The 65,653-nt window shown below is 26.0% G+C and overlaps 2 protein-coding genes and 1 long non-coding RNA gene across 7 annotated transcripts; 2 read left to right on the forward strand and 1 right to left on the reverse strand.

Annotated features, from left to right (window-relative positions):
- Window positions 1-9,801: 9,801 nt before the first annotated feature.
- Window positions 9,802-14,935, forward strand: LOC129988918 (uncharacterized). Its single transcript, XR_008785701.1, has 2 exons — window positions 9,802-10,105; window positions 14,760-14,935. It is a non-coding gene; the product is annotated as an uncharacterized LOC129988918 (long non-coding RNA).
- A 2,304-nt stretch (window positions 14,936-17,239) lies between these two features.
- Window positions 17,240-29,773, reverse strand: LOC129988380 (very long-chain specific acyl-CoA dehydrogenase, mitochondrial-like). The gene is made up of 12 exons (XM_056096599.1): window positions 29,537-29,773; window positions 26,907-26,988; window positions 25,464-25,536; window positions 22,530-22,930; window positions 21,911-22,024; window positions 21,615-21,809; window positions 20,256-20,444; window positions 19,908-20,151; window positions 18,812-18,990; window positions 18,628-18,700; window positions 17,614-17,762; window positions 17,240-17,447 (listed from the first exon to the last, which is right to left on the reverse strand). Exons 1-12 carry the CDS (start codon window positions 29,587-29,589, stop codon window positions 17,310-17,312), a joined length of 1,890 nt encoding a protein of 629 aa, XP_055952574.1. The 5' UTR covers window positions 29,590-29,773; the 3' UTR covers window positions 17,240-17,309.
- Window positions 29,774-30,518: 745 nt separating this feature from the next.
- LOC129988204 (uncharacterized) lies at window positions 30,519-59,338 on the forward strand. Of its 5 annotated transcripts, none has more exons than XM_056096365.1 (12): window positions 30,519-30,594; window positions 35,487-35,630; window positions 36,583-36,643; window positions 36,754-36,915; window positions 38,117-38,226; window positions 40,152-40,353; window positions 42,870-42,881; window positions 46,633-46,807; window positions 48,976-49,053; window positions 50,834-50,994; window positions 54,263-54,490; window positions 58,494-59,338. In XM_056096365.1, the coding sequence occupies exons 2-12, from the start codon at window positions 35,527-35,529 to the stop codon at window positions 58,905-58,907; spliced, it is 1,707 nt and encodes a 568-aa protein (XP_055952340.1). In that variant the 5' UTR covers window positions 30,519-30,594; window positions 35,487-35,526; the 3' UTR covers window positions 58,908-59,338. The 5 variants fall into 5 exon arrangements, with proteins under 5 accessions (XP_055952340.1, XP_055952339.1, XP_055952342.1 ...); XM_056096364.1 differs by lacking the exon at window positions 30,519-30,594 and adding an exon at window positions 30,625-30,989; XM_056096367.1 differs by lacking the exons at window positions 30,519-30,594; window positions 42,870-42,881 and adding an exon at window positions 30,626-30,989 and having other exon boundaries at window positions 46,633-46,795.
- Window positions 59,339-65,653: the final 6,315 nt, after the last annotated feature.

The following is a 65,653-nucleotide window of genomic DNA, read 5'->3' on the forward strand; positions in this document are numbered from 1 at the left end:
ATTACGAATTTCCCAAAATAGTCTTAAGGTTACTTTACTTTTTATCGATCGAGATTGAGATAGCTACAACAGTATAATACACATAATTTTTAAACTTTTAATTAAAGCATTTTTAACATTTTTTTTATAAAAAAATGTTAAAAGAACGCATTAATATTTTGTTTCCCTGGTTACCAAGGCGTTTATGCCCCCCCCTCTCCTTTTAATATTCCCTGTATAATCCCTTTTAATATTTTTATTGTTTGCTTGAGGCAGTTAAAAGATAACCAGGAATCATAATATACGATTGAAATTTATTTTAATAAACACCTTAGCATCTCCAAGTATATCAACAGTGCCAAGTCGCCAACACAGCATGCCGCCAACGTCAGCAAGACAAACATAATAATAATTCATTTTTAGCAGTAAATGCTAGAAAAATTACTCGTTTGCTTACTAGGAGTATCATATTGGAGACAAACTTAAGGAGCAAATCAAAGCAGAATTCAACCCAGTTGACAATCAGATTATTATAGAAAAAGAACAAGAAAACGTCTTAAGAAAAGGGGTAATTCTATTATCTATGCCATTATATATTATCTAAAATTAGAATTTTTTCTTCGCTTTGATCAATCAAAATTAAATGCCTGTAATGAATTTGAGATTGGAATCTAGTTTAGCTCACCCGTCACCTTGCCGAGGATGTAAAGAAGGTGCGACCGGAGTTTAACCCCCTGTTTGGCGCAATTTTCAAAAATCGCCAACAACGGTCTTGCGCCGTGTTTTGCAAAATGTTCAAAAGCGAGGGAGCAGATATCCAATCATAACGCATAATAAAGGCGAAAGATAATAGGTTTGCCAGTCTAGAGAAAACGGGGGTTCCCAACTTTGACGCGTTATTGCAACTTGGCGAAGAAGGGAATTAAACTCCGGTTCACTCGTAAAAAATGCCAAATCGCTAATCAAGCAAGCTGGCTAAATAGATAAACAATACTGTAAACAGTTATTGTCAGCCATCTTGAATATTGACTTTGACGACTTGTTGCAATCCTTAGGGTGATAAAGGGTCACCTAAATTAGATTTCAGCAGGATTTAATTCATTTTTTTAGAGATAATAGTATAATATATTTAAATCTGAAAACAAAAGTATTTTACAAGTTTATGACTGCAAAAATGTAAGAAATTGGCATAATTTCGTTTTATTATTGTCGTTCTCAAAAAATTACTTTTATTGGATATTTGTTGTTATGTACATATTGTTCTGCCGATATAATCACAAAAGGAGATATATAGTAAAGATGGATCCAAATGAGATTCATAACATCCCGGCTCCACCAACCAAGATTATAGCCTATAACAAAAGTAAAAACACTGATGGCTAAATATACTAATAAGAAAGCAGAAAAATGATCGATAGGTACTAAGCCAGAAACGGAGGCAGTAAAATCTCTGCTTTTAATTTCCCTATGTTTCTTGTTGGACTTTTTCTTCATCTTTATGGTTGTCTTTTTTTCTCCAACATCTTGACTATTTCTAAACAAGTTTGATTTATAAATTATACCTTTCAATCCTAGCAAAGAACATAAACTGGTTATCATATTTTTAAATGTAAAAATCGCTTGCAATTCAGTAAAAATATTTTTCAGCAGTTTTGAAAAATCTGGCTTTGGGAATTCAGCTAGAACTTCGAATGATGGCAATTTTCGCAATGCACCATTTTCTTTTTCTTCTTCTGTGGAATATTCTTTCTTAAAATTATCTGACGTACTCCAGCCTTTCATTCTTTCAAATTCATTTGTCAGATCTTCCCATGAATCTTCTTCGTCTTTTACCAGATGACGCAACTCTGATTCTGTTGATTCTTCTTCCATATTTATGTAATAAAAACGAGGTGCAACTTCTTTTAGATGATTTAAATTTTACTGATGGTCATCTAATAGCGGCGTTGGAAATTGAGGAGCTAAAAATTACGCAATTACAATTTAAATTCTTATTTTAAAACTGAGAATGTTTCAAGAAATGGCATCTTTGCATAAATGTAAAAGTCTCTCTAAAAAATCACGTTATAAATTTAAATTTGGGATTCAGGAAAAAATATACATATATATTTTTAACGCATCTTCGTGCAGCCAAACTTTTGTTTAAATATCATGGCAAATGAGTTTTTATTTTATTTGCCAAGTTCGGAAGAAATTCAAAAATCTACTTCCGGTGTGGTTTTGGGAAAAAGTATCAAATTTTTCAGCGATTCATTTAAAAGTATTGTATAGAGGTAGAAACCTTTATACTTTAACATGATAATATTTAATGCAGAATGTAATTTGTAAACTGTACCTTTACAAATATAAAACCTTTCAAAACGCTCAATAGCAAAAACAAAAAATAATTAATAGAATGAATTTTTTTTAATTTTCGGAATTTTAATAAGATTTTTATTAAAATTTAGGTAAATTTTTTAATGTTTTTTTTCCTCGGTAATTTCACAGATAATCGAATAAGTGAATAAAACAGATAAGTGAATAAAAGCTATTTTTATTACACTTTAAAATTAAATAAAAAAATTTTAAGAATAGCAATTTTATTTATGTACAATTTTCTCTAATTTTAATAAATTTTTAAAATAATTTGTAGCGGGTTAACCACAATAAAACTTGAGAACTTTTGTTTCCTTATTATTTGTTCAATAACTGTATTGTTATCATATTTACTTTAGCTGCAGCTTAACGGCGAATGTACCACTTAATATTTTTTTTTTCCACCAGCCTTGATGGCTCCCATCATTCATCTGAATAATGGGAGCCATCAATCAATGGCTCCCATTATTCAGATAAATAATTTCGTAATAGTTAAGTCGACTGAGAAGTAATTTCTAAGTTTTATACTGATACACATGACAACTAAAATTTCACATTGATGACCCGGACATGATCTACGATCAATCAACCACTAGAAAAACACATCAATGTGAATCGTTCATGTATGTCGTTGTTTTATTATCTAGCTGAGAAAAATAGTTTGTCCTGATGTAGTGGAGACAGGATTCTAAAGTATATCCACTATATTTATGTCTTTTACATTGTGCATTTTTTATTCATTCAGAGAATGAAATTAGCAATATTTATAGGTTCTGAACTGTTTCTTGTGGTTAGATTGATTTTTTTTAATTATCATCTTCCATTGTTATATATGTTACTGAGGAATATTTTTTGCCAAATTCTTTTAATCGCAATAAATTGCAATTCAATTACAGCACCCCTGACGATGTCTGTATCATGGCTTCTGTACTTGTGTTACTAAAGCAACGCCTTTTCGGTTGCATTGTTTCTCATTTTAAATCTCTAATGCATTTTATATTGTGTATTTTCTTTTGCTCTTTAATTGTATTTTTACTCTCTATATTTATTTCCACAACATGAATGAAACTGAGCCAGGGATACCGGCAATCAGATTATATATTTGTGGGAGTTAAGTCACTGATATTCTAGAAAATAAATCCGTCATTAAGATTTTCTTCATTAGAAGTGCAGCTTTCCCAAGCAAAAGTTCACTAATTTTAATCATGTCGTTGCAGATACCTTAACCTCCATAAGCGATATTACTGTCAATCCTCCTAATGATGAGCCATAGGGACGATGAAGCCGTAAGAACGAATATTCACGATGAAGAAATGATTCATTAAATCTTATTCTGAGATTGAACTCTAAAAAAATACTTACTTTGCTGCAAAATGTAGATACTGGTGATTCACGGCTATCGCATTTACTTGCGCTAATGCGAACTCTCGCAGAAAATACTGTGGGAGAAGTATTCTTAATGTCTCTTTTCTTGCGCGTTTTCCTATTACCACATGCAATGTTGCAAGTTCATAAATAGATGAATCATCATAGTAAGTTATGGAAGCTGACAAAATTCATGATTTGGTCATGTCTCTGCAGATCAGTGCGATGAGCAGTGGGTAAAGGACCCAAAATTCACTACTAGAAACTCAAATTCACTGTGAATTCAGTAGATAATCGTTATCGTGCACCAGCGTATTCGACCTAAAGATGGCAGATTTCCAATTCACAAGGAACGCAACTGTAGTAATTCCAAGAGACTCTACAAGGAACCTGAAAATAATCTACGTTTTTACCATAGTAACTTTGACTCTAAGGCAAAAATATATATTTCCCCACATTCCTTCCAATATCAAGAAATTTAAATCGATGGCCCTGTTTGGACCCGATTAATTGCATTCTTTTGGCCGATTCTTGAATAACGAAAAGAATAAAGACATAGGATCGAATAACTTGGATAGTGTACAATATAATAATAATTTATAATTAGGAAAGCTAACTTTCAGGAGACTAACAAATTGGTCTCGAGGTGAGAAAACATTTCTAGAATGATTAATGATTTGGAATTTAATTCATCAATTTTATTTAAAGTATGATGCCATGTAAACTGAATCGTTTGAGCATTTTTGGAAAAATTCATTTTAAAATTCTGTAATGTAATAAGGAATTATGCAATATTATAAAGGGTCATAATCAGATAATAATAAAAAATGAAATTTAAAAAATTTGCTTTTATTAATGTCCGAAATGGCAAGAAATATTTTTTTTGAGAATCGAAACTAAGAACGTTTAAAAGAAACCTAAATTTTGAAACTCTGAAAATACAAGCCATAATAATTCATAAAAAATTATGGAGCATTTTCAATTGTGATTATATTTCTTTTCAATAACATCTGTTCAAATGTATATGATTAAAAAAATTGTAAACGTTATATTATGTCCCTGGAGACCATAAGATAAACTAAGAATAACCCAAAGAACCTGGTATTTCTCACGTGACTTGGTTCTTGGCCTGTCAGTGTATGTTAAAAATCTTATGCACAACTTCTTATCTTACATTATCGGAATGGACAGTTTCCTCTGAACGAAATTAACTATTCATCAACCGTCACATATACAGGGATTAAAATGTTCTGGCAATGTATCCACCCGTATATCCCATAAGGCGCTAATAATTTCTTTCTTTCAAACAAGGATGTGTTTCTCGATCATAAACTTTCAAAATTCTTGATATACGAAATAATCTTAATCCATCGTACCTTTTATCTGTGTTCCACAAACTTTCTGCATATTTATTGCAGGATTTGAGTATGCCAGTATATAAAAATACTGAATTCAGTTCTATCAATTTTTTTCCACTTATCTTCTTTTATCTTTGAGTTCACGATGTCTGTTTAATAAGAAAAATTAACAAAGGTAGTTCGTCACGAATTCTTACAGTAGCAAATTTAACAGGTCCGGGTGTAAACTTCCTCTGATTCTAAACCTTTATGTCTAGACTTTTTACACATTTAGACCATTACACATTTCCAGTAATAAAATATAATCACAAAATAAATATTATATATGTATATAATTCAAAACAAATATAATTTCGACTTATTAATATGTGTATACAAACGAGGATATTCAGACTTTTCTCTTTAAATCTATGTATAAGGGCCCAAAAGAATCCAAGCGAATAGTCTTATGTTGCAATTAAAACAAAAAACGAAAGCATTTCACATATTTCAATAACAAAATGGACACATTCATGAAGCCATAACGTAATAGTCATGTTCAGTTCAATTTTATTACACTATTGAATATTTTTTGGATCGAAATGAACCCGAATACAGCAACAGGATTAATAGAGCTCCATAATATTTAAATGCACTTTGCTGGTCTTCATTACGAAAGAAAACACCAGGAATCCCTTTTTTGTGTCTTTCCTTTTACATATTTTATATGTAAAAGAAAAAAAAAAGTCTGCCAATAAGATTTATATAATTTCTATTAAAATATCCCATACATTATACTTCCTAAAATTCGAATTTATCAGAAAATATATATACTGTTTTTATAACTTTCAGATGGCAAGTGCTCGCGCATGCTCGAAAATTGCTACTATACATTATGTATTTGAAAATTGCTTCCATGCATTGTGTATTTGGATCCGACTCTGGAATTGTATATCATGCGATATTTGGTTCTCTAAGATATAAAATTCGAATTTGTGTCAAAGACATGAAACGCGATAGTTAGAACAACTGTTTATTTTAACAAATTCTTCAGATCCTTAGCTCGAAACTAACCCCATATGATGGATTAACAACCCCTTTTTTCCTTTTATTTTACATTTTTTTAAAGATTGTATTGCCTACAGAATTCTTAAAATTTTTCCTTAAATATTCCCTGATTATCTATACTTATATAAAGCTCAATGTGTGCGTGTGTGCGTGCGTGCGTGTGTGTGTGTGTGTGTGTGTTGGCGCTCTACAGGCCAGACCGTTTGACCTACAGCTACCAAACTTGGTACATGTATACCTTGGAGGTCGGGAATGTGCACCTGGGGTCCCTTTTTTTGAATTTTTAATTAGAATTTTAATTATTAATTAAAAACTAACTTTCCCGCCAAAGACATCTTTTCATTTACCACACTGCCAAATGAGTAAGGCTTCAGTTTTTTTTCCCAACACTAATGAAGATAGAGTTAACATTTTTCGGCCGATTATTTCAAACTATTCTGTTTATTTTATTAATGTTTAATGCATTTAAAATTAAACATTATTAATGAATCGATCTTTCAGATTCATTCTGAAGTACTTTTGAATTAAAATAAAACAAAATAAAGGAAATTAAAAATGTCTAATCTGCATAGCGTTACCCCAACTGGCGTAGAAAAATTCATGCATTTGCGTTACCGTAACTGGCGTTGAAAATTCAAGCATGTGCATTGTGTTCTGATTGTTGACAATATTATCAACGGATGACTCTTGATTTAAATTATTTTTAGGTTAGTTGCATGCTTTTGTAATTGAACTGTATTTATGTGAGCTGTATATTTTTTGTATATGCTTATAGTTTTAAGTACATCGTTTTTTAAATAGTTTTTTAAATCTGTTTTCAATCGATTCTTTTTAACGATTCTGTTTATTTTCTTAGTGTTTGTTGCATTTAAAATTAAACATTGTTAATGAATCGATCTGCTCATGATGAATCTGTGAAAATTTTGTTGACATATTCTTGGGATATTACATAAATTAAGAAAGATATTCTTTAGTGCTCATAAGGTTTAAATGTTCAGTGACTCTGTTTTCAGTAATTATATTATTAAAAAAATGCTTTGTTTCAGTAAAAAATATTATTATATTAATTGCAGATTAATCATTTTCCACTTTAATTTAAAGCATAAATTCTACGGGTGCTAGCAGAAAATTAGAGAGATACAAATTACGTTATGACTGAAGGCCTTTATAATATTTTGAGTGAATTGAAATTTATAGTTTTAAAATATTTTAATGAAGAAGTTATTAAAGTAGGAATTACTTAAAATATTTAATTAAAATTTTAACGAGCATTAAGATTGGCGAACCGGCTGGTCGCCAAAGGCAGCTAGTATTTAATAAATTTAAATTCAAAGATATCAGGACCACGCACATGAGCAGAAGTTGCTACTATTTAATATATTGGCCTTTTGCTGAAGCTATATTAAAACGAAATTTAGTTGCAAAATTAGAAATTAAATTTTAGGGACTCCCGTATAATGTACGGCATGATGGATAGAGCCGTATGATACTTTAATGTATATTATGAAGATCTTCAATTTAAATCTAAATATCTTAGTTTTATATTTTTATTTTTTTTTATGCTGCATATTTTACATATTATTGTCTATACAATTTCCGGAATTGCTACTAAATTTCTACTGATTATATTTAATAATATTTTGATTTCTTACAATTTATATATGTGAAACAAACATTTTTGAAAAGTTTCGTGACCAAAGAGAGAGAAGACACTTTCGAATTTTAAATTTCGCTTTATTCCATCCCGGGAGGCATAATTTATGTACAAGCAAGTAGAGACGAAGTATGTCACTTCAAGAACGACACAAGAAGGAAAAAGGGCAGAAATATTTGCCCTCGGTACTTATGTACCATGAGATTCTGCTAGGGATTTCTGTACAAGTGCCGATTTAGGATAGGGAAATCTAGGTATATTTTAAAAGAATTTGTTTGGATAGACACATTTTTATCCCTTCACTTGGAGCATGTAAAACGCTGATTTAAGCACTTTTACAGAGCTTCTGTTGAATTAATTAAATAAAAAAGATGAAAATGGATCAGGAAATACGAGAGCATTTTAGAATGAAGTTAATATGGGCTAAATGAAGATGAAAATTAGAGAATTAATTACTTTAAATTATATTTTAAAATATCATTACACACACAATTTTTATGTTTTTTAGGTGCCAGGACTTTGTCTTATGCTGAAGTTGCCATTATTCAACGTTATTGTGTTTTTAAAATAGTGCTGAAACATATACCAAATGAAATGTAGTTTATCAAATTAACCGTTTAAATTGTTATGAACTAACGTTTGGCGTGATAGATAGAGCCACATTTCTAACTTCATTTTTAAAAAAAATTTCCTACAAATGTACGATCACACGGTGTTAAAACTATTTCAGACAATAAATGTTTTTTCTACACTTCTCTGATATTGTTCTAATGTTAACAATGTTGTGGGTAGAGATGACGAATATTTTACCAGCGGTTATTACGTAACCAATATCATAAAGTCACAACTACCAGTGATCAATACTTTTCAAAGAGGGGTGTGATTCAAATCCTTGATACGATCTTGCCGGTGATATTTCAATTACAGGTTTTTTGGATCACAATAGAAAGTAACAATCGATACGATACCACTGAAATTTGCCGGAGCGGTGACTTCACTGGAAAGTAACAATCGATACGATCTGTCCAATGGCAGCTCTCGAACAAAACAGATCTGTGAATGGATTGTAAAGTAAACGGACTGGTTATTGGAATTATAGTATCATTGAATTGCATATCACTGAAATTTATCGGAGCGGTGACTTTACTGGAAAGTGTGAAGTCGCCGCTCCACTTCATGTGGTGATCTTGACATTCAGATATTTGCATTTGATGATACACTATTCCATACAAATCCTTTTTTATTGCTTATGACTTGACTTTGCATATATTCCGTTTACTGCTGGCGCCATCTATTGGTAGAATATAGAACTAAATTAAACAATTTAAAGAAATAACATATATATTTAATTCAAATTTTTCAGAAAATGGTTTACTCAATTAAAGAAATTAAATAAATAGTTTTGAAAAATAATCAAATTTAATAAGTAAGCTGAAATAGTTAAATTAATTCAATCACACGTTACTTAAATTAGTAAATTAAGTATTAATTATAATTAATAAATTATATATTTAATATTAAGTAATAATTTTTAATTAATAATATGATTGAAATAACAGATATTTGGAACAAATATTTAAAAATAACAATAGCAAAATTATTTGTTATTCAAAAAATCGTGGATTATGCATCTCTAGTTCTGGGAACAATAGTGAATGGTTGACCCAATGGGACAAGTATTTGTCATTGTCTAATTGGTATCTCGGGATCTTTCTGAGGTAAGCATTGCCTTTTATTGCATAACAATAGTTGGTTTTGGTTACAGGTTTTTTTTTATTTTTATATTTCATCGCATGGGTTTCGGTTTTTGCATTCGATACATTGAATCGGATTGTCATTCAAATGATTCTAATTCATAATTTGTTCATTAAAATTCATCGTTAATTTCATGTCAATTGTTAAATATTATATATCTCTATTAATAGTATCCATCATTGATATTTAGAATATTTTGCTTTCTGAAATACTCATCAATAATTGAGATTCTTTTGAAAGATAAAACAATAGACCTTAGCAGTATTATTTTTACTCAACTCGTGAGCTTGTTGGTTTGTTTATAATTTGCTTTTCGCTGTTTGAAATATTACGTAAAAACATTCTGCAATCGCTTAAAAGTAATACAAATTTAGTCTCAGTTTTCTGTTATTCTTCAAAAATAAATTTAATAAAATGAAGAATACAAACGAGACTGCGTCTTCTAATTTGACATCCTCTTTACAAGATGCTCAAATTATGTATATGAAAAGAATAGAGAAAGAAAATTTGGATCGAGTTCTAAGATTAAAAAGAATGCGAAGAAATAATATTATTACAGGATTCGGTCTTGCAGGTGCTGTCTTGGGAACATGTATCCTTTTATTTAGATAATCATTGATATTTTTAAAGCCCATTTCCTAATCAACATAATTTATCGTTCAAGGAATTTTCTTGTAAAATTGTCGAGACTTCTGTTGCAGCTCTTTATTCTTTTCTCTTTCCTTCCCATTTGTTTATCTTCTTTAATTTCGTAAAGGTTAGCCTTTCTGATTAAAAAATGCATATGCATTAAAATATCATTCTCTCATTGCAAATTGTTATTTACATTGTATTATTTAATATTAAATGCATTGGAAAAATACATTCAATATAACAAACATGCATTCAACGGAACATTAAAAAATATTGAATGCATTGGATTAGTTCAGAATTAATTAAATAAATGGTACAGCTCCAGGTTGTTATTAAATTTTCCTACAAATAATTTGCTGATGTTGGTAAAAAAAACATATTAATATGAAGACTTCTTAATGTATGTCTTCTTAAATAGATATACTGAAATTATTCAGAAATCAAATCGTACTTTTTAATAAATGCAGTGACTTTTTAACTAGTAATAGAGAAAAACTTGCCATGAATAGTTTTACTTTGCTTAAATTATGAATGACATTTAATGCATAAAAAAAAGCACTTTGCATTTAAGTGTTTAGCTAATAATTAGCATATATGAGAATATATCCATAGGAAATATTCTCATTGAACACATAAAAATTAAGAATGTTAATAGTAAAAATATTTAATTGCTCAAACTTCAGTACAATAGTTTAGGATTTCACCTATTGATTTGTGCTTTTTTCATTAGCATTCATGTTTTAGAAAGATAGATTATGATATCTGAATAACAAATATGTATTAAATAATTATATCATTGATATAATCATTAAAATCTGCATCTCTTATACTGCACTTCATTATGAATTTTATACAAACAATTAGATGGGAATATTTTGTATTGACAAAATGGAAACTAATACTAACTCAAACAGTTAACATTCATGTATGATAGACTTTTTCATCATAAATCTTTTACATAAAATATTATGATACCATTAATCGGTATATGAACTATTCAAAAAAGAAAATACCCTCATTCTTTTTATATTTTTCTACCTTATCAGTTTTGTCTTTCTTGGTGTGGCTAGAAATCAAGAATTTGTGAAATATTTTTAATATATGAGGGTTTACTGAACTCTTTAGAGTATGAATAATACTAAATATATGTTGATATTTTATACTTAAAAGCACCAAGTACTTGTATGACTTAAAATGACATTACAGAAGAAATGGAAGACTTCTAATAAAAAAGCCAAACAGCAGCATCATTATTGCAAACAAGTACTTTCTTAGGTGTTTTTAGGATTAAATCAAGAATTTTGAGTCATGACTATATAAAACCATTCTTAAATTATTTTAAAATAAAAGTTATTCATATCCACATTTTTTTAGGAAATATATTAGATGAGACTGCTGTGTTTTTATTTTAGTGTGTAATAAACAAACAATTTGTTCACACTTTTGAGTTTTTGGCACAGTTTGTAAAATTCCATTTTGAAAGAGCCTGTTTTTAAAATTCTGATTTTTTCCCCTTCTTTATTTTCAAAGAATTTTAAAGTGTTTTTTTTTCTGCAATTAAATTTGAATGATAATTGATATTTTATACAAGGATTAATTTTTTTAAAATAAATATCTTTTGGGCTTATATATGAATTTTTTAATAGTGTACTATTTTGACATTTTATATGGATATTTACAAGATATTGCTGAATGCGTTTTATTTAAATTTTGACACATTATTTGCTGTTTCTTTAAAAATGATTAAACTGTATCTGCAACTGCTCTTGTTGTTACCATCATTCATTTTTTATTATGTTACAAAAGTTTTATCTGATTGGAAGGAGCATAAATATATGGAAATTTTTTTTATATATGCATTTTTTTTAAATTTCTCATTTTCAAAATTAATCTATTATATCATGCTATAAACTTTAAAATAAAATTTTTTGCTTTGTTAAAAAAATGATGCAGGCAAATGTATTTTTTTGTCCCTCACACTCATATAAAAATATCATAAACATTGATAAGTTTTCATGGATAATTAGCTAGTGTGGTGAATAGTATATAAGCCAGTTAACAACTACACTACATGAGCATACGCTTTTGTATCCTGGTTACTGTTGTGGCACCATCTACCTGCAACCAAAATCGTCAGACTCTCTTGACGCAGCAACCCAAAGTCGTCACACTCATGTGACGTAGCATCAGCAACCACTCGCCCACACATGCTCGCCATAACGCTTGGCGCTACTCAACTGGGTACAGGCCCATTAGACAACAGCTAAAATACATCGCCACTCAACAGCCATATCGTTCGTCTCACCTCCGACTCACTGGAGGGAGAGTCTGTGGTGAATAGCATATAAGCCAGTTAACAACTACGCTACACGAGCATGTGCTTTTGTATTCTGGTTATGTTACTGGACTGCAAACCACAAGGTCCCAGGTTCTATCCTGGTGCATCACATACCGCCAAACTAGCATTAATGCATATTTATGAAAAAAGTTCCAGGTTTCTCTTTTAAAAAATTTCTGCTGCTAAATTTTTTATTCCTAGAAGAAAAACTAGAATTTTGTGTGCAAAATGAATATATATGTATATATATTGATCATGCATCTTATTATGTATTTGTATGAATTTATATATAACTTTTGATAGATAGTAATTTTTACAAATTCATGACCATTATTCAGCTGAATTGTCTGACATTAAAGAACATGTTATTATTTTTTTTATCTTGCTTATTGTACATGGACTTTCTAATAGGGACAGTAAAATGCTATCATAGCATTATTAAAAATGTAAAAATTTGGTTCATCTATTTTCTAAATTCCACGAAATTGTAACTAACAGTGGAAGAAAATCACATGGTTAAGTATCTCATAGTTTGATGAAATAATGAAAACAATTTGTACCTCCGAGTAATAATGTAATCTGTTGTTGGAAATCAACAGAGAAAAAATATTGTAAAAAAAAAAAAAAAATCAACAAAATTCAATAAAAATTCTCACAAATATTAAATTAGTATTACTAAAAAGATAATTTTCAAAATTTTGAAACAGTGTAGAATTTATTTTTGTGCAATAATATTTTTAGAAGCTTAGTGACAAAACACCAAAATTTATCTTGTTTTTTAATTAATTAAAATTTTTAAAAAAGCTCTCCAAGGTACATATTTTCACTTTTCAAAGTATATATGTGCCAAATTTTGAAAAGCTGTAGATCAAAAAGTCCTGCCTGCAATTTCACACAACTTTATAATTAATATATATATATAAAGGATAGATCAATCTTTTGCATTTGTTGTAATATATCAATTTATGAGATTGCGCATCTTTTTCTTGTGATAAAAAAAAATAATGTATCTGAATACTTCATAAATTAGAGAAAAAACTCCGCTTATTGAAATTTGTTTAAAAAAATTCATTGAAATTAAGATTAGTTAACTGATTTTGAAAGAATTAAATCTTCAAATTACAGATCTCAAAACTTTGAAAACTACTGTAAAATATACTTAGATTTGATATCGATTCTGCTAATCTTATTATAAAATATAAATGTTGATTTTTCTAATTTCTGAATCATAAATGTTGAAAGTTGACAAAGTTTTTTACTTCTTCCAATTTTTTCAAAGCAACATAGTATCAGCATAATGACAACTAATATAGCTTTATGTTTGCCATTATATTTGGAAGTATTCAGTGTAGGAATATTTTAAATACAAAATTGAAAAAGAGCTAAGGAATATATATTTTGTCTATTTATTTCCAAGTTAACAATAAAACTTAACAGAATGGATAAGGAGATAATTCTAGGAAATCCTGTGCTCCATCTTCATGTTCTGATCACAGTTCATGAGGAGTTGGGAAAATATAATTATGTTGCATATTTACTAGAATATCCTAAAAATGTCCAATAAATTACCAGTGAATAATTATAATGACCAGAATAAAAAAAATTACTTGTATTTAGGACTCAAAAATTTATATTTCTGTATATGTGGTGTGAAGTCTAATCAAGAATTGATTTAGGCCAATGTGCCAAAACTTTTATTTCATGAGCTATGTCATTTTTTCCAACCTAGCTTCTCATTTACTGATCTCTAAAAAAATATCTATTTGTATGTTTATAAGACATTTCTAAAATATTGATTTTTAAAACTTTATGCATCTCAAAAAGAAAATTATAGAATTTCATTTCAGAGAAGGTATTATTTTTTAATTAAATTTAATCTATTGTGGTTTTGAAAACTGCTGTATCCTTTCTGTTGAATGAAACTGTTTCAAACTCATCTACAAGATTATAATCAAATTTTAAAAAGGAACTATTTTGCTTTTTAAAATTTCAAATAATACAGAATATTATTTAATATAAATAAAAAAATATTTTTATCTAAATTATATAAATATTTACAAACGTATAAAAATGTCTTTTCCCCAATAAATTCTTTGCTAATATTATTTTGTATTTAGGACTAAATAGTAATTAGGACAGAGAATAATACTATAAAGTATTATTCTCTGACATGTAGTATTATTTATCTATTATTGGAATAGAATTTTCTGTTATTTATTTAAATTAAATTTTAATTAATGTACTTCTATATGCTTCTTTAACTAAAAACTATCAGATCTGTATTCCATTTTGGCAGTGAAGCAAGAAAATTTCTTAGATGAATTAGATGAGAAAGAAACCAGCTGAAAATATTTATGGACTTATTTTATTTTGAAAAATTTGATTTGTAAAAAGGATAATTTTATGTTCATGTTGTAGAGTAATGTAATAAAAAACAACATTCATGTTTTGTATTTGTGTGCTACATATATTAAAGAGCCCATCTTACTATTCAAACCATAATTTATATTTAGCACTTGTATGGAAGCTTCTTTAAATATTAGAAACTAAGGAGAAGTTTAATTGTTTAACAAGATATTGGCAAATTACTTGAAAATACTTTCTTACAATGGCAGTATTTAAATAAGCTGAAACATGTTATGTGAATGAAAATTTAATATATTTGAATTATCAATGAAAAGTCACAACACTAATAATTTTATTAGAATATTGATAGTGATTTATTTATAAGCATTTAAAAGATTGTTTAAATTATGGTTTCTTCACAGCAGTTTTGATTCTAAATATAAAATTATACTATTATATAGCTACATGAATTTTAAACTATGCACATTTTCAAATAATTCATTTTGTTAACTGAATATTAAAGAGATTGAAAATAAATTGGCAAATTATATTTCTTGACATATTAGTAAATGTTTGTATGCAGATGTTGGAATATTATTTAAAACTAAACAATAACAAATATAATTTTCTGACCTCGCCACTTGGAGAGTTAAGTATATTTGTCATGATTTTAATTTATTTGCATTTTGAAAATAATAATTCTCAAATTACCAAAAATCAAGCTTCATTTTAAGTTTGGAGTTACAAGAGCTTTTATTTTCTCTCTTTGACTTTTGATATATGCAGAACCAAAATGCTGCATGAAGATTCCTTTCTGAAGCTTTATACTTTCGCACAGGTTCTTTTTTCTACTTTCTTCAAAAACTATAGTTCTTGAAAAAGGATAAAAACTAAAGTCCTCCTTGAACAATAACAATTTCTGTTAAAGAACTTTATGCTTGCTTTTGTTTAAATCAAAGAATGTTTTACATACATACATGCTCCTCTTTTAAATTGAGTCTTCATTAAACTTAAAATTAATATCTTACGATATATAAAACACATTAAGATTATCATAGTTTAGAACTCTGATGTTCATTCATGGTTTGAATTCTTAATAAAATTACAATGTACTCTATTTTTTTAAAAATAAAATGTTAAAGAATATCCAGCAGTTCATTTGCAAACACCTAATATGCAATGATTTCATAGGTTATATATTCAGATGTCAGTTCCCCCCCCCTCCCATTAATTTGAGAAGCATTCTTTTCAACTTCATGCTTTCTGGTACATAGGTCCATTGTTTCAATAAAATGTAGGTAAAATTCAGAGAAATATTAATCTTTTCTTAGGGGAATTTTTTTTTAATAGTTAATTTTGGAAATTATGTAAGTGACTTGTTTTAAACATCGGACAGAAAGTAAAATTTCATAATGTTTACAAAAGATTAAAATGTAAAAACAACCTACTTAATCTGTTGTAAATAATGCAACTAAAGATAAATTCATCTCATTCATATTAATTTTTTTCTAAAGTATATAAGAGCACAACAAAGTAGTTATTAAAAATGTCTTTTTTTTAAAAAAAATTTTAATTACAGAATACCACAATAATACTTCAGAAAATAAAATAAAAAGAATGTATTACCAATTCATAATTAAAAAGTAATAAAAATATAAATAATGCCTGAAGCCAAAAATTTTCATTCTTTTTTCAAAAAGGTTTTTTGCGAGTTTCTCTTTCTGATATACAATACTAAATCAAGTATTAGCATCATATTATCCAAAATAAAGAAACCAAACCAATTCATAGAGGATATGTGATACTGAATTACATGTATTGATAAAAACTAAATCTGTTTAACTTAACATAATAAACCTGTTTATTATTTCTAAATGCCATATCAGAAATAATAAACAGCTATTATATTAATTGTAAAAAAATTATAATTGTTATGCATGTTAAAATCTTGCATTTTATAAATTTGTAGACATATTGTAGTTGAAATTTTGCCATTTGTCAATATTAAGTATATTGAAATGAATTCGAACATTTCAGAATCCTCAACGATTCTTTTGTTCAAAAACAAAAGGTAAAAACTGATTATTTGGATGAATATAAATTGAACCCACAGATGTAAACATTCATCAAGAGATAATTTTTTTTCAGCAAATTGAAAACATCACATATTAATAAAAAATAATCTGTAGAACTTCTGTAATCCAGCAATAATTCCGAATCAAAAGTACCATTTGAAATGAAGAAAATTTACATTTGTACACAAAGATAAAACTCTTTTAATAAACTCTTTTTTATAATGTATATTTTGAGAAGTGGTAGATACTTTCCAACTGATAACACTTAAATTGAATTGCATAAATATAAATAAATTCCATAATTCAGTTGTTTTTGCAGAATTTCCTGAGTCAAGCAGAAGTATCAAACACTTTTCTTGTTATAAAACTTTGATTAGCCTTTTCACTTTGTCACTGTTTATTTATTATAGCCCCAGAGGATTCAGTTGTAAGGGACCACCAGTGTTTGCAACATCCAAAGCCACAGCTTTCATGAATTCAAAATTCTTCAATTTGTTTCCAGATTTGAGGACACCCAAATGTTGGAAAACTCGTTCATATGCCTATTAAATAGATTCAATTAGAATGTATAACCAATAAATCAAATTTTAATATTATATGCTGCAGTTTTATTTATATATCATTTACTTAATTTTTTTTCAAAATGAATAATCCTTAGATCAGAAATTTCAAAACAATTATAATTTTTTAATAAAACAAGATTCTTACCTCGCTACAATAAACATTCACAATCTTTTCTTCATAGTCTGCAGAGGGTACATTCTTATTCAATGAGAAAGTTGCACGTGATAAAATTGATGTCATGGCATAAATATCAATGGCAGCATTGGCTAGTCTATTAAGTAGATACTGTTCATCTGGAGCAAAAAATAAATAAATAAACTTAATGATATAAATTAAACAATTCTAAGTATGCAGTACACCATTAAGTACACGGTCTTTCTTATTGGATATCATAATTATAAAAAGGCCACTTTTTAATAAGATAATGGGAAAAGATTAAATGACCCATTCAAAAAAGGAGGAAAAATAAAGTGGATTGAAATTAAAGTTAGCTTACACAGAGCTAAGCTAAAATCTACTTCAAGAATCTATGAAGCAGAGAATGGATATATAAACAAAAACCATCTATTTTCAGTTTGATGGGAAAAAACAACAACATAGGAACAAACAAACAATAATAATAAAAAAAAAAGTGTAAATAGCCTTTCAAAACTATCATGCATACTTTGTAAGAAAGATCTTACCCTCTTCCATAAAATTTTGGATATTGGGTGAGTCCATGAATGCCTTACATAGCATTGGCAATATGAAATATTGGCTTAGTGTTTTTTTTTTTTTTTTTTTTTTTTTTTAAATCTCTGGCATGCATTTAATAAGATCAGAAAGGCAGTTTTTTCCCAGCTGGCCAAAATCGAAATTTGATACAGAACTAATACTGTAGTCATAAAATCACATATTTGACATACTTCAGTCGCAGTGTTTACATGCTTGTGAAAAAATTTAAATTTTTCTTTGTTAATCTAATTTTTGTACTCTAAGTATTCTGCTTTGCAAGAAATCAAGTAACTATTTTATAAAAAAAATTCCTAAAAATGTAATACAATAAACAGCGTCATTTTTTTTTCACATTAAAAAATATTGTTAAAAAAGAGCATTTCAATATAATTTTCATGGTTTTATGTACATTTCAGAGATAATAATGTATTAAATTAAACTTACTTATGATATTCTTTCCATGCTTAACAAGAAGTTCTTCAACAGAAACTCCAAAAGCCTCGATGCATTTAGACAACTAAAAATGTACGGTTCAATAAGAATTTGTGAATTATTTTAAGAAAATTATAAAATTGAAAAAAAACATTGATATTAATGGGTTGAAACTCTTTTCAATTATAGAACTTACTAGTGCACCTGAGTCAGAAAATTTGGGGTGAATATGATCAGAAAGGGAAGGTGGGCTACTCAGGCCAATAACTCGCTTGGCTCTTTTAGAACCTTCTTCCAGAATCAATCCCAAATTTGCAGTGGGATTCTTGAAAGCTCTCTGCAATTCCTTTAGATGGCTTCCAGCATGTTGCAGTCCTGTAAAGAATATTTTGGAATTATGAAATTAAAATATTTGGTACCCTATCTAAGGAATGATTTATTTAAAATCAAATGTTAAATTTCTATTTAAAATGAACTTAACTTATAGTAATAAGTCCAGCATAATTTTCAGAGCAACAACAAAATTCAGATAATTCAAATAAATGATATTTAAATATATATTATATTTGTGATGGAATGGCATTTGATGGCAAATATTAAATTTTCATTAAATATATCGATACACTCATATTTTAGATATCAATCTAGAATATTCAATAATATATTGATACAATCATATTCTAGAACATTCAATCATAAATCCATACAATTATCGATACAACATATATTGATATAATCAATACAGCCCTCAAAATTGCAATTTTGCAAAATCAAGATCACTTTTAGTTAATAAGTAAATATTTTCAAATTTACTTATTATGTAGACAGTGTTAGCCTAAAGATACTCATAACACATAAACTTGTCTTGAGTTCATGAACATGAAATGTTTTCACTAGATATTATTCAAACAGATGTATATTTGGATTAAATAAACAACAGCAATAATACATATATATATTTTTTTTCATATAATAATATAGACATGCAAGGCCTATAGAAGTTTGAGGTTTTATGCGGCTGCACTTTTCTTAGCTTCCTTGGGCAAGCTCTGATCAGAATAAAGAGCTCATCACACAAATTGATTTAATACGTTTAATTTACAACCAATTTTTATATACATTATGGCAATATATATGATTAGAGAAATAAGGCTTTATTACCTATAAAAGATAAATCTTGTTTTTTGCATGAAGCTTTTTACCATTAAAATTTGTAATAGAAGATAAGACATTTAACAATATTAAATAATGTACAAATAATAAATAAACAGTTTACAGAGAAATGCTTTTACCTGTTAAAGCAACAAAGAGACGCAAGATATCATTAGTGCCTTCAAATATTCTGAAAATTCTCAAATCTCGCAAAACCCTCTCAAGACCAGCTGACCTCATGAATCCCATGCCACCTAATACTTGAATGGCTTCATCTACAACATACCATGCAGCTTCAGATGCATAGACTTTGCTTATTGCTGCTTCTAGCTGAAAATCCACATATCCTCGATCCATATTTCCAGATACCATGTATGCCATTGACTAAATATACAAAAATAAATTTCAATTCCATAAATAAGAGACATGGAGTTTGTGATAACTTCATCATATTGCAAATTATTTTCCTCGCTAAAGTAAAACATTACCTCAGTCACATACTGTAACATGCACATTCTGAAAAGCTTCTCTTGAATTGTTCCATAAGAACATATTTTGTTTCCAAACTGATTCCTGTTAGCAGCATGCTCTGCAGCTTTTTCAATAGCAGCACGCATTGTTCCAGCCATACAAGCAGCCATACCAAATCGTCCATTATTTAAAATATTCATGGCAATCTAAAGGAAGAAAATGATCAGTTAAACAAATAAATATTTGATATATAAATTAAAATCAGAATTTATTTCTTCTATTAATCAACATATTTTAGACTAAATTTTATGTATTTCTATTCAGCATAAAATATTTCATTATATAAATTTGAAAGTAATCTTTTTAAAGCTATTTCACAAATATTTCTAGAGATAAAACTCTTTATGACAATTTGAAAATAAAGTAAATAAATGCTTCATGATACTGCAAGAATCATCACATTGCAAATGTTTCAATTTCGTCTCTTCAGTTTAATTTCAGCCTTTCATTGTTGAAATGGGAATTTTACATGCAAAAATGAATAAAATTTATAAAATAAATCAACATAAAAAGGCATTTTATGTTCTACATTTAAAAAAAAAATATCTCCCCCCAAAATTGAATACTTCTAAAAATCAGTAACAATTTCTTTAAATACCTTCAAATATTTCATTCTTATTCATATTACATATTAACATTAACCCATTAATGCAAAGAGCGCTATTTATAAGATACGTAGTTATATTTCATTCCAATAGATAAATACATTCTATTGTTTCTTTATTTCCCTTCCACGGATATCTAAGAAGCCAATATGCATAACCATACTGTTAAATAATTTTCATCAGGCATTTACATTCTTTAGTTATTGAAGTATAACATTAAGAAATTTGCTGTGATGTAACTTGATAATCTCAAAGATAATGCCAATAAATATGAAAATAAGTGCTATTTCCTGATGATTTACAATATTTTAAATATATATTCTATAAAAATTTTTAATGATTTTTTTAAACTAATTGTTTTGATAACTGAATTTCTAAAAAAAATTTAATTATATTTTGGAAGTTATATTATTTTGGAGTTCCTAACATAAATTAAAAAATATTTATTAAATTTATTCTTCAAATTAAGTTATGCCTTAACGAATTAGAAACCTATCACTAATTCAAAATAAATAAAACCATTATTATGCACACATTATTATATTTATCAGGTTTTATAAGAACAAATAAAAATAATGGGATAAGTTTCAATTAATTGTTAAGTTAGTCCATACACACATTCATTTTAATTTTTTGTAATATTTTTTTTTATTTTAAAACTTTGCACATTGTAAGCAGAAATAAAAATATTGCTAGCAATTAAATACTTGCCTTAAATCCATCTCCTACTTCACCAATAAGATTTTCTGCAGGTATTCTAACATCATCAAAGAAAACTTCTGTTGTGTTTGAAGCTTTAATTCCCATTTTCTTTTCAGGAGGTCCACTACTTACACCTCCAAATTCTTTCTCAACAATAAAGGCAGCCATTTTTTCAACTGTGCCATTTTCAGTCTCAACTGGAACCTATGATGAGATTTAAAGAGATAAAAACATATGAATTAAATATTTATTATTATTAAAAAAATACAATAATAATTATAAAATAAAAAAAAGAAATAAAATACCTTTGCAAAAACTGTAAAAATTTCGGCAATCCCTCCATTGCTAATCCATATTTTGCTGCCATTCATAGTGTAGTATTTTCCATCAGCTGATTTCACAGCACGTGTTTTAATAGACTAAAATTAATAAACGAGAAAAAAAAAATATTTTTTTTCAGATAAAATACACAGAAATATTGAATAAATAATTATTGAAAAATCACACAAGAGTTTATTAAAGTTCAAAGCTATTAATTAAAATTATTTTCTATTAATACTAAAAACATATCACTAAAAATGCAAAAATCTCAATTCTTATGCATGAAATACACAAACTGTAATCAACAAAAAGTCTGATGACAAGATTTTGACAAGTCTCCATATTTTAGATCTCTCAGTCATAAAACACATTTTTGAAATTATGTTAGTCTGTCTGTGAATATGATTGCTCAAAAAGTCTTTAAACCATGCAGATGAAAATTGGTATATTCTCTTCAAGTCTGTAGCTTTCAACCAAATTTTAAATAAAATCATTTAGAGGAAATCTGCCTGTTTATATATACTATACTGTTCGGAATAATTGGGATACAACATGTCGCCTGACATTAAATTTTTGGAATTTTATTTTTAAAATTCTACTAACCCCAGCATCAGAGCCACTGCCTGGTTCTGTAAGACAATAAGCAGCTAATTTCTTCCCTATCGCTAAATCAGGAAGGTATTTCTGTTTTTGCTCTTTGTTACCAAATAAAAGGATTCCCTTGAATCCAATAGATTGATGGGCTCCCAGAGTTATTCCTAGACCAAGATCATGTCTTCCTACAAGTTCTACCATTCTTCCATACTGAGTGTTATTCATTCCAAGTCCTCCATATTCTTCTGGAACTTGCAAGCCAAAGGCTCCCAATTCTCCAAGTTGTTTGATTAAGTGAGGTTCCACTTTTGCTATTTCGTCATTCTTGTCTGGATCATTGATTTCTTCAAAGAACCTCTTAGGTGGATCAATCATCATTTCTAATGTAGACTTTTCCTCTGCACTAAGGACTAAAGACAAAAATAAAACAAAATTAGTAGAAGTAAAGATTTAAAAAACTTTTACTAAAATTTATAGAATCAGCAGAATTTAAAGTTAACAATTCATTTCTTATTCAGTTAACAATTCAACTGTTTAAAATGTCAAAAAATTAATATATATATATATTAAAATAACATTTCAGTCTGCAGCATTTGGTTCTGAATTAACAACCTATTTGAAAGTAATAAAGTTTATTTTAGGATAAATCCCAAAATACCGAATAACGGTAACAAAACAAGGAACATCTATGCTAGTATTCCCTTCTATTAATTTTTACATATCAATTGACAGATGTTCAAGCCTAATGAATTTAATATTCAGTAATCTCTGGTATTCAACATATCCTTGGTGGATTCAAGTCTCAAACCCTGATACCCCTTCCTGTCCACTCTTATAATTCCAATTAGTATTTGATTAGTACAAAATATATTAAATTATTTAGAAAATAAATTATTTTGATATAAAAATATATTACAATTATTATTCTCAATTGATTAAATGATTTGAAGATTCCTACTAAGAAAATTCTGAGCTGATTAGAATAAGAGAACATTAATTTTAAGCATGGTTTATTCATAAAATTCTAATTTTCATTCATGTTTTAAATAAAATATTTTTCAATAAACCTGAGGCTTTAATTAAAGAATCAACACTATTAACAAATTTTTCACACATAGAACTCTAATTTGGCATTTCTACTAACTTGATGAACCTGTTGAAGCCATGTTATTTGACAATGAGATGTTCTTTCCTATTGAAATTTAATATCTTCATCCTTTCAGCACGATTTATATGTTTCTTCAAGAGTTCCTACTCAGCATCTTAATATAGTATTTTTCCTCTTAATACATTGTTGCTGTACTTCAAACACTTAAAATATAAACATTATTGTATAAATCAATGACATCTATGTCTGGACATTTTGTTAAACCAACAACAAAATAGTAATTGATAAATAAAGTTCAACAATGCAATTCTAGTTTTCTCTTAATGCACACGATTTACATCTAGGCTTGAAGACAATTTTTTTAAGCTGTACATTCGACACCAAGTTTTAAAAGCATCCAATATTAATTCAGTTCAATAACCAACTCAGAATGACCATGATTTATTTCTTTTAAACTTGACTTGATAATTAACTAATTAAAATGAAAAACCTCAATGGTATTCTTCTAAGAATTAAGAGGATCACCTATATAAGACCACCAAATATAAGACAGCAAATTCACAAATCAAAAAATGGAAGAATGCATATCTATGTTCCTTAAAAATTTCTTGACCTTTAAAGCATATTTGTATTCTTTTGTTTTATTCTTTTTAGATTTTATAATCAATTTATAGTACCTTAAATTTTCTAATAATTTTGGAAGAAATCAAATCCAATACTAAGATAATAGGAATATTTTACCATAAATCTCAAAATTTTCCTCAATAAAGCTTTTTTTTTTATTTATGTTTTATAAAAAATTATATTACATGAAAATCAAGAAATCATACATAATAATAAAAAAACAACAAACTTATTCTTAAAAAAAAAAAAAAACGATGCAGTTATGCAAAATAATTTTACTTTAGAATATTTCAAGTATTAAATCATTTATAAAATTTACAAATTTTCGCTTTTATAATAAAAAAAAAGTACAAATTGTGTTAATTCAGGAAATTAAATTATAAATCTTATTAGACACATTGTACAAAGCAAGTAAAATCAGAAATATCATAGAACATTACAAATTTGAATATTTTGACATCAATCTTAATAATTAATTTTTCATATTTTATTAGAACAGAATTTAACTCTCAATTCTGCTACACAGTACATGCATTACATTTCTCAAATTATCATCTGAATAAGAAAAACTGATTTGAGATTGATTGTGTAATTAATTTGTGATATTATACACTAATAAACATATTATGACATAATATTTCTTGCGCCAGTTGATTTTTATATAAAAAAAAAGTGCATGGAAATAAATTTAAATTTTTAAATAAAATATCTAAATTTCTATTATATAAAAAAATATTAAAATAATTGTAACAATACTGATTTAATTTTCTTCACTAGTTCATTATTTATTCTCATCCTTTTAAAAGTTGATTCACATTAGCAAAGAGAAAAATTAAAACAACAACAATGTAATGCATAATTTGAAAATATAAATGTCAATGTTGTGAAGAATTTAAATTTTAATCACAATTAGTAATGTGAAATACCTTTCTTAAAGCATTGCAAAATTGAAAAGTCTATATTGCCTGGAAAAAAAATTTCTCAAAATAAGGAACACTGATATATTTTTATTTGTATGGCTTTTATAAAACAATCAGAGTATAGATATTTATAAAACTATTAGCAAAAATATCTGAAAAATCAGGTTTTAAATAAGCAACTATCAGAAATAGGATATTTAAAAATTTTTTTATTCTCTACTCAAAGTTTTCAAAACAGATGCAGGAAAAAAAATAATTAAAAATTATGAAACTGCAACAAAAATACAATACCATCTGGATAAGGAAATATCTGTTCAGTTTTTACTTGGCCTTTGAACATACTCATCACGAAGGAACTTGTTTCCTGTTTAAAAACAAACAGTTTTCTATTATTATAGAAAATTCATAAAATCCTGTTATCAACAGATCACTTAAGAAAAGCATTCTTATTTCTTCTTCTTTTTTTCTTTCTTTTTAGAAATTAGAAAGTCAAAGTAAGAAAGATAATACAAACAATAGCAAAGGAAAAGAAAATTTCCTCATAATCTGTTTTAGATGCTAATCTCAGAAGGAAAATAAAAAATAATTTAAAAATCATAACATAAATAAAATTTAATACTTATTTTTTCATAAGCATAACTTTTTTATATTAAAAATGTGATATTTTAACATATGTAAAAAAAGTAAAATATTTCTTTATTCAAATCAGAAGGCTAACAATTTTTAAACTGAAATGAAATGTGTTTAATGGTGATTATAAAAACACTTTACAAGAAAATTATCATATGGAAGAAATCTAAATATAACATATAAAAATATATTATTCTAATTTATTTTAGCATAGCTATTGCTAAAATAGTATAAGTAGCTACTGATAATATTATAGGAATAAAACATTCATTAACTGTATCTGTCAACTATTTCTTATAGTATTGCTTATTTCAGAAATTCACATTTCCTTTATGATTTAATTCCAAATGGATGCCAACAGGCAAGTAAAATAACACTTTTTCAGAATTCCTTGTTATACACATTTTTCTTAGTTTTTTTTCTTTCTAATATTGAGATTAATTTCCTATCTGAATTGGATTATTTTATTTTAATTTGAAGCATGTGTCATATTTCTATATATTGTTAGCAAAAAGTAAATTTTTTTCATTTTAGCTGTATTCTCTCTCTTCTCATTTTGAGGAAATAAGAGCTGACTGGTATATGTGAAAAAAAATCTAAAGGTTTTCACCTGTGAAATTTTTGACAGTATCTTTCTCCATGGGATTTGAAACAATTGTTAATTGTTCCATAAGGACACACAATCTTAACTGTAATAAAGAATTAAGATTGTGCATCTCTATAGATTGATTTGTCTTTAATCAATTGGTAGATTGTTACAATGTAATCATCTGGTAGACTGTTTTGCTCTCTTTACTATTCATTTACTCATATGTTGCAAACAGACTAATAACAAGAGAAATAGTAAAATAATAGGCAGTGTGACAACATCACAAAATTTAAATTTCAAATATCTAAAAAGATGGGAAAATATTTTTCTACTTCTTTGTGAAAATACCCAATGTAAGAAGAAGTTTCTGATTTACTTTAACATTATATTTAAAGGTTAAACAACAATGTAAATTTTTTAATTTTTTATCTCTGGTTCTTAAAACAGGCATTTAATATATTCTATTTCGTTACTATAAAATTTAAAATCATTCCAATAAAAAATTTAATACTCACTCTGGCATTTTTATCGCTTTTCCTTTCACTTTTTTCCTGCTCAGGTTCCTTAACTGCTTCTTGAGCAGCAGCTGCATAGCTCCTAAATAAATGTAATTTAATGAACATTTAATACTTATTGAAAAAAGTCAGCATGGTTATATATTAAATAAGAGATCAAGACTTCACAAAATTGCAAAACATTTCAGTTTTGAACCATAAATCACACCACAAAAAGTATTCAATTTAATGTTTCATTTTTTCACAGAAAAATATATTTTGAATTCTCATTGAATAGATATTTATTAAAATTAATAGTAGGAACAAATTTATTCTATCAATATATATTATATAATCTCAACCTTAATGTTCAATTTAAAATATTAATTCTTTAAAAAGTTATTCTTTAGCGAAAATATACATTTGTAACAATTCTGAAAAATAAAATAACTATATAAAAAGAAGGAAGATAATCAATTTTCTGCAATAATATTTATATATTTAAAATTAAAAATAATTAGGCTGCTTTATAATCTAAAGATAAGTAACTAGATATCTATTACATAAGTGATTTAATGCTTAAAATAACCGGTTATAATTTTGTTTAATTATATTAACATCTTAATTACAATAGTATAAATAAAATTATAATGAATATAGTTATCTGCTAATCCTACAATAACTGCTATTAAGTATAAATGTAGAAATAAAATGCTATTTACTATTAGTATGATAATAAAGCCACATTACAAGGAAAATATAATTACATACAACAGGTGTCTCTACATTCCTTTTCAGCTTTTTTTTCCCTATATATTTAAAAACAAAGAAAAACATTTTAGGAAAGGTTTGCTCGAATATATATATATGAAGTATAATTTTGGCAGCTACAAAGTTGAAAAGAAAAGGGTTTTAGAAAGGACTTCCAAGTTATTTTACCAATTATAGCATAATTTCTACATAGGAACGAAGAAGCAATGTATATGTTTGCATTAGAAGACAAGAGTCAAAGTGACAAAAATTTTCCCTTTAGTAGTTTTATTACGAGATTTTGATAAGGATTTATTTGATACCCGTCAACTTTGGAAAGTGAATTTCAGTTATCTTCGGAGCATCTGAGTAGGTGAGAGGGATTTTTATCTCTTTACTCATGGTGCGAGAAAACAAAGTAAAAGGAATTTTAAGAGTGCGTTTTGGTTATAATTAAGTAAAAAAATATGTAATTAGGCGAGAAAACAAGAGAAATTAATAAGTTAACCAAGATAAAACCATGTGAATCCAATTAAAAATTTCAATACTTGTCGGTTGCAACAGTGACCAAAAAGCTGCAGGACAAAATTTTGTCAATATATATATATATATATATATATATGCACTTGAGTATATTTTTATAATATACAAAAATTTTTTTAGGCATTTTTTTGGTTGCCATTAAAACCAAATTGTACCATATTTTCTTAATCTACTAGAAAGAATTATCCAAATTAGCATTAAAATATAGTAACGCATTAATTGAAAAGGTGAGAAATTTAATGAATCACAATTTATATACCAGGTTCACTTTACTACTTCATACATATTGTACTAATAAATCATCATAAAAATTTATATATGTTTTGAAGAATAATCTCGTCATTGATGAATCATTTATGCAATAATTTTGAAAAAAAAATGTTATTAACTATTAACATTGGGTCTTTAGGGCTTCCATAATTTTGGTTATTAGTATACATAAACTAAATAAAATGGAATAATTTATAAAATATATATATTGATCTGATTTTGAAAAAAAGAGGAAAGAACTGACATTTTTTGAGTTTTTTTTTTATAAACTGTACTTTTACAAACAAATCTAGTTGATAATAAATTTAAATAAATATAAAAAATATAAGTATGTTATTGTCAGTTGAATGTATGTATTCTTAAGGATTACAATAAAAAGTTGTTTACCAATATAAAAAACAGACATTTTAACCTACTAAGGAATGGTGTTTTCAAATGACGTACAAAAATCACTATCCTTTATTCTCTCTCTCTCTATATATAAATGATATTTTGGTTTTGGAGAGAGCTAAAAAAATTAATTTTAGACTTAAATGAAAATTTTTAATTTTGTTGCGTATTTTATTTACTAAGTCGTGAAAAGGAAAAGAATGCCCATTGTGAGATAAAATGAAGATAACATACGAAATTTAACTAAAAACCAGGCTAAGTAGCAATGCATCAATGATTATGTAATACTACGTGATGTCTGTTGTAATACGAGATAATAAAAATAATCAGATAAAAATCAGCATAAGCAAATGAGAAAATTATAATGAATATTAAAAAAATGAATTTAAAATAAAATAAAATTGAAATAAAAAATTACAATAAAATAAATATTAAAATAGAATTGAATTTAAAACTGAATAACTAATACTGCGTATTCATAAACATGAGTTTCTGCATTGCAAAATTAAAAAAAAAAAATTAACAATAAGGAAAAAGATTACAATTTATTCATACGTTTTAAGATGCTTTAAATATTTCACAAAATCAGGATATAAAATAAGGATATATTAGAAGATTGTTCTAAAAAAAATCTATATTATTTCTGACTTTTTTAGTTTTGAAATTACATTTATTCAAAATATTTGAAATTTATTTACCTGATCAAAGCTTGTTTCCCTGTTATAACTCTACGAAAAATTGGACGCAACATTTTGATTTACTTGGAAACCAATAAAAAAAAGTCCTAGTTAACGTAGCAAAACGTTTCTTCTAACTAATAAAATTTTTCAATATAAAACCGAATAAATATATGACGAACCGAGTATTTTATACGAACTTTGAAGTCCCTGCCAGTTGACACAGAATGATAACAATGATTACGTAAAGTACGGAATTCATCAACAATCTACACACCCCGATTTTAGACAACAACAACCAATCAGAATCTCGTCTGAGACAGAAACGCAAGCACAGCCAATGAGTTTCTTGAATATCTTCCAGAGTCGTATTGGAACATGCAATAGAAATATATCATGTGACATAAATTACTATTGTTCAAAGAATTAATATTTGTTTGTTTTTATTCACTAAATTTTTATAGAATATACAAGAAAGAAAATGAAACACAGCTTTAGAAAATAGAAAGAGATGAAATTTCTGTACTTATAACATATGATGACACCAGCGTTTTGGAGTATTTTTAATTCTAAACAATTTGGGGAAGACATGAGAATATTTTTCCAATTATTTATTATTTTAGAAATAATTGGGAAAATATTCTTATGAAAAGAAGAAAGTTTTCTTTATATATAGAGATATAAATAACTCTAGGAGATTAGAAAAAAAATCTGCCCACCTCTTTTCTCATCATTATTATTTTCTCTAACCACCATGAAACTTCAACGTAACTAATAAGTAGGTATAATATTTGACAATTTTGGAAAAGTTCTTGGGATTCTTCCCAATAAATAAATTTTCTATCTATTCTATATAAATTTAAAAGGCTATGTACTTTTGAACGTTTTCTTTTTTTTTTATTGTCTAATAGAGATTTCATAGTTTAAATTTCATGGCATAAATATTGCACATTGTCCACTGCAGATATGCGCAAAATTTACTTGAATCTCAGTAATGGCAACAAAAAATGTGACATTTCGGGAATGGGTGTATGGATTCGGATTGTGTTACCAAAGAAAAACTCATAACAATTTGACAAGTCAGTCTGTTTTTTTATTATTCATTGCATTAATATCAGAAAAACAGTATATAAACCTGTGGATAAAAAGCAAATACACTATAGCTTCATAAAATTATTATTCTCTGAATATTGAGATCGTGATCTACTTTTTCCAGTTTATACTTGCATACGTAGATAATATATACTGTGATTAATATTTATCTGTTACCGTGTGAATATCAGCAAAATTTCAGGTGCACGTGTTTGAAGTAATGGTATCTTGTGCAAATAATGTAGAGATCCCATATGTGAAGTGTGTATTTTGGGGATGGAACTATTTGCCTTTCTCCTGATATTCCTTTAATTTCTCTACGTCTTCTGTTAAATTTTTTAAGGACTGTGTGGACATTTGGATCTCTCCGTATAGGTTTTCGGTACTATTCTTTTTTTTAAAAAAATTTAAATCTTTTTTTCTTTTTAAAAATTCGGGGCTGCAATGCATTGTCATGCCATTGGCTTAATTTTAATTAGATGTACTTCAATTTTAAAGTTTATCGCATTGTTGAATTTGAAATGTTCAGATTTTAATCTTTGAAAAAATTTATCATTAATTGAAAATATACCAGATTGTTTATTCACACATATGTTTTCCAGTTTTGAGGATATTATGTAGGCATTAGTATCTCTCATTAATGAAACTCCTAGCTGCATAATATATTTATTGATAATTGAAGTTATTATTATGTAAAATTCTCTAGCCTTGGTAGATTTTCATAATGCACAACTATTCTTAATGGAATTCTTACAAAATCGTGTCCATACATATATCTGTGTAAAGTTTCATATATGTATTTATATAAATATATAAAGTTATAGACATGATTTATACTTTTTTAATAACTTATTTTATATTATTTTGAAATGAGTTACCTATTTTTGTGTATTACACATTAGATTATTTTTTTTTCAATTTCAATGTCCTTCAATTCTTATAGTTTGTGATAAGTTTTAGGTTACTATTTTTTTCATTGTGTATAAAAATATACGTCTATAACATACTATCTGTTTATTTTATCACAGGATAAAAAAAATTGTTATATGGTTATATATTTTAAGTGTTAAATTTATTGCACACGTTATTTCTTATATTTAATAATCATAAATTATTTTATAAAATAATTAAAATTCACCAGAATTCAAAACATTGCTGAAATTTATGTCTCCTGTTTTCTTTCAATATTGCAGCTGGATTTGAGATTTTTTAACAATTACTTGTTGAATTCAATATTAAGATTTAACACTATTAAGACCTAATGATTTGTAGATATTTTTAACAAACATCAAAATTGCTTAGAATTTGACAACTGGAAGTGCATTAACTAATAAAAATTCATGAATATGTACCTGAAGTAATTTATTTCTGTATTAGTCATTTCGGATTTTACATCAGGAATATTGGTTGTGTATGATGTTTGTGATTCTCTAACTAAAATATTTGTAAGAACCAAATTATGATAGGCATCAAAGCTTTGTGTCTTGGAATCTTACACCTGTTTTATTTATTGTGGCTTTTTCGGTATAAAATTAATGAATCTTCTAACAATTTTTTTATATAAAGTTAATGAAAACCTAATTGTCAGGTTCATCTTTTATAGAACAGTTTCTTATTCATCATGCAGATATGAAACAAAATTTTCTTTTCTTTACATTTATTGATGGAAGAAAATCATCTGAACAAAAATTTGATGATACATTGAAAATAATTTGAATTTCAATACAACCTATTATTGAAAATTATGCTAAAAGTATGACAGTAAATTAGCATCATTAAAAAGATTACTTTTTCAAATAAATGATGTAAAAATAATTTTTGTGTAAAATTTTTAAAAAGTTTTTGCAAAAAAAAAAAAAAAAAAAAATTGCTTATTTTTTTAATTAAAATTTTTTTTAGATGCTCTAAGGTATTTTTTTATTCTAAAGTATGTTAAATTTTGTAGCTGTAGGCAAAATAGAGTGTCTTGAGCACTGGCACACAAATATTCTTATTTTTTTAATACTAGAAGATATTTAAAAAAAATTTTAACTGCCTAAAATTAATTTTAATGAAAAACATAGTTTTTTTTTCTTTCTTAAAATTTGTTATTAGCAGGAAAAAAAAATTATTGAATATTTATTATGTCTAGAAATATAGCAGATATTATAAGATAAGATCAACAATATTTTTTTCAGTTACAAATGTTATAAAATGTAAACATTAATTTGCAATTTTCATTACATTCTTTTTGTTATTAAAATTAAAATCAGTCTAATTTTTAAAAATTTAAGTATACTATTTTCAATTTTCCATTCCATTGTGAATTTTGTTATTTGAATCCAAGATCATTTATAAATCCAATTTACATTAAATTTTCCATATATTTATGGGGGAAAAAAATTGTAGAGTCATAAATTTTCTTACGATGGATAGGTACATTGTTTGGAAATTATTAGCTCAGTTATCATCAGTCATTCAACTGCAGTTGAGAATTATGAAATACTATTCTTTACTGTTAAAATGGAAAGTTAATTTACCTTTTCAGTTTACTTGTTCTTCAAATTACCATTTAGTTCCATGATTTATTTTAATTTAACAAGCAGTTTTTGTTTTTCCAATTTTATTTAGTAACAGTTAGTATATTAAGAAATATAATTTTTTTATTTATTATTTGATTTTTCCATTTTGCATTTTCTTTTAATTGCAGACAGATAAATAGACCAAAAAGTTTATTTCACATTCTAACTAATTAATAGGATTTATCTTTGTCATCCCAGTTTTATTTAACTTATTTGGTATTTATAAACATGATATATTGTTTTTTAAAATATTGTACACTGTTATAATAAAATTGTACACTGTTCTCAATGGAAATTTATATATTTAATATTTTTAGAAACTTAACCAAATGATGTAATAAATTTTTATTCCATGATGACTTTAAATCTGCTTGTATCTGGCTGTAAATTAAGGGGAGGGGGGAAACGTTTTCAGAATTTTAAAATATTTATAATGAGCTGTGAATCAAATAGAAAATTATTTAAAAAGTATATATTTATTATACTTTTAAAAAATTATTATTTTGGATTTGGTTATATTTTTGATTTTGTTCTTTTTAAGCAGGATATTCATGTAGTAAAGTAGTAAAATTTATTAATCAGTTTGTAGTAGTAAAATGATTTTTTTACACCAAAAGGTTTTAGGAGGTTTATTTGAATTTGTGTTTGCTTCTCAACTGTAATCAAAAAAAAAAAAAAAAAAAAAAAAAAATGGCATTAATATATATATATATATATATATAATATACACAGAGAGAAATTATCTGAATACTTTATGAGAGTGACATATCTTGTGCAAAGCTAATTGTTAATCTTTTTATCCAAGTGGTGGGTTTTCCATGCAGTTTCTAAGAAATGAATACTTCAGAAAATATAGCATCTTAAATTAATATATAACAGTTGTCATACATTTTATAAGAAACTGGACTAAAAAAATGTCTTTTGATTTTTTTATTATAAACTTAGAATGAAAATCCTACACATTTTTAAATATTGTAAAAAATGACTAATTATACATTTTTTTTTCTTACAATTTATGACTGCAGTATCTTTCATCTGCTGTGATTTTATGATTGTATATATTTTTTTTCTATCAAAGACATAATTTATGAATACTTCAAAATTCTGTTACAGTTGCTCATTCCGTATACAGAAGAATTTTTTCTATTGTACATTTAATTTGTTGCTCCTTTGCAGTAAAATACAAGTTTTTTTAACCTTTTCTTTTCTTTTGAGGATGAATAGTCAAATTTTCATAATCCCAATATTATAAACTTTTGCAATTTTTAATATTGAAAAACATCACAGATGCCATTGTTATTACATCTGCCAAAAATTGTTGTTTAAGAATAATTAGTGGACTTATAACATTATTTTTTAGTAATTTGAAGTTTCTCTGTTAGAAACTATGCCATTATAGCTTAAAACTGTTGTGAAAATAATAGGGCTTAAATTCTTCTGATTATTATCTTTTCAATTTCTCCTAATTTCCCTCTTTTTTTTTTTTTTTTTTTTTTTTTTTTACTATAACATTTGTCATAAAATCTAGAAATTTGTTCCATACAGATGATAGCAGAAAACATTTGAAAATTTGCTTGCCACTTTTTTTCATCCCAGGACCAGATATGCAAGCCCCCCCCCTTTTTTTTTTTCTATCTGTGATTAATTCATAAAAAAAGACTTTAAGAATAATGTTTTTCTTCCAAAGCATATAAATATCTTATCCCAACTAATAAGAAGATGAATGTGTATATCTTGGCACTGGACATATATTGTCAGTCATGCAGTGGTTCAATTTGCATACTATATTGCATCATATACTTAGGTAAATTTTCCAGAAGTGAATCTGAATTCTCTTGAAATGTTAATTGGTTTCTGATTGAACAAATGTAATAATTATAAAATATGCAAACAGCAGTTTCATGAAGATATGTGTAATGTAAAAGTTATAGATGATCTTTGGTTCATCTTAAAATTTGATTTGTTGATGAAAATATATAGATGCTAATATTTTAAATTAAAATATGTAATTATGCTTTGTACAGAGTCAAAGTTATGAGTTTTTATTTTTCAATTTATTTGTGATACAAAAACATACTTCAAATAGTTTATGATTTAAGGAAAATTTAGATTTTTTTTAGTTAATTTCTTTAAAAGGATTAATTTTTAAAATATTCCATTTAGTAATAAATATATAATGCACTTTTTGTCTCAAAGTTTGATGTAAAAACTAGCATTTAAAATTTTTTTCATGTTGCAAAATATTTTATTGACACACATATATATATAAAGACCTTTGTAAAAGTAATCGGGTATATAATGGATAACATTTATTTTAGGTGGTTAGTAAGGGAGGCGTCCGATGCTAGAGCCCTTACGATGTCTGGCTGGGCTCAAAGAATGCATCGTGGAGCTGCTACAATAAGCAATGTGGTCACAGCTTGTGGACATACACCTGTCCCATACCCTACTCGCATGGAAAAGTAGGTGCTTTTATTTATTATTTTTAATGCCACAATGATAATGAATAATGTTTTGATTCAACAGTAATATAATGTGTAATTGATTGTATTATTAGCCACCTGTTGCGATTACCTGGTTTACTAGTCATGAATATAGTTAAAGCAAAAATGTGAAATAATCAACATTTAAATGTTAGTAATCCCAAAGCAATAACTTTATTAAAATATCAAGAAATAAATTGAAATACCCGAAATAAAGCAGTAAACATATATATAAAATAAAATTTTTATATTCACACGAAATATATATGCATGTACTAAATGATTTCACATGTAATGAAGTTGAATTATACAATAAGATAACTAATAAATTGTCATAAAAAGAATTTATAAGATTTCATCCATGATATGAATGTTCCAGTTGTTTTGCTGTCATACTAAAAATTCTTGATTTATATATATATATATATATATAATTAGCATGTTGCTTATTAGAAATATGTAAAAAAAAAAAAATTGAAACCATGACAAATGAAATGATTGAAAAACTTCTTTATCGAAGTTAGTTAAAAAAATATATCCAATGTCTATGATAATTGTTTTTATATTCCTTTGATAACTGGTTTTTGAATATTATTTGTGTGTGATAAACTTAATGGGAAACATTTAATATTTTTCTGTAATTTTTAAAAATAAGAATCACATATCTACTTGTGTAATTATTTAGAATTTTTTTTTTAAGCATGTAATTAAGTTTAACTTTTGAATTGCATGTCAGTAAATCCACATTTTTAATTTACACTAATCAAATCCATTTAAATGCAATCATGGATTTTTTTAAAATTAAGAATTTAGTATATCATTTTAATAATTCTAATTTAATTTGTGTTGATTATATATGTATTTAATTCTTATCTTTGGACTATTAATGAATGGGACTTTTCTATAAACAAGAAATTTCTGTTCTTTTTAGAGTTAAATTTGGAGTTCCTCTTGATCAAGTCTGTAAACATGATATACCTGGACCATTATTAGTATGTATCTTGATATTTAGTATTGTATTTTAAGTGTGTATGTATATAATAATAATTCATAATATGTATCTAAATCTATCTAAATGAGAATGCTTTATTTTTCCCTCCAGATCCTTATTCTTAAACTTAATAAAGAGGGTCCATACAAAAAAGATGTATTCCGGGCACCTGGACATCAAGGAAATATGAAGAAATTAATTCATTTTCTCCAGCATGGTCGTCTAGTCAATATAGATAATTTTTCAGTTTATACAATAGCATCCGTTTTAAAGGTAAAATATATTGTTTTATATCGAAATTCAACTGTTTTGCATAAAGAAGTTACTTTATAGTTTAGAAATTATAAAATTGTGATTTTTTTTGTTCTAGATTTTTTTTCTTGTTGTTTGAAAACTAAAAAAAAAAAAAAATAATAATTTAGTAATGACAAGCTGTGAATTGAAATTTAATTTACACTAATGTTAATGTAAATTTCATGTTCACACTCTTTATTTTTGTTGAAATATATAGCTATTTGATAAAACTGTTTTCAATTTAAGAATATTTTATCATTAATTACTTAAAATAAGATTTTACTTGATTGACATATATTTTTAGCTATCAGAAATAAAACATTATTTAAGCAAGAATTTTATAGCAGAAAAATTGTTTTACAAAGATTTTTCTTGGATAGCATTGCTAGAAGTGAAGAAATGGCAGAAAACTGCCTTTATTTGAAATATGTCTCTATTCTTACATCAATTTAGTAAATATAGGAATGCATTTCGAATGTTAAAAATGTTTCTTTATATTTTGAAGTGAACATTTTTTAAATGATGAATAATAGAAATGTGTTATATTCTTATCAGCTTTGAAGTGTAATAATGGCATATCATAATTTGTGAATCTAAGATAAAATATTTAACAGTGGAAATTAAATGTACTTATAGAATTCATATGACTAAAAGTCAAAGTTAATAAGAAGTTTGGCTCTGATTAATTTGCTTGCATTAGTAATTTATTTATGGCAATTATTTATTTTTTGCTTTTAATTATGAAGGAGATGTTCAGTATTTTAATGGTCCATCCAACTTCCATCACCATTATTCAAAAAATGTTCACATTTTCATTTAAATTTAAACGAGTTTGCATTCTTCCTAACAGCTATTACTGGGACCAGAGAAAAGTGTGGGGGGAATAGTAAAAACTTTCATACAGTCTTTTTTTTTTTGTATTTTCTGTATTATTATTTGGTCTGTGTCAGAACAATCTAGTCATGATTCTTACAAACTTTGTAAAGATTTCTTAAAAATTAACATTTTTCCATAATCATGAAGAAATAAAAATGCAATTTGTAAATAACTATCTATTCTTTTCCCTCCCCCCAAAAAACACCATTAAATATGTATTCACCAAAGGTTAATTCATTTTTACAATATTGTTTTTGATGTATGTCAAATAATTCATCTTGTAATAATATATTTTGAATTTCAGAAATTTTTGAGAAAATTACCTGGTGGAATTTTTGGACCAGAAAATGAAGAAGCTTTGTTTGATATCATAGATGCTGATGGGCTAGAAGAAAAGAGAGATAGAATTCATAGGTAATATAATTTATCATAGTGAATTAAATATTGAATTTAGAAAATTTCACTCATCATATAACAATTCAGAAATATTTTATTTTAAACCAAGTTTTAGGTTACAACATTAAAAATATTTTTATGACAGTTTATTTTTTTTATATAATAAATATTGTTTTTTTTTTTGCATAAATTAATCAGTTTTCTGAACAGAATTTGATATTCCTATTTGTGAATAGGAATTTGGCAATCATTTGGAAAATTGTGTAATTTTGCTCATACGAAGAGTGTTGGAAATGTGAAATGATTAACTGTTAAATAAAATTAAAAAAGTAAATGAAATATGTGTGTGCATCTATGACTATATGTAAACAGAAGAATTGGGCAATTTATGTCTTCAGATGTTATTTTAAAATTATTTTTGATATATTTTCATTATTATTTTATTCTTTATTTTTGAAAATAAGTAATAATTTTTTTATGTTTGTTTTTATGTATCTTTGAAATTTACAATAATATGATTTATATTGTGATTTCGCCTAAGTTGCAATTTTATATTTTGAAATCAGAACATGATTATTATCAATTTTTTATATCAATTTATAAACTAATATTAAAATTAATGCCCAAAAGATGATGTTTAGTATACATTTTGTTTGGTTCATTACATGTAGATATGAGATAATCCAAATCAGTGTTTTTGATCATTAGCTTGTGGTTCAGTTTTATTCTTCGTGTTAATTGAATTCCTTATGAAAAACAAACAAATTAAATATATATGTGTGTGTGAGTGTACACAATAGAGACACACATTTATTATTATTATTATTGCTTGCTTGAAAAAAGATAAAAAACTGATTGCTTTAAAAAAGTGAAATTTATCTGATGTATTCCTTGAACTTCAATCACACACACACACACGCTTACGCACACACACGAAAGATTTGCTGAATCATTGAGTGTAGTAGAGAAAAAAGTAAACAATATCTGTTGTGAAGAAAAATATTTCCCTTGTTTTATCTTTTTTTATTATTTTATTCAATCAGAAGATTTGAAGCATTTTATTTCAGTTGTTTCCTAGTTTTTATCTAACTAAAAAAATCAGGAAAAAATGGAAAAAAATATGAAATGAGATGATTAATTATTTGAGATTTCTTAGTGATTAAGGTAAAAAAAAAGAATATTATTAGGAATATATATATATTTTTGTAATGATGATGTTTTAAAAATATTGCATGGACTAAAGCAAACTGGAAATTCAAAATGCTTAGATCTTATGAATGGATTCACTAGATATGGGATTATGATAAGTATATATTATGGGGTTATAAAAGTATACATTATTGCTAATATGTATACTTTTCCTGTTGGTAATATAGGCACATTTTCAAAGTCTGTTTGAATAAAAAGTCATTTAACTTTTTAAGTGTTAGTTCTATAACTTAGATTCAAATGAATATAAGTCACATTATATCAACTTTTTAAGAGAGGAAAAAAATTATTTATAAATATTTGCACTCTTTTTTTTTAATAAAAAAAATCGTTACCAGCTTTATATACAGTATTCATAACAATATAAAAATCTGAAATTTATGTTCATCAAATTTGGAGATATAGAATTGTATATTTAAGACATTTTGCATGTTAAATATTCATTCTTATGTTAGTATTTAAACTAACATGGGCAATTAAAAGTTAATCGGATATTCCCTTGTAGTTCTATTTGGTGGATCAAACTATATTAAATTTAAAAGGATTAGTTTCTTAGCTCAGTTATGGTTAAAATGATTTTTCAATTAAGTAATTCTATGTCTACAAGTAATTATGTTTCTTAAACTTTTGTTTATCTTTAAAAATGTTCAAAGAGGAAATATGAAGTTTAAAAATTTTAGTAGTTTATAATAATTTTATTGATTATTAATGCAGTTTTTTCCTGTATTTTTTAGGCTCATAACCTCCCTTCCTGTTGTTGCTCAACACCTTTTGGTGCTCTTGTTCGGTACATTCCGTGCCATTTCCAACTGCGCACAGAAAGCCCAAACTGGCATGACATCGGAAGCCATAGGAGTCAGTGTGGCTCCCAGTTTCTTTCAGTCATGTGTCAGTGATGGTAAAATGGCTAGAATGGAAGATGTTGTTAGATTTAAGGTGAGTTATTCTTTGATTTACCAAATAAAAATATATTATTTTTTTACATTATACATATTTTAAACTTTACTTATTTATAATAAATTCTAATATTTCTCGGGATTTTTTTTTATGAACCAAGTTTTGTATGTCTTTCTTTATCTAACCATTTAACATTATTTATGCTGCAGTATATAGATTTTTAAAATTACTTTTTGAGATTTCGTTTTCAATACAATATCTGCTTTGATATGTTTTCAAATATTTGTACTGTTTACTCCTCTTCCCTTTTCTGTTGCTCAGTAGCTGTTTAACTTGTTAAGGGGTGATTAATTTATAATCAACTTGTTCCACATTGAAAATGTTTTGTCATACCCAATTAACAGATTAATAGCTTTTTTCTGCTTTTAAAACTATTCTCTAAATGTGTTATTTCTGTTAATTATTGATAGTTCTGCATTTGTTTAACTGTGTTCATTCATGATTTATTTTAAATTTTTAAGTATTCTCTTCTGTTAATTGGCTTAAAACTTGTAAATAGTATTGTCTTTTATAATACTTTATTTAAATTGTAAACATGTTTTCTGTATCCATTTTGTAGTATCTTTCTCTTAAATATATCCTTTTATTAAATATAAAATATGAATGATTAAAATTAATGTTTTAATTCCATTTAACATTTTGATTAAAAAGCATACTTTGTCATACAATTTTCATATTCAACTAACGAAACAATTTTTAAAGAATGCATTTTAGTTGAATTTTAATGAATTTTATTCATTTTTAGTTTATTAAAATTTAGTTCTTACATATCAGACTTTGCAAATGAATTATTAATATTATTATGGCATTAGCTTTGCTTATAACAATATAGAAATGTTATAATGGTATGTTTACAGTTCCTCTTTAAATTTGAATAAAAACCTATGATTTCATCACACAGTCATCACGATTTCATCACACTTTAATTTTCTCCTTATCCCCTTGCTTTATCCTTCCCAAAACCTTTTATTCTCAAATTTATTGTTTATTATTCTTTAAATCAAAGAAAAATTTATGTCATAGGTTTAGTTTAATTTAGTTTAGATTTGTTAAGTTCTACATAATATATATATATATATATATATATATATATATATATATATATATATATATATATATATATATATATATATAGCGTAATTATGATTTTGAATATGAAATAAATTTCAGATATCCATTTCATTTTGCAATATCTTTGCTTTATAAAAATATTTTTTTTGATATTCCAAGTTTGTAATCTAAACAAATAATTTTTTCTTTATTTTGCATGTTTTTAATATAACAGCAAGTTAATTAGAAAATTTAAATGTGCTAGAAAAGTAATCAAACCTATTTTATTTCCAGCAATTAAGATTAATAAAAAAAAACTTTTTTTCCCCTCCCTAGAACTTGTTTTATTTAGATTTAAATATTGAAAGTAAATTCAGAATACAGTTAAATTTAGATTGTTGATTACGATACCAATGTATCTTAAAATGGTCAGTGTTTGTGATTTTAAATTTTACTGTGGAAATTAATTTCTATTTAATAGAAAGTGATGTTTAAGTTATTCATGCGCCTTTTTCCATTTGATAAAAGAAACTACATACAACAATTCGTATTTTGCCTACTTTTCTCTTAGTTAAATAATCATTTCAGTTAAATTTTATGCAATCATCAAATATCTTTCCGTATTTAATACTGTGCATTTAGAAGTAAAACTTAAGTTACATTCTGAATAGATTTCTCATTAACCCCTTCCGGTAAAAAGGCGAGCATAGCTTGTCATTGATTTTTCATGTCCCACAACACAATGACAAGCTAGACTTGTCATGGAACTAAATTTACTGTTGAATATGATAATAAGTTTGATATAAAATTTCTAAGTGTACTGAATCTAGCAGCTCTTTTATTATATTTTCATAAATCACTATTACTTATTGTTTATCATCAGAATTTCGAAATGCAAGTGACAGTCAAATTGTTGTTAGTCAGTGCGATTGCATTCTTATAAACAAATAATAATAATAAAACTATTGATGACACTTTAATGATAAAATGAATCCAATGTCTCAAACTAAATATTATTAGTTACTATACAGAATATCTTTTTTTAAAATAAGTAAAAAATAAAATTGCAAAGTTTAATTATGTAATGTTTTTATTTTAATATGATTTTGTATTTTTAATTTGATTTTAACATGATGTAGAGCATGCCACTTGATTTATTAATATATATAGTATAATATAATATTTAATGTTGGTAAGTATTTTAGGATTTTTTTGCTAATGCAACTACCAGTTTTATCTTAAATATTGTGAACCATAGCTTAAAAATATGCTGTTAAATATTTAAAAGAAGGAACAATATTCTGTTTGATAAACAAAATATTATTAAGTGTGCATCTTATTTTTATATGATAAAAACTGCTCTCTAATATGTCAGTGAGCTTTGTACTAATGCTCACTGTTTTTGATTTTCTCTTCCTTTGCTTACTTGCCTTTTCTGCTTTAAGGCTCAGATATCGGTAAGTTTATTCCTCTTGGCAACACCTGTTCCTTGGCCCAGTTTATCTTAATTTTTGCAGTTCCTTATTTAATCTTTCGCCTGAAAATAGTGTTGTCTTAGAGCTTGTGTGAAATTTTGTGGCATCACTTGTTTAGTTTTGCTAAATTGCTTGATGCACATCTGAAGAAAAAAAAATCAAATTGTTTAATTATTGAGTATTTTTGTTTGAATTAAACTCATTGAATTCCTTGAATGTAGACTGCATGAGATGTCTGTGAAGTAAAATATGTGCATGTGTTTTTGTGTAAAGGATCTGTGGAGACTGTATTCTTTTTTGTTTTGATTGAGTTTCTTCATTGTGTATTCATTTTGCATCACTTTGATTATTTTTTAATAAAAACAATAACATTTTTGTGATTAATTGTTCTAATTTTATTACAACTTGAAAGATTATGTATAAATGTTATAATGAAATTGATGAATTCAAGTTCCATAACACAAGTGTTTTGTGTGTTTTTAAAAATATTTTGATTTTTCAGTATTTATCACTGTATTTTTGAATGAAATATATATTATTTCAAAAAAGATTGTTAAAACAAATAAGAGTAATAAGGGTGAAGATTAGACAAATAAGAGGTTTTTAAAGTATTAGCAAAGAATTATAATTTAAAATTTAAACACTTTATATTATAAAAAATACTCTATAATCCCGAATATCTTGCATAATTACATTCCTTCATATGGTAAGTATGTCAGATAGGACTGTATTTGAAATGATTGGTGTCTCATATTTTTTTCTTTATTTCAATTTTATGAGATGTAAGACTTTATGTACTTAGTAGGATTACTGAGTGAAAAATAAGTTGAACTTTTTTTATTTTAAAATGGATAATAGATTGTATATAATTGATAATCAACTATGAATTCTTTGTGTTTCTTCCCAATTTTAGTTTTTAAAATCAGGAAAGTTAACTATTACACAGGCCTACACACATTATGGGTCTGAAGTTTTTTCAACTGATTTAAAATAAAACAAATATTTAAGCTTCTGTGCTAAAAACAAATATATAAGTTTTGCCTATCAATTCTTGACTGTAAAATATGAGAATAATATTTAAACTACTTAATTAAATTAGGCTTGGATATAATAGTCAAATTAAAAACCCTTTTTCTTTATAAATTATGTAAAACAATTTGATTTGAAAGAAATACAGCAACACATCTAGGATTCCACATTAGCTTAATTAAAAATTAGGAATCAGAAGAAAGTAAAAATAAAAGAAAAACGAAAGCTATTTTTGTTTGACATTCTTGAATATTTAAGCAGTTTACTTACTGATTCCAATAGTATCCGTCATTATATAAGTATCAGACCTGCCTCATCATCCTTTAGTATAATCCTTCTTTGTATTTTTGTTCTGTTGAAATCATTCATTAGTATTGTTAAGATTTTTTAGAAAAGAATTTAAATGGCTGTGAGAATAATGAACCTTAATGCTCTTATTTTGGTCAAGGTCTCTGAAGCTGTTAAGCTTGTTGTTAAGTAAATCAAAATTGTTTTCTTCTTTGTAGTTGCCTAGAATGTTCAGGAAAGTAAAGATTTTTCTCTATGTGTCATTATTGAAATGCATGACATGAAGATCATTTATTAATGGTCCATAAAAAAAAAAATATTTTCTTTACTTATTCCTAATGCTTTGTTGTCTTCCTGTGTACATAAAACAAAATTTGTACTGATCTAGAGGATAGACAGATAGAGAGAGAGCTCTCATGAAATTATGTTACATTAACCATAGATTTAAAGCAATGGATGCAAGATGATTCTGTTTCATTTCACTATCATCAAATATTTTTTAAACTATGTGAACTGATACTATATGTTATGTGATGATAAAATGATATATAAAAAAATCTGTAATTTTAAAAATAAACACTCTCAACTGTGAAAAACGCAGAATGTAATTGAAAATGGACTGATTGCCAGCCCGTTGAAATCGTGAGATAAGCATCTAGAGGGTTACATAATTTTAGACATTGAACTTTTTTTATTGTTAGTCTGTTGTTTAACACAGGCAAAGTATGTATGGAAGATCACAATTAATAAATTAAATTGATCTAATTTTTACAGAAATTTAACCCTTTGACATAAATATTTTCTCTTTATATAGAGGAATGTTTTGGAATGAACATATATTAATAAAAATATTTTTTATCTATAATATTAAGATTATACAAATTCTTATTTTCTTAAAAGTGGAACTATGCTTTGAAAATTGAAAAATAATTTATAACTTATAGAAATACTTAACATGTTCATTCTATATCTTAACAAATCTGTAATATTATTTCCCTATGCAGTTAATCTTACCATGAGCAGGAAAGATTAATAAGTATTTTTAAGGATGTCAAACCATAGCAACTTTGGTGGCAAAAATAAAGTTTTTATGAAGTAGAAGAATTTGTGTGATATCCTTGTTTGGAGCCAAAATTAGGATCCTTCTAGAATATTTTGTATACTTTTATGGAGGCTATAACCAAAGGCATACACTCAAATGGGAATTATCTCTTTCGAATGTGCTGTCTAGCTGTATTATTGCTGTTGTTTAATCACAATTTTCTGTTTGTTTGTGTTGTTGATTTTTGCAAGTGTTTTCTTTATGTAAGCTTGTGCTGCATTTCGCTATTTGTGTTTTCAATTAATCATTATTATTTCAATAAAGCATTATTATTGATTATCAAATTTTCTAGACATCTTGCACCAGATAATATGTGTAAAAATAGTGATTTTATTAAAAAATATATTATGCACTGAATAAAACATCAGTTTTTGAAAAAAAAAAAAAAATCATGTTTGCATTGATGAAGAAACTGCACTAAGCATATTTTGACCATTCAATAAAAATATGAGACACTAGTTAATATATGCTGAGCATATGACATTAATCACCATTATGGCATACTTTTGTCATTTTACCTCTTAAGTACTCTGTATCAGTAAGAAAAACACATGATAATTAAGCTTCTGCAATATTATGAACATAACTGGAACAAGGAATCTGGCTCTAGATCGTTAATTTCTAATTCTGAAACTTGAAATATTCTATTCAGATTGCTGGAGTTATTTAGTGAATATTTCATAATTTAACATTAAATTTTTAATCATATATTATTGGTTGAATATTATGTATTTGAGTATTATTTTTTAATCAGTTTTTATTAGTTCAATATTGTATTTTAAAGTTTGAGAGGATGTTACAATTTTGAATTCAAACATGTTAATTTTCTTTCCTTATTATGAAAGGAAGTGCATTACTTTTAATTTAATATTTTAAAGAAGAAAAAAAAAATTATAACTTTATCAAATTATTGTAACTTTCTGTCCAAAGACCTTTAAAATGTTTTTATTACATTGGGAATTGGTAACTTTCGGTTATAATAGATTTAGGTATACTGTAAATGAAAAATAAACAAGTTTGAAATCAAAGTTTTTTTTAGTTGGTTGTGACTATATTCTTAAGGAAATTCTCAAAACTGTCATCTAACTATTATATTCTTTATTTTGAAATTGCAATTATATAGAGCAGAACTGTTTTAATTATATTTAATTTTTACAATTTCACCTTTATTTTTAAAAAAATTTTCTGCTTTATAAACAAGTTGGAATATTAGAGAGATTTATTTGATAGTCTTTTTTGTTTCATGTTTGTCAAATAAGCAATAAAGCAAACAACAAATAAAGCAAACAAATTTACCAATTTTCATTTTTTTAGGTGGCAACACGAATTATGAAGTTCCTTATTGATAATTTTGGAGTCACCAACTTATTTGGGAAAGAAAACTATGAGTACTATGCCCGGATGACTGGCAGAATATTTAAAGTTGAAGAGAACTGGATATTTGCATTTCGCTATCCTCCTGAGTCTCTAGTTTCGCGTAATTATGACTGTATGTTTTGGTAGTTTGTAGTTTCTCTTATAGTTACTGTTTATATTTTTGTAATTATATGTTTGTGATTTTATTCCAGAAATTTTTATTTTTACTGCTTCAGTTTTTTTTACTTTCAACCCAAAAAAGATTTTATTGGGATAAATTTGAAATTATTTCAATGTTTCATTTATAAATATTTAAAATTATTTAGTGGCATGTCTCATTATCATTTTTATAACTATACATTTTAATGCTATTGATAATAAAATGAATGATTAAAAAAGAATAAAATAAAATGTATGAGATAGAAGAGATTTAATTTATTATTATTAATAATAAATAAATTAATTTTTTATTATTAATTAAAATTATTAATAATAAGAAATTAATTAATATTATTGTAATAATTGATATGTTTTGCAGATAGTATTAAATTTATCAGCAGTTGCATCAGTATTACTTTAAACATTCCTTGTAAATTTGACTCTTCTAGACATTTTCATTTATTTATTTTTGTATCCTATTTGAACTATAAACAAAGTTGTGCATTTTTTTTTTTTTTTTAATGAGTTGCCTCCAAATTTTCTACGTATAAGTTGCTAACATTTAAGAAATGTTTAATGTACAATGATTTATACTGTGAATATTTTAGCACTCTTTTGTTCTTCTGGAATCTAATTTGTATAAATTATTTTATTACATATTCACTGAGTTTTACATAATTTTTTTAAATATATTTATGCCAGTAAAAAAAAAGTCATCAATATGATGAAGCTTCATTCCCCCTCCCCCTCTCTAAATGAATATGCTTACCCTTCTTTGAGTTAATGTTTTATCATTTTTTCTTACAGTTGTACTTTAGGCTTCTCCATTTCAAAAGCATTCTGTAATTTTTTGTTACTTTTTTTTCCCTTTTAAAATTGGATTTATTTCATACCAGGAATGCCTCCAAACTCTATTAAGTTTGTGAATTTTGAATTTTTATTAATCAGTATCCTTATTTTTTCATTCCAAAATTATAAATTTATAATAGAAATTTCTGTAGAAAGTGAAAGTTTCAGCATTTTTGGGATCAAATTTCATCATTTTTGAGACCATAGTTTCTTTTATGCATTAAGATCCCAAGTACTTTTTATATGAATTTATTTATTTTACTGTTCATTTAGTCGTACGTATTGTAATTGGTTTTTATGTTTAACCTGATTCTTTACTTTTAAAGTTCATTTTCCCCCCCTTGTCATGTAGGAATCCATGTCATGTCTGAAATTTCCATTCTTCAAATATAGCAGCATTATTCTAAAATTGCTTTTCCCTGTATAAATAACTGCTTCAGAAATTCTATACTTACTTTTATATGCCTAAAATGATTAAAAAATGACTGCTACTTTTCTGCTTGTATAGGGTGCTGCAGTGAAATGAATTAATTTTAAAACATCACATTAGTTAGAAATTTATTTGCAGAAATTTAAGAAAAGAATGTTATGCTTGCAGTTGGTATTGATAGTGTACATATAATGTATAAATGAATGTAAATTTATAAACATTTACAAAGTTTTACACAAACAAAGTTTATTATATTCGATTCTTACATCTATCTTCCGTATTGTTATAATTATTTTTCTGAGTTATTTACCCCATTATTGATTGCATCAATAGATGATACAAGAACCTAAAATATGAAATTAAATAGGAGTTATATGATCTTAACTTTTTTTGTTAAACTAAAGCAATAATTCAGTTCGTTGATTCTCTCCATCTCTATTATTTACAATTTAACACTGATTTGTACTTATACCTAAGAAAGTATTCATTAATTTTTATATTCTTATAGTTAATTGAATGTTTAGAAAACAAAACATCGAACCATTTGTCCTTCCAGTTGTCATTCTGACTTCTACACTTTCTTAGTTCCATTGACAATTGATCTGCTGTAAAGATATGAAACAAGTCATTCATTTAGTCACTCCACCCAATACAATAAGTGAAAAAAAAAAAAAAAAAAAGACAAAAAATGATAAATTTTTATCATCCTGAGAGGCCAATCCCATTTTCTTTTTCGTCAAATAATGTATTACTTTTAGTGTGGCAAAATCGTCCATCTCACTGCTACATCCTATGTATATATATATTAACTTGTGTGTGCTTATAAATGTTTGTGGCTTTTGCAACTGCATCTTATGTTTCAGGCAAAGCCTCACTGGAAATGGAGAAAACATGGCTCCAACAGGAGGCTGAGAGATGGGGCTTTAAATTTAACTTAGAAGGTAAGGCTTGCTAAACATGTTTGCTCAGCTTACTTTTGTAACCTCTGCAGTGAAGGCATTTGTTCAGTTTCCCTTTCATTAACCCCAATTGGTTGTTTTAATTTCTGTATCTACTTATGTATTAATAATATCTTGTTCTGTATCTCTATGCTGAACTTTTTTATGTATTTTTTATTTCAAAAATGATTTGTTTTTTTTTAAAGATTAATTTTAAACCTAAATGAGCATTTAATTTCTTTTTTCCCAGTCTTTTTTACAAGTATTTCAAAAGCATTTGAGTTTTTACATTTCAGCTCCATGTAAAAGAAATACAAATGTAATGAAATTAGTGAAATATCAAGAGTTAAAAAAATTTGATTTGTTAACTGGGATCAGTAGATTGTAGGTTATTCTCTAATCCTCATCAATTGTATGTGCAGTTATTTTTTCAAGCATTGAAAGTTTACAATTTATTTAAAATTATTTCTGGCTATTTATTATTTGTATTTATAGAAATTCTGAATTTGATTGCATTTCAGAAATGAGAAGGTTTTATTTTCTTTAGTTGTAGTAAATTTGTTGATAAATTATTGACATTATTAATTTACTCTCACATACTTTGATTTATGGATTAAATGATTTCCTTCACATGTAGCATGAATGTAAATTGATTTGTGTTGAAAAATCTCTGAAAAAGTACCTATTCTTCAGAAAAGGTTGCTAAGAGTAAATGCTTTTTCCTTTCATATGGTCATTGATGATCCAATAGTATATATAAGAAAGCATACAACTGTGTAATGAAACAAATTTTAAATCAGTAATTTGTAGTATAACTATTCTTCAGTAAATTGAAATTTATTTTCAGTTTTTTGTATATGAATCTTGAATTTCAATTTGATTAAATAAATTTATCCTTAACTAGCTTTGGAACTTTTAACATGAGAAACCTTCAAAGCGTGTTACCTTTTTTTTCCTGATTTGATTTATCATGAGAAAATATATTTTATATAATTTTATTGGATTATTCTGTTAAAGCTTGATAGCAGAATAAAAGTGATGCAAATATTTATTGTACTTTTTAAGGTATGTGGAACTGTACATAATTGATGATGATGGTTACTTTATATAAAAGATGTATATTGGTGAATACATTGTTTGTTAATGTTGCATCTGAATTATGAATCAAATGTCATCAAACTTGAAAGTTTCCTTCCTATTTTCTTTTAGTTGATTCCATTATATTATTAAAACCCCTTGAAAAAATCTCCTCTTATTTTATGTTGACATATTGAATCAGTCAAGGTTTTTGCATTTAGAAATTTTAAGGAACATAAAGTTGATACTATTCTGAGTGGTATATTTTTTTACTATGTTTAATTAATGTTTTATCCTCTTAAGTTTTTGATTTTTTTTTTAACCGTATGACATGAAGCTTAGTTAATTTCTAAACATTATGGTTTTCAGTAGCTTTTCTTGTGTTGATTTTACACTTAGTGATCTAAATTCAAACATAAAGTGATAAAATTTTAGTACTCTTATATTGCAGTCCTCATTTCAAGAAAAATATGCCTGTTTCATTCATTATGTATTAGAATTACTTGCAGATGATTTTATTTATGAGGAATTTTTACGATTTCAGTGACAAAAAATTATCTGAATGATAAAAATTATTTTTTTTTATTTCCATATCCAATAATATTGTTTGACTGATTATATATACATGTATATTGATGATGTCTGTCATCATTATGTTATGTATATGTCATATCTGACTTGCATAAATGTTTTCTGTTTCATGTAGCAATATCGTCTCAAGAAGAATGTCGAAGCACACCTGCCCTTATCCATGCAAGCGAATCAATGGTGCAAGGCGATGGCCCACAGCTAAGTGGCAGTCTCACAAATCTTGCCGATACATATACTCGATTGAGTGTTTCCTTGGAGGAGAATGGTCTCTATAAGGTACATATCCGGAATATCTAAAAACTTAATATTTTTTCATAATTTTCTCCCTTTCATAAATAATATTAGTCCCATTAAAAAACAGCAAAGCAAGAATTTTTGTTTTCTTATTACAGAGGAAATAAAACAATTATAATGTTAAAAATTTAATTTTTCATGTGTAGCAGTATTTTTCAGTAATCTGAAAACAGAGTAGACTTTTTTTTTTTTGTTATATTATAAACAAATTTATTAGTCTTTATGTTTAAGTATAAGCATACCTGCTTATAGATTTTTCATACCTTTTAAATATTGATTATCAAGATGCAAAGATAATGGCACACTGTAATCATATAATAAAATGTGATATAGAATATACAAAGTACAATAAAAGAGTAATCTTTCTAAAGGTAAGAATGGAAAAAAATGAAATTTTTAAGTTGTAAATAAATAAATAAATAATTTGTTTTGTATCTTGGTTAATTGTTAAGCTAAATTAAGTAAATGAAACAAAAAATTATCTATGATGTACTGAATTAGCTGGTGACAGTTGAAGTGCATTATGTAAATACAATTAGAATACAATTTTTCTTGACATAAATATGCTCTTTCTAATTGACATTTTTCTTATCTCTTTTGCAACATGTTTTATTTTCCTTTATGTATGCTTTTTTTTTTTTTTCTTTTTTCACTGTATTTTTGAGAGTAAATTATTTTATTATTGCTTAACAACTATTTCATGGAGTGTTGAAATTTTTATTCAAAATTCGCAAGTAAAAAGGTTTTGCAATGAAATTATTTTTGTTTTTCTAATAATAATAGTTACAAATTTTTAGTTCCATTGTTAAATAAATTTTTTTCCTCCTTTTTTTATAAAGAGCAGAAAAACAAGTTTTATTTTATTTTAGATTCAATAAATCACTAGTTTTGTTCCTAGTCTATTTGATAAGAAAATTATCCAGGCCTTATATCTAATAATATAGCTTTTATAATTACTTAGGACCATATTTGTCTGAATTAGTTAAAAACTGCCAGGTGGTGGGTAATTTAATATGACTTTATTTTGTGTGTATTGTTTAGAAATTATTTTAAAATATTAATTTTAAAACTTTATTTTCATTTTTCTGATAATAATTAATTTTTTAAGTTAATGCTTTAACTTTTATGTTGAGTGAAATGCTGTTTGTCATATTTTTCTGTAGAATCTTCGGATTTTATTATTAATTCTAAGACATGGAGAAGTTATTAAAAGTAAAGCCCAAAAAATTAAAAGAAAAAACATTAGTTCCTTTAAAATAATTAATAATGTGGGGGTATATGCAAAATAAAGTGGGACAGTGTAAAATTCTCTATACCCTATTAATTGGAATATTTTACTTAAAGTTTTCCTTTAAGTAAACTATTCATCTTATATTATAATCATCAATTCATATTGTAATTATGATGCAATACATAAACTGCATTTTACATTATATGCAAAAAATGTTTTTTACTTCTAAATTAGAAATAATTTTTTAATTCTTATTTCAAAACACAAGTAGTTTATGTAAGTATTTAATATTAAGAAAAATAACAGTTAGTTTCTCTGTATTATATTACAAACATTACACTGCAATACTATTCCTTAGAAATGGAGGAAGATTTTGAGCAATTACTACTGCAATAGCCGTATAAAGAACAATGGAAAATTTCATTATTTTAAAATGAGTTCCATTTTACTCCAAAATATTAATATATTTGTGACTTAAATTCTTAAATTTCTATTAGTAATTTTCTATTTTGATTGCCTGATTCAAATATTTAGTACTTCGCTTTTCAATTTTCAAGTTGAGAGAAATTGGTTTTAAAGTATATGTATATATAATATGTCATGTTAACTCCCTCAAATTGGGGAAGCTAATTCTGAAGCAGCATTTTTTAAATCTGGTGTGTTGCAGGAATATCTTTCTTTTGCTGTTCCGAAATCAAAATAAATTATCTTATGTTTTGTGATATTGGCCCAATATCATAATTTTTCTCCTCAAGTAATATTATAGCATTTATTTGATAAAAAATGGGATCCCCAGATTTTTGGAATGTAATTTTATCTTTCTATTCAAAAAAAATTATCCGCAGCATTAAATAGTTTGTTTCCATATCAGTCATTAACATCAAAAATTGAACATCATGTCTAATATTTTATCAAAACAGATTGGAAGAAAAGAAATATAGTTGAGAATTGAGATTTTTTTAAGGTATCTGACTAGGTTGTAAAAATGCTTTTATCAGAAAAATTTGATTTTTTTTTTAATAATTTCAAAATAAAATCCTAACTTTATAGATTCTAAAACATTGTTTTTAATATATGTAAGATGGAACTATAGATACAATAGTTTCAATAATACACTACAAATAAAAAGGAAATAGAGAAACTATGGTATCTCTTACCAATAAAATTCTCTAAAATAATATTTGATATGTTTATATTCACTCACTACCTTCTTAGCCGTAATTTGCTAATTTTTGGTATTTCTGTTAAAAGAAAGCATGGAAACTACATTTGCTTCCAGTGCATTTGGATGAACTAATTTACAAGTAGAATACCTAAATGTATTTTCTAAAGAATGAATATATCACAGTGGTTGATTCATGGAAAACATGATATTTCAAAATCAATTCATTAAAATTTCTACTATATACATTTTTAAAATTTGGCGGCACACAAAAGTGCAGCAGGCAGTGGTTGGGAATCACTGATTTAGACATATTTTTCAGACAACTTCAAATTCTCACAAAATTATTTATTAGAATAATTTTTATCTTGCAGTGTGTTACATTTTATGTAATTTGAGTTATATATATATAATATAGGTGAAATAAAAATTTATCTCTATTATATTTTAACTTGCTCTGTTTTTCTTAACATTGAAAACTTCGCTAAATTTTCAGTAAATAGGCAGTGAAGACAATGAGTGTATTTTTTTTCTTCTAATAGGTGCCCTTTGAAGTCTACTTTAGCTATTTAGTACAATTTAAAAAAATTATGTATCATTTTTCAAAAATTCATCTACGAACCTAGTCAGATATCTTAAAAGCAAACAAAAGATCTTAGACTTTTATTTGGGAAATTGAGTGGATAGCCCATTATAATTATACTGTAACAGTCAAAAAATCAATCAAAAGTATTCTTATCTAAAAAAAAAAAAAACTTTTAAATTAATCTCAATAGTTATTTGCATTAGTGTCGGTAGAAGGTAGAGTAGCTTGAAATGAAAAGTGAAAGTTAATTGGTAATGTTTCCATATGGCAGGCTGCTTCTCCTTTGTCTTTTTTGGGTCTTGATCCGGATGAGCTGAAAGCCGTCAATCGTTATGCCGAGAGCACAAAATCTTTGTCATTTCTTCCCCAGGTTCACGAGAGGCAGACTGCCAGAATGCGAACACGCTCTGAATGGTTTCTCAATCCTTCTCCTTGCCCTTCTCCTATACCAATTCAGGTTCCACCTGAAATTGATGAAAATGAGGAAGTTGCCATTAAGGTAATTTTCTATCCTTCTTGTGTGCCTGTGCTTTAAGTTTTAATCCCCCTTTAATTTTGGTCTGGCAACTAACTGCATGCTTTATAACCATTTGATATGAATTGAAAAGAATACCTTCCCTTCATTTTGAAGATATATTAAGTTATGATATTGGTTATTAAATAAATGAATATGATGGGAGAAAGTCAAAAATTACAATTAAGTGATTTGACCAGATATTTTAATTCCCCAGGATCTGACTTAAGTATTTCTTTCATAAATGAGTTGTTCCTGTCATTATCATTAAAAAAATGTATTTCTAGGGTTTCAAATAAGTTTCCATTCTTAGAAATTGTCTTATGTTTTTGTAAAATTTCCACCTCCTCCAAATCTAATAGCAATTTGAATTCTATTTCCATCTTCAATTGAAAAAATTTTGCTAGGCTAAATTTTAAAATAGGCATGGGAAAATTTCTTTAAAAGGTTTAATATTCATCCAGAAAGTAGATTTAGCTAATTATAGAGGTCTATAATAGAGGTCTTTTTAAGAATTTCAAATTGAAACATTTTTTTTCTAGCATGATTTAATTTCTATTCAAATGTGGTATGGGAATGATAAAATGTTGCATGCTTTGGCTGAAGATTTTTATGTCTGGAATTCTTGAATAATTATTGCATGTATGTTTTTTATGACAGTTGAATAAATCAAAGGATGAAAATTTTATGAAATCACTAATTGTGTAATTTCAGCTTTTATAACTAATTCATACAAAGAGTTTCCATTGATCATTTATGTTCCTTACATTAAATATTTACTATTATATTCGTATGAATTTCTCATATTAAAAACAATAGAATTAGGGTAAACTTGACTTCATAATTTCATTTAGTATTCATTGAAAAGTAAATTAATTTCAAAGAGGAATTTAAATTCGTTGATTTCTGATATTGATAAAAAATTTTATACAGTATTCTTTTTTATATATACAAGAAAAATATGCATGATGTAATAAACTACTTGTTAACCAAAGTTGCATGTCCAGCATAATTCAATTTCACTAGAAGTACCATGAAAAATGTATCAGCTCATTTACTTATTTAGTGCTTATTTCATTTTTTTTTTTTTTTTTTTTTAGCGAATCTGTTATTTACTTTATTGATAACTGGATGAATTTTAATTATTTGCCAATTTCTCATTTTGATTTGTATTCACGTTTGGTTCTGAAATAAAAAACATCCCATTTTTTAATAGATATTTTTGTTTTTTTGCTAAGAATTTTATTTTTTAATAACTGATAATTTAACTCTCTTAATTTCTAATTAATTGGATTGAATAATTTCCAATTTTTAGAAATGATATTTTTTTTTAACAAACTGCAATTTTGACTACTTAATTAAAACTGTACCTTCCAAATTATATTACTCGTTAAATTTTAAGAAAATATGATGCAGTTATTATTTATTTTTTTTAGTTGACCCTAAATGATGGAAAAAGTCGGTTATATCACTTAGTGTTAAATAATGTTTGTGTATTATTAACATAACATCAATTTTTTTCATTTGTAAAATATTAATTTGTAATTCATAAAACTTAGAAAATAATTAATAAATATTATTTTTCAAACGAAAGTATTTGATGCATTTATTTTTTCGTTAATAAAATACAATTTAAAATTTGTTTGTAAAAAGTTTTTTTTTGTCTTGACGTACAAATAGTTTGAATGCTAATTTAAACAATATAATATTTGTAACCTGTTAAAATGATAACATAGAGACACAGATGTGACTTCTTAATTTGCAGGTTAGAACACTTTACTGGGAAGTGTTAATGTTATTGCATTGTAACAAATTTTTATGCTTAAATTGAGTCAGAAACCTACTATTAAGAAAGTTTTTAGTTGAAAATAATTTAATGAAGTAGCAAAGGAAGTGTTTATCTATTACTTGCTGTACATTTATCTTTTGCAAGGGATCAAAATAATTTAATTTGGAAATTGTTATTTATTGCAAATATGATGGCTAGTTGTCATATGACTGTACATTAAAAATAAAATTGAATATAAAACATTGTATTTTTGATAAAAAATTAGAGAATGGAGTGGGGGATATTTTTATTTTCATTAAATTATTTTTTGAATTTAGTACTATCCAATTTACTGTAATTAAATGTGATCATGATATTAAAAAATTATTCTGTTATAATATTTTTTCTTTTCCCCTATTTATGTATTTTTTTGCAAGGAAGGGGGGGGGATTTATTCTTTTGTGTATGGATAAAGTGTTAAATGGCCAATCTCATCAAGCTTATTTAATGAAGTGATTACTTTTTCAAGTGAAAGCTAGATCTAAAAGTATCTTTCCCTACTACACCCTACTATAATAATTATATATAGGGTGTCTCAAAAACCCCGATTGCGGCTTTTATTCCTTAAATATTGATCATAGACATATATTGTAAATTACAAAGTGGCGTGAAAAAAGGTGTAACATGTTAAGAAATCAATTAAAATTTTTAGGGGATTAAACTTTAAAAAAATGTAAAATTTAAATTTTTATATGGATTCCTACAAAAAAATTACTAATGAGTAAAGTGCCCTATCCTCTTATAAGATCATGAACAAAATTTCAGTAATTTATCACAAAATGTCTGAAAAATATAAAACTACATAAATGCTGACTTAAACCACTTTTCGATACCTGGATATGAGTTCACAAAGAGGCAAAATCATGTTGGATGTTCGTGTTTTAAGAGTCGTACACAAATTAACAAAGAAAGTGAATAAATAAATAATAATTTTTCTATTTATTGGTTCAAAAGTATTAAAAATGTGTAGAAATAATAACTTAAAGGAAAGATTACATAACTTAAAGGAAAAATTACTTTAATGAAAGATTACATAAGATTTTTTACAAGTTCACTGACTGTGCTATTTTTAGTTTATATTGTGTAATTCATGATATAAAATTTTAAGGTATTTTTCAGGAAGCATAGATTTTAAAATTTGTATTTAAAACTAAAGATATAACGCATATTTTATTTCCTTATGATGCATTCCTGCATCGCGTCATCTGCACTGAAGCTGTAAACATTTGCATTTTAATTTGTGATTGCCCCTTCACCAACTTTCTTTTAACGTATCTGTGAGAGTTTTCATGATAAAATTCTGAAATTTTGTACATGACCTTATTAGAAGATGGGACACATTTTACACTAGAAATTTTTTTGTACAGGGTCCATATAAAAATTAAAATTTTGTATTTTTTAAAGTTTAATCCCCTGAAAATTTTTAATCGATTTTATAACATTTTGCGCCTTTTTTTTATGCAACTTTGTAATTTACAGTATATGTCTGTGATCAATATTTAAGGAATAAAAGCCGTAGTAGAGGTTTTTGAGACACCCTGTATATATATTTTAAATGGTCCCTTGAATTCAAACTAAAGGAAAGCACTTTTTAGTTGTGTTGCAAGGGTTTTCCATGTTACTCTGTGTCACATTTCTTTACATTTAACTAAGTTACAATTTCAGATGAAAATCATGCATATAAAGTAAGTATTTGCTCAACTAAGTTTTAGTAAATCTCTCTTCTGGAACAGAAGCTTTGAATGAGTTTCCACATCATCTTTTTCATGTTTAGCAGCAGAGCTAAGATTGCTTTGGTCTTTTTTCGTGGTTTAAAGGAAGTATTTATAAAAATCTATTAGAAAATGAACATTTTATCTAATAATGAAAGAGTAATGTTGTGTAAAGATATTGCTCTCCAATTGAAACACAAAGAAATAGCAGTAACAATATAATCAAATACAGAATATATGTTGTAGGCATTTTCTTCAATTAATGTTTTAATTCAGTTTTGACATTATTACAATTGTTTTTTATATAAATATTTATTTTTCATTTGAGAACACTTTTTATATTCTTATATAACTTATCATTTTGCAATTATTTTGTTTGTGACATAATGATAATGTGGTAAATAGTAATGTGTGTTGGCTTCCTGTTTCATAATTTTTGCTTTTATAGCTAATGCGAACAAGTGATTCCAAGCGGGGATCCAATGCCTCTTCAGTTTCTTCCAGTTCATTATTAAACACTGTTGGGGGTGGAAGTGACAATCAACTAGTGCGGCGACCTTCTGGTAAAGGTAGTCGTCTTGTTCGACGGTCATCTAGTAAGAGCAAGCGTGACAAAGAAAATGGTGCTGGTGCATCTGCATCAACCTCTTCAAGCAAGAACAAACGAGACTCGGGGGTCAGCAAAGTGGTGTCTCTAGGAAGTTCAGTGTCATCTGAACCACTTCCTGTTTCTGGTTCTAGTCCTGCACGAGCTAAAATGATGAACCGGCTCTCTAATCCAGTTGGAATAACGGAACAGGACTGCACAGAATTGGATGTTCAGTCATTTCATGTGACGCTCACTTACAAGCCACGGATATGACCAAATGTTATACCCTCTGTGTTTTTATTTGTATATATTTCTGCCGTTGATTGTTGTTGAATACTCTTGGCCCAAGTCTGAGGTGTGGTGTTAAATTTCATGAGCATTCATGAAGTTATCTCTTTGTCAGCTGTGCTATAATTATTTGAAAGTATAGGCATATGAGTTACAAAGGAATTATGATCTCAGAAATTGACCATTTGTCCACTGCCAAAGTGTTTTTATCCCATTCATAAAAATACTTAACTCTGTTTGTCAGTTTACTAATTTGTTTTAATTCTTACATTTTTTAAAAAGAAAGATGACAGTGTATATAATGACGCAATTTAAAAAGCACATTTTTTTTTAATTCAGTTGTGTGGAGATATTGAAGAAAAGTAATTATTGTAATCACTTTCCTTAATTCTACTTTTATTATTAATTTAGTGAAACAGGTCTTTAATTTCTTAATAATATAAAATGTAGATAATTTATTATTAAATCAAGAGATTTTTTTTCTTCCCTTCAAAATATGTTGATAAAATAGAAGTTTGCTTAAAGATTAAATATTTAAAAATTTGTTAAAATACATTTCTGAAAAAATCTACTACCTTCATTGTAAATTTTGATGTCTCAAGATTTTTTAGTATTTTAGGTAAGTTATATATAATTCTTTTTATATCGCTGGGAAATATTACTTTATTTTTCTTTTGGTCACACATATGAAACTTAATCACGTAATTGTGGGGTCCAATTTAAATGTTCCACTTTTATTTTTTTTCCTTTTTTGTATATGAAGTATGTTCTACAATTTTTTGGTATTCAAATGTACTATTTCATTCAGATGGTGATTTTCTGTGTTTATCCAAAATATTGTTTTTCTTTTAAAGCTACAAAAAATGTTACTCTTTGTCATTTCAGATTAATATAAAAGTGGTTCATTCAACTTAAAAAAAATAATTTTGTTTTTTAAGAATACAGTTTTAAAATGCACCAAAAATTAACTATGTATAGTTCTGAATAATTATAATTCTTCCTTAACAGCTTTGAAAAATTTAATTATTCTTTAAATTTTATGTCTATATTTGAGTACTAATAAGTTTATTAAGTAAATGTTGGTACTGTTTTTTCCTTTACCAATAATGACTTGTTTTTCAGTCATTTTGTATTTAGTAAAATTGAATTTGTTTTTTAATTACTTTAATTAGTTAAAAAATACTTGCTTTTTCTTCACTACTCTCTTATTTATTAAAATATACACTGTTTTCTTTTTATCATCTGCTGTTTTCCATATAATGATCTCTTTGAATAGAGAAAGTTATTTCATATAAAAACCAGTGAACAATTTGACTTACTTAAATCAAAGTTAATTCATAAAATAATTGCTCTGAAGTTATTTACGTGATTTTTTTGTATACAATGATTACAAATATCACATCTTTTAGAGACTGCAAAAAAAAAAAAAAAAAAATCTTCTTACACAGTTTCTGCATCTGAGCAATTTTACTGTCTTTTACATGCACAGATTGTACAGAATGAAACTTCAAATTGTGTTGTTGATCCTATTAACATATCATAAAAGAACTCTTCAGTTTCATTTTTCAATATGTATATTGACAACATTGTGGTAGCATGGACTTATTAATATACTTTTAAATTCAAATAGATTGTATGTTGTTGTTGTGTAATTTCCATCTCGCATCTTGTTGGAATTGTCTGTTACCAAAGAATAAGTTTTGAAAGTATTTATAGTACAAAAGTTACTTGTCCTTCAGCACTAAATTTGATGTTATTTTTTTATGTTCTTGGGTAGCTTTTGAATTTATATTCAAAGTAAATTGTTTCTTATTTTTGTTTTTGTATTTTTGTTATTTTTTACTCTGATTTTTTTTTATACATTCATGGTTACTTTTTTTTTTTTTGTTTCAATGTAATTAAAGTTAAAAATATATTGAGAGATCATGTCCCAAAAAATTGCATTGCAAACGTACCAAAGAAATATTTTTTTGCCTTTAAATGTCACAATTATTGAGTCAGCATCAAATTTAATGCTAAGGCATTTCAATTTCTTTTAACTTCTTTAAGTAGGTTTGGGTTGTATCATTATAAAATAAAGCTTCATCCATTTTTATTACATTATCTGGATTTTCATATCTGCAATTTCATATGATACTCATTTTTCTACATAATATTTCAGTAATAACCTTTTTCTTTATTACTTGTTTTATTTTGTATTTTAAGTAAATAAAAATGTATATAAATAACACTTAAAAGAAAGTTCTACTTACTTATTAATTTATTTGATGACTTTACGTATACCTTTCAGTGTTCCAAATGATAAAAAGTTTTTGAATGCTTATATTCATTGCTCCACTTAAAATTAATTAAATGTTATAAATATATAGTTACAGTTTATCATGATAAAAACATAATATTTGGATATTATGATTTTTTAATCCATACTGTATTATAAATAGACCACCTTTATTAAATTATTTGCTTTTAACCTATCATTGCATGTTGATCTCGGATTGTTTATAATCACTATAAAGACACATTGATTCCACCTATAAAATTTATACTAATGCAAAATAATGTAGATTACTTAAATTTGTCCCTGAAATTTTTAAATTGAATTTTAATCTTTATATATTTCTTATTTTCTTTTTGATTCCTTGTATAATTGCACATTCTAAAAGTTGGAATTTATTTAATTTTTTTTTTTTTTCTATAATGGTTGATTCTTTTAAAATCTAAGTAGCTCACCAAGACTATGTTAGCTAAAATTAAAATTTTTTCTTATAAAATCTTATAATATATTTTGTTCACCATTTGCTTTTGCTGTATTTTAGTGGCCTGATGTATGATTGATTTTCTTGTGAAATATTCCTTAATTGAATGCTATTTATATGAATATATAATATTTACTTGAAATGAATAAATTTTAAAAATGGGGAAAAGTTGGTTACTTTTGGTAAGATGGAGAAAAGTATTGTGTATTTTATCCATTTTTTAAACAAGCAACTTTTTAATATTTGCCATTTTTCAATATTTGTATTTAGCTTTTTAAACTCTTTTCTTGTTTTAAAAGTTGTCTTTTATAAAGTATTTCTTATTGATCCTTATGACTTGAAGTATTAGTTGTAAAAATATATTAGAGCATCATATTTAAATAGTTGATTCATTGATTGTGTAGAAGCTTAGAAACTGCAAACGACATTCCATTCATTAGCTTAAGCATGATCTAAAAGGATGGGTCAGTCATTAATATTGCATTTATCGATAACAATGCATTTTTAATTATATTTTCCATTGTAAGTTCATGAATAACTGATGTGTTAATTATTATTTGGAATTGTAAAAAAATATATCTTTATTTTTTTAATATTTATTATAAGGTCACTGCATTATTCCTATTATTCTGTAAGATTTACAGAACAACTGAATTACATTTTGCCCTATTGTTATCTGAAACTTGCAATCAATATGTAAGTTTCATTTCTAAATTATTCTTGATTTCCAGATTCTATTTTAGATTTCTGAAGTATTTTAGATCTTTTATATCTGTATATGTGTTACATAAATCATTAAAAAAAACAATTTTTTAAAGCTTTTTTTTAATTCTCTAATTTTTTAACACCAAGAATGCAGAGTGAATTTTCAATACTTAAATTTAGAATTAATTTTTATACAACTAATAGGAAATACATTTATTTTTGTTTTAAGTTACATTTTTGTAGTTAACTTCAAATCTTTGATAAATATTAAACTCTCTAAACCTGCCACATATAATTTGAATAATAAAATCGTTAAAATTCATCCACTGCACATTTTAAGAATTTCTAAGGGTGTTGAAAATATTTCTTTTCCTTTTAGTTTCAGGAATTTTCTATTCAAATTTATTATTATTTCCTCAAATTACTTGCATTTTTTTAATTCCTTTGATAAAAAAATTAAAACAAAAGTAAATTATAAAAAAATAAACATTTTTAATGTCTGAAAATATTTTATTTTGGATTTATAATTATCAAAATGGTATTTAATGGAAAGCACATTTCAGATAGTCAACTAACAAAGTTGATTCAGTTTTTATTGTTTTTAATTCAAATTCAGTGCATGAGCACTAGTTTTCATATTTTTATGTTTCATATAATCCCAAGATTTGACTTGTAAAATTGTTCTAATATATCTTCCGTTCCTCTTATCTGGTTTTTAAAAAATTTGATGTATTTTTATCAGATATTTCTCATAAAAATATTAAATTGCATTTTACTATAGTTTAAAATAATAATTCATTTGCTAATTGTTGTTGTAACTATATTGGGGAGGAGGTGTTGTGTATTAAATAAGAATAATTGCCTTAATAAGATCGCAGCAACTTCTGTGTTATGTTGTAAAATTTATTATAATTATTTTTTAATATTGAAATTGAAATTATGCAGTGCCCTTATATTTCTATATAATTATATTTTGACAAAAAATTCTTTTCTGAGGATAGTTTTTTAAAAAATAATTTTATTAAATATATAAATTATTCACTTTATTTTAGAATGCAGTGATGCATCTTTTGGTATTGTTATAAATACAATTACAGTGATATGGATTTTGTATAATTTGATGAGGTATTTTAAAAGTCTCCTGTATTTTTGAAGGAAATTTAAAAGGGCTTAAATTAGAATTCTTCCAAAAATTTATTTAAATTTTATGGACTTTCTCTGGTTATTGCAATATGAAAATTTATTCTGTCAGTATTTTTTTTTTTCCCTTTTTATTTCACAGGTAATATATTTTTAATAATAAGCTCACTCTTATTGAGTTTTCACATCTATTTTAGATTTGTTACAAGACCAACATATGTATTTTTTCATATTATAAAAAAGTGCATGTTTTTAAAATTTAACTTGTGATAAAAATATACATATTTTTTTTCTTTTTTTTTCTTTTCAAAATAGAAGCGTAAATAAATTATGCTAATGCATTGAAAATGTGATTGATATATTTTTTAATTGAATGTCATATTGATCTTACGTTAAAAGTGTATTGTTTGTTTTAAGATCATTTAACAACTAGAATCAAGACAGCCTTAGATATTTTAAAATTATATTATTCTTTGTTACTAAATAATATTTTAAAATTTCCTTTTTTTAAAAAAATTTCATTCCTCCTTGCCTTTAGTTGCATATTAGTTGTATATCCAATATAATTTTTGGTTATATTTTTAGACTTTTCTGATATTTTTTAAGATATTGTTTTGAGACCTAACTTTTAAAAGAAATTTAATCCCCATATCTTCAAAATAGATGTAACTGTTGTACTTGATGTCATTTGATGTGTCAATTAGTGATTCATAGACTTCTTGTATATCGTGAATGTCTTGTTGTTTCAAACATATGTATTGATAGACTGCTCTTGGCTGTAGTCTTTCATTTACAAGCCTTTTTCTTCAGCCATAAAGATATTTTAATTCTTTGCAGCCTAAGGAGACGTTTAAATGACCTTTATCACTGTAGCATTTCTGTGATTCAGTGTTATAATTGTATGAAAATAATTTATTCAGTCAATGGAATAATGATAGATGTGTGGTAGTGATTAGAAAATTGAGCTTCTGCTTTTGAACATAATGTTTTAACTAAATGTAATTGGTTAATATGAGCTATTGATTATTTTTTTTTATATTATAAGCTTTGAAAGCTTTAATTGTAAGATTTAAAAATTTTTTTTGTCCACTTGATTTAATTGACCCATCTGTGTGTCCAATTTTCTTGTTGCACAAGATTTTGTAGTTGAGATGTTTTGTACTTTTTTAATACATGTGCAGCTATTCTTAAAAATTTGTGCCAAATACTATGCTCGTTTTACAAGGTGGCTCTTACAATTTTACACTGTTACTAATGGTGGTATTTGTCTTTGGCATATATGTTCCTCATATTTGTATGAACGAGAAAAAAAAGTAGCTGTTCTTGTAGAATGTTTTATTTATATTTTATATTAATTTGCTCTCTATATGAAGATGTATATGTTCTCTCTGTTTTACATACAATCTGTCATTTCTACTAATTTGTATTGTGAAGTTATTGATAATGCAGAATAACTGTACTGTATGCTACAGATGACAGGATATTCTGTTATCTATAATGAATAGATGGTGATTTTTAATATTTATTTATATTTTTACAGTCATCTCAGTCATTTTTGTGAAAGAAATTCGTATTAATATTTTTTTTCAGAGTATTACTGTATAATAATTTGTGATTAAGAAAACTCGAAGTATCTTTATGTAGGTAAATAAAGTGAGTTTTATTTATGGTGAAATATTTACTAATCTGAAAAGACCCAAAGACTTATATCTGTCTATATATGTAAATGTTTGAATTTTCATAAAATGAAACCCTTTTATATATAATTGCTCTTATGTGATTGGTTATGTAAGGTGTAGTTTTTATGGCATAGATGTTACAAAGACAGTTGTAAACATTTCTAAAACAATATGCTCAAACACATGTTATATTTTTTAGTGAAAAAAAAATATTTTATCCTAAAAATTGGCATCGATCAAAAGTCCAATTAAAATTTTTTCCATGAAAAAAACTTAATTTTCAGTTATCAGGTAATTTATATGATTTATCATCAATATTTCAATTAAATATAAACAGTTGTTATTAAAATGGATCTGTACGACATTTTTATATGCAAGTGTTTTTTATGAGTGTGCAAAATTGTTTAATTTCCTTATATATTTATTTTAAAAAACTACTCTGTCGTAATTT

Source organism: Argiope bruennichi, chromosome 10, assembly GCF_947563725.1.
Source record: "Argiope bruennichi chromosome 10, qqArgBrue1.1, whole genome shotgun sequence".
Classification (NCBI taxonomy): domain Eukaryota; kingdom Metazoa; phylum Arthropoda; class Arachnida; order Araneae; family Araneidae; genus Argiope; species Argiope bruennichi.

Bases quoted from the DNA above. Each gene is read 5' to 3' on its own strand.
- LOC129988380 (XM_056096599.1), bottom strand. From the start codon at position 29,589: ATGTTGCGTCCAATTTTTCGTAGAGTTATAACAGGGAAACAAGCTTTG. The intron at 26,989-29,536 runs GTAAATAAATTT...ACATTTATTTAG, and splicing joins GGGAAACAAGCTTTGATCAG to GAGCTATGCAGCTGCTGCTC. The intron at 20,445-21,614 runs GCAAGTATTTAA...TTCTTCCTTTAG, and splicing joins AAGTAGGAGATGGATTTAAG to ATTGCCATGAATATTTTAAA.
- LOC129988204 (XM_056096365.1), top strand. From the start codon at position 35,527: ATGTCTGGCTGGGCTCAAAGAATGCATCGTGGAGCTGCTACAATAAGC. The intron at 36,644-36,753 runs GTATGTATCTTG...TTTTCCCTCCAG, and splicing joins ATATACCTGGACCATTATTA to ATCCTTATTCTTAAACTTAA. The intron at 54,491-58,493 runs GTAATTTTCTAT...TTGCTTTTATAG, and splicing joins ATGAGGAAGTTGCCATTAAG to CTAATGCGAACAAGTGATTC.